Below are 72,089 nucleotides of genomic sequence, written 5' to 3'. Positions count from 1 at the left end.
GGTCATTAAGGGCTATCTCTATCTAGTTGTATCCCTAATATCCGTCAATGAAGCAGTAATAGGAATGAACTGCTAACTTTTAGATCTGATCGACAAAAGGCAAAGGAAAGCGGTCCTTTCTTGTGACAGTATTCAATTTCGATAGTCAATGAATATTCTACAACCAGTAATGACTCTAGTTGGCATGAGTTCATTATCCACATTGGATATGATGGTGATCCGGAACTTCTAAGGTACCGCCTGAGTTGGACTCACTCATTAGCTATCGGATATAGGGTATATACACCCAAATTTAATAGCTTTAACACCTTGGTCTTAACCGCTTCCTTCATGTTTGGATTTAACTGACATTGTGGTTGTCTAGACGTTTTTGCATTATCCTTAATGTGAATGTGATGGGTTCAAATCAAAAGATTGATTCCCTTGAGGTTCGCAATCGTCCATGCAAGGGCTCCTTTATGTTCCCTAAGGATAGAAATGAGCATTCTCTTTTGTTCCTCATCTAAGTAGGAAGAAATGACTACTGAATATGGTTCATCTTGACCAAAATAAGCATATTTAATATCAACGGGCAATGGTTTTAAGTCAAGCTTCGATGCCTTGAAACTAGACAGTAGAGGCTTTTCATCAGTTTGAGATAATTTTTTAAATTCAGGCCTCCACCGGTCAATTTCAAGTATCGGCATAACATCAAACAAGACATCTATCACCCTAATCATGTCGTCATCTAAATCAATAGAGTGAGCCAAATACATCTCTAGAGTGTCAGAGCATAAAGTTAAAAGTGACTTATCTTCCATGAATAAATCTATTAGGTTTATTTTGTGGACCTCATCAACATCCTTTGATTGTTTGCACATGTTAAACATGTTCAGCTCAAGAGTCATGTTCCCAAAGGATGGTTTTATAATCCAAGTCCTACAACTGATTATGGCGTTTGATATGGCTAGGAATGATCGACCGAGGATGACATGAATCTGAGAGTTAACATCAATGATGGGCTATGTATCCAAAACAATAAAATCTATTAGGTAGTAAAATTTATCGACTTGGACAAATACATCATCTAGCATCCCTTTCGGTACATGAACCGAATGATCGATGAGTTGAAGTGTGGTCATGGTAGGTTTTAATTCACCTAGGCTAAGTTGTTCATAGATCGAGTATGGGATCAAATTCACTCTTGTCCCTAAATCAAGTAGTGCGTGTTCAATCTAGTGGTCCCCAATCACACAAGAGATGATTGGGCTACTAAGATCTTTATACTTTTGGGGTACATCTTGTTTGAAGATGACACTCACTTTTTTTGTCAAAAATATTTTTTTTGAATATTGTGCCATCTCTTGGCCATACATGGATCTTTCAGGAACTTGACATAAGAAGGGATTTATTTTATAGCATCCAACAGGGGGATGTTGATTTTCACCTGTTTTAGGATATTTAAGCTATCATGAGTGTTTAGTAGAGCCTTTGGTGAGATCAACTTTTGAATGGAGCAATGAACTTATATTATTTTTCTGGTTCTTTCTCATGTGTAGCGTTGCTAGGCCCATCATCCCTCTCAGGTTCTTCTAAGCCTTGGGCTTCTCAGCCCTTGTCGGGATGATTTTATCAATTATTTTTCTACTTCCAAGAGTGGTGATGGACTTTGTTTGCTCCACATGTTGATTCAAAGAGTTCGGGTCACCTATCTCGCATTACGATCTTGGTTTAGGTAGAGGTTGGGATGGAAGAGTCCCATTCTCCCTAACAGCAAGTTGTGACTCTATTCGTTGAATGGACTATGCAAACACTCCCAAGAATGTTTTAATATCCTGGAATGCTTGTAATGTATTTTGGTTGAACTACTCTTGATTTTGAATAAAATTTTGAACTGGATCCTCTTAGGTTCTTTTCTGATTTCACAATGGAGTGAAGCTCGAAGGAAAAGCCCCTTGAGGATTTCTGTCTGTATTAGCTCGAAGGAAAAGCCCCTTGAGGATTTCTGTCTGTATTAGCCATTTGCCCATTCCTCAAATTAAAGTTTAGGTGGTTCTACCAACTAGAGTTGTACGTGTTTGAGATGGGAGTGAGAACGGCCTTTGATAATTGTTCACAACATTACATGTCTCATGTAACGACTCTTGGAACGTATGAATTATAGGACACTCCTGCGTTAAGTATATGTTACTAGCGCAAATACCACAAACAACTTCAATGGTCTCGTCAGGTTTAACCATCTCCAATCTTTTCAATTCTATAGCCTCGACCTTTCTTGTGAGGTTAGCCACCCTGGCATTAACATTGTCTTCCTCCTCAAGACGTAAATTCCTCCCTTCTCCTCGAATTGAGTCGACTTGGTGTTAGTAGGCTTGGATGAAGTGTCTCATGACTGCGCGTTTTTCACAAGTTTATCAAAATAGTCTCATGCATCATCAGGATATTTGTTCATGAATTTCTCATTGCACATCATCTCTACAAATTGGCGCATGGGCGAAGTCAGTCCATCAGAGAAAAGTTTATAACCCACCAAAATTTATAGCAATGATGTGAGCATTTAGAATATCATTGAATCTCTCACAGCATTGGAAGAATGTTTCTTCCTCTTTCTGTAAAAAATTCATGATAACTCTTCTAAGGGTGTTGGTTATATGAACCGAGAAGAACTTTATAAGAAACTCCGTGGTCATCTCAGCCCATGTCTTTATTGATCTTGGTCTCAATGAGTGAAGCCATGACTTGGCTTTCTCCTTCAAAGAGAAATGAAACAATTTTAATCTTAGGGTGTCGCTCGACACATTATGGAAGTATCGGGTTGCTACAATCTCATTAAATTATTTGAGATGTAGGTATGGACTCTCATAATCTAGTCCATAAAACTTTGGGAGTAGTTGGATCACTCCCAGCTTTAAATCTATGTTTCCTGCATTTTGTGGAAAGACCATGCAGGAAGGTGTACTCATCATCGTTGGTTGCTAATAGTCATGTAGAGTTCTAGGTGGAGGGACATTGTGTACATCATTCTCGTCTTGTTGCTCTTCAGTAGGATGATGAGGTTGATTTTCTACCATATTCTTTACTAACTTAGAGAATCATAGGTGGTGTCTAATCCGATGATGGATAGGCAAACCTTTGACTAATCCTCTTTCACTTAAGAGATGTAGAGTATTGTCATGGTCCCGCTTGGGCATGAAACACTCTTAGTCCTAATTCTAAACCTAAACCTACTTCTACCAAAAAGAAAAATTATAGAAAAATAAGAAATCGAAAATACTAAAGAAAGATGGTTGGAAGGATAGTACCAGATTAGCAATTCTAGATTAGATTCTACAAAATAAAAAAATGTTATTATCTAAAAATTTTAGAAAAACCTAATCAAACACAGCAAAAGTTAACCATAATCCTACATTAATTCTAATACTAAGATATATATTTCAGAAATTCGCAGCCGAAGTCCCCGACAACGGTGTTAAAAACTTGATCGAACAAAAGGCAAGTGCAAGGTTGTGATGTAGTAATAACTCGGTGAGACCGAGGTCATACCCACAAGGACTTATGATTGTGTGATTTCTGAAACACTTTAGAACTAGAACTAGAACTAAATAATACAAATTGATTTAAGAAGTAAATGTAAAGTAAACTATCAGAGATAAAATACTAGAGCGCTAAGGTTCCACTTATAGTCATATCTTAATGTTAATTCACTTAATTGGATTACTCAACTGGAATCGAAGTCCTACCCTATCCAACCGAATTATGGAGCGATTAAATCATCATTCATATATCAAAACAGATTTGAACTTCAATTGAATTGGTTCCCACATAATGTACTAAAGTATTAATCTCAGGGAATTCAAAGCATCTATTGCGCCCGGAGTTTACAATAGATTAATGGATTTTACAGATCAATTCCTTGCAAAATAAATAAGAAATTACACTTATTGCTCCTAAGCATCCAATGTGCCCAGAGTCGATAATGGATCAAAGTAAACTAGAAATAGATCTTCATCAAAACTAAATATCAATGAATTTATTCAACACATAAACTAAATACTCGAATCAAAGTAAACTAAGCATTAAGAATAACTACAAGCTTCACCTCTTAGCCCGAGTTAAGATATTAACCAATCATAGACATGATTGAACTAAAACTAAAAAAGAAAAACATAAAAACCCACTAGAACTAAAGGTTTGGAGGAGGACTCCACGAGAGCTTCACAATTCCCTGCTCTACTCCTTCTACCTTAATTCGTACTTATGAAAGCCTAAAACATCCATTTAAATAGGACAAATCCACATTGAATTGGAATCGACTTTAATTTATGCACTTTTGTTATGCTTCGACTGCAGACGACGATACACTTTGGTCGCACCGAATTTCTCCTTGATTTCAACCAAATTTTTTCAATTTGTATCTAAAGTCTCTGTCTTCCTCAAGTCGCATCAAACATCATTTCGGTGGCACCGAACCTATCTTCGGTCGCAGCCAAAGTTGAGACGAATTAAGTCTGAAAATCACAGTTTCTCGGTGGACTGTTTTATGCACATTCGTTCAGATCGAACCAACCTTTGGTGGCACCGAACAGTCCGTCGTTTCTGTTATCAAACTTTGTAATTTTTTCATTCTTTTTTCTTCATTTTGCACTTAGTTTTCTTGGATATTTGAAACTTGAAATCTTCATTAATCACATCCAAATCTTCAAGTCTGCTTTAGGTCATTCTTTGAGCTTTAAATCTTCTCTTTAATCATGATTTTCATCATTGCATCCACCATGTGGTGGCACTGTGTTTGGCACACATGGAAGTCGTACTTGCACCCAAAGAGATCTTTGGTTAATATTCCTTTGCATTACGCATTTCGTTATTAGTGCGATGGCAAAAACCCTTATGCATGCCTTCGAGGGGATGAATTGTTGCATGCCACGTGGCCACGATTAACGTGCCCACTTAATGAGGTAGCATACCTGGCATGACTATAGAAGACCAGCTCATAGAATGGATTTAATCACATATCTGGCTATGATATTCTCGGTCAGGCTGTCTCTCACAATCCTTCCAAAATGGGAGATCTTCCTAAAGACTTTGGAGAGACAACGGGCCTTAAGAAGGTTTCGAATATATGGAGATCAGACTAATGTCCAAGCCAATCCGGCTTGGGTTCGGACCCAAGTAAGGAGAGAGACAAATTGGGTCGATTAGGTTCTCCATTCTGTATATCAATCAAAATTAAAAGAATGGAGAGCATGATGAGTAGGTGGATCCATCCGATAACAAGTCAGTATTTGACAAATCTAGATCATCTAACGCCGCAGAGATCGGAAGAGACAGAGAGATCACCTAGACATCCTAGGGTCAAGCTTCGATCGGGATCAATATATTGAGAGATTAAGATCTAGTGGATCTAGTCAATTTATCCCCTCTAACACTCCAAACCATAAGGAATGTGACCTCACATCAAATACAAGAGGTGGTTTGATCCGAACCACCTAATACCTTGAAGTGGACAAGGTGGGTCACCATCAGAGGCATTCAATGGCCATGATTGATCTAGGACCAACCCTTAAGGTTCCCAGATCTTGGCTTGGTTGTCTTCATTAAAAGAAATTTGGTAGTCCCTGGCCTGATCTTTAGTGAGCCACGGAGATCTCAACGAAGGATTAACTACAAGAAGAAGATCCGAGAAGTTAGCAAGTCCAGATTTGGTTGGAGTCATTTCTTTCCAATGTAAGCAGGCAATTCCAGATTAATCAAGGTGATTTCTATATCCAGAACTATGACGTGAGTGTGAAGGATTCAGGAGTAGCTAGGAAGCCTAGCGATGAGTGTTACCGCCTTGACAAGCTATAAAAGGAGCACACGAAGAAGAGCTCGAGGCCCAACACCAAATACATTTATCTACTTTGCATTTATCTTAGCTTAGCCTAGCTTAATTCTGGCATAGATAGCTACTGCACAGTGGATCCCGCTACAATACCTTAGGAGTAGAGTAAATATCCTCAACCTTAAGTTGTGGGATCATGATTAATTAAGTTTCGATTTGGTTGATCATACCAATCCAGTCACATCTTGACAACCACCCGTCTTGATCGTCTGTTCCAATAAACGTATCAAGTATTTAGCTTTCATTTTCATTTATTTCGTTGATTAATTGTTACTATGTCGATTGTAATAGGCCATACATTTAAATGTCAATAAAATTGGCATTATTTAGGTATATTTTATTAATTTGTACATTCTTGTTCATTTGAGAAATATGCAAACCTAAAAACTAGTGGAAGAAAAAGTCCTTAAGAGTGTAGACTCATGTATAGCCCTGCCCTTTCACAAATCGCCTAAATGGAGTGTAAACCGGTGGTTGAGAGGATAACTAAAACCCGAGTTTGGTCTCCAATTTGTCCATCTTGATGCTAGGGAACACCGACGATTCAATCAAACCTTTGAGTCGAGTAGACTCAGCACGCCCATGCATCTTACTTACACACAAAAAACCAGTCTAGCCCCTCATTCACACGTGTGGTCTTGTTTGATTAAATTGGTAGAAATGACATGGACGCATTTACCTTGGGAGCTAAAAAATAGATTGAAAATTGATTTTGGAAGGTGGGTGGCATCGGGCAATTATGGCGCATATTTTGGTCAAAATTCTCATATCTCCCTCATTATAGCTCCATTTTTCATGTTCTTACATTCGTTGGAGATATAATTCGATAATTAAGCTTTCCAATGGGACTAGAATCACATCATTCAGAGGCCATTTATACCTTAAAAAAGTGGAAACAAAGGCATTTGAAAGTGTGACCCTTATTACTTGCAAAATCAACTATATATAACTTCGGTAAATTGGTCATATCTCTCTTGATATTTATAATATTAGAATGATCATTGGCTATTGGAAAGTGTAACGCCCTGAAAATCGGGGGTTGAGCAGGAGCTCAACTCCTGAGTTCTAACACGTCACTTATGTAACATAGATAATGATGGTTAAATGTTGTTTGTATTAACACATTAAACATGAATGAGATTAAGCCAAAACAACATATCATACTCCAGAGATGATTAATTTAGGCAAGCGGAAGACTGTAATAGGTATATAAAATGTATAAGTAATCGTAGGTCTCCAGAGTATGATCATTTTACCAAGTCAATAATTACATGTAAATTCTCAAAATATATAAGATGGTAATGTGTAATGTCATCTAGTCCAAAACCCTGTAGCCCCGACAGCCAACTCCAGGTCTACAGAGACCTCCTAGAGAGTTACATATAGGAGAAATCCTCCTCGTCATCTAAATAGTCCGGCTCTGCTTCATAAGCATTGCCATCACTTGCAGCTAAGACAGAGTCTGGTTGGTGTGTACAATACCGTCCCAGAATGCGGGAGTGAGTGATCAACTCAGTAGAGCTATAGAGTAAAGGTTAACATGTTATCAATTCAATCAAATAGTATTGATAAAGCAATACAACCAGACATCCCTAAGTACTCTGGTTAATTGAAATATGATATGTATTAATGATGCATGCCCTCGCCTGCACTCCTTCTGTGATCTTCCTCTTACGGTCACGGCATGCACCCCTTCCTCTGTGCTCAACACCAACGCCAAAGGTACATGCAGTACGATGCTATGAGCGTGATTACCGAGTTCTTATTAGTCATTTTCATATAGCAGGATTAGGAAGCTAAGGCACCTCCCTTTATATCATAACCCAAATATTGATCCATTTAGGGTCGTCAATCCTAGTAGCCACATACGATAGATGGTTTTCAGGTCGATACGGAGAGGCTTGTCACCGTCAGCGTAGGCCTGGTTTATGCTCTACTTTACTACGGAAAGGCTTGTCACCTCAACGTAGTTTCTAGTGTATGCTTGAGGTCACTACGAGCTCGTCACCTGATCGTAGGCCGATAGCTCGAATACAGTGTCCCATACCACCGTATTCGGCTCACGAGTTTGGGTTGCTCACTGGTCACTACGAGGAGGCTCGTCACCCCAGCGTAGGCCGACAGCACGACTACAGTGTCCCATACCACCATGCCCGGCTCATGAGTCTTAGCAGATCGAGGTACCAAGGTTAAACGGGTTTTGGCACTGGTAAGTTGGTACCTTAGATTCGAACAGTGGTACCCATACATGGTGAACATACATCGGGCCAACTGGGTTATTTGACAAGCTCAACTGGTACGAGCATACGTCGACCCGATCGACATGGAGCACGTAAGCACTCCGCGTGGCCTAACTACTGTCGACTAGCAGCGTACGACTCGGATTCATCGGGCGTGTCTATCATGGCTAAGTAGTACGACCACCTATCGTAAACCATTACCGATTGCCTGGACTACGTCGTAGCCCCAATCACATTGCAAAGATAGCATTCACGTATGGTAATCCAAAACAACATGTGACAATAGAAATTAGGTATAAGTCGTACTTGAGTAATTTAATAAACACATACTACACATAGTATCATACATAGACATTTCATTCATACCGCACATAGTAGTAAGATAGGTTTATATAAAGGATACTATAACCATAGTTAAAGGGATTGAGAATCTTATCCCAACACCCTCATTACATGCATTTAAACAAGTATTTTCACATTCAAGCATTTCATCAAACACTTAGACTACACATATAACATACATGTAATAACTTAGTTAAAACACATATTATAGAAAATTCTCTCATAAAGGAGATGCCACGTATACAACGATCATGCATTTACAATCAATAATCATGGCAAGCACGAATCATAATTCTATATGCATTCCGGCATATCAACAAACACATGGATTTCACTATATTCAACATAGTTCATATATATGTGTAAAGTGCGGGAAACATCGTTTCTAAATATGTGATAGCAATCAAGTCAGTCATAAATCATTAACTGACATTGAAAGCCTTGAAAACCATAACCTAAACACTTATAGTCGGCACCTTTCGCTGGTAAACTTGTAACGAATTCAGTTCGTTCTTTAATTTGTCATCTACGGCACAACGGTAACCTAATGTATGAAATAGGTTAGCTAATTCATCCTTCACTCTATTTGAAACCCTAAAACAGATTAGGGTTAGGTTTTCTTACCTAAAAATGGGATCGGAATCGCCCGAATAGCGATACAGGAAGTGGTGGATAAGCATGTGGAGTAATGAGATTGAATCCCAGGAAGAAACGCCAACTCTTTCTCTCACTTTCTCTCTTTTTCCTTCTCTTTTCTCTCTTCTCTCTCTTAGGGTTTTTCAAATTCGTATGGAATGAGAGAGAGAGGGTTTAAGACCCTTATATAGGCTTAAACGTGAGCTCAATGGCCCCAGGGCCATGGTATACTTAGGTTATCGCTAAAACCCATCTGTTTGGGCTCAACGGAGCACTTCTGGAGGCCTCTTTTCTGCGTGCGGTCGGACTTAAGCTCCCTAACATTGGATCTAGGTCGAGTTAAGTTTTTGGTCCGATCGGGTTTACAGATCGACCGTGGCGGACCAGTTTCAGTTCAACGGTCACCGATACTTGATCAGGGTCACAAGTACACTGACATGTATTGGAAATTTCTCCTGATCCGAGGGTGTAATTGGGTCAGATTCTGACGGTCTGAATATTTAGATTTGGCCTGCAAGTGAAATGACTCAATTCACTTAAGTCCCAGTTCATTTTCTAAAGATATTCACGTTTCTCACACACTTCACTCCGGGCTCAAATTGTGCATTTCTGGATACTATTAGGACTTGATTTCCAAGGTAGTTGTCAAGTCTAGGAATGCAATCCTAACCATATGGTTTCGCAGTAATCAGACTGTCGACGCGTGGTCCAGGTCCGATACAGAGTTTTAAGGTGCTCCCGAGAGCAAATGGGTTTAAAGATTGATTCTAGATTTCAAGGTAAAGTAGCGTTCATGATTCTATAAGTTTTGGTTCTTATTGATCGTATTTAACACGATTAGTGCTAATTTCATAAGAAATCTGGTTTAGCACTTAGCTATTTCTCATCTAATTTCTAAAGGATTTCGTCCTTAGTGATTTCTGCCTGAGGTGGTACTCGGGTCTTTGTACGAATTTTTCGAGATGTTACAGAAGGATAATTTGATAAGCTTTCCGATGAACTATAAATTATCTTAGTTAGAGATTATTTACTTTGTTGTTCCATATTGAGAAAACTGAATAACAAGTAGAACGGGTTCTAGGCCAATTTGGATTGTGTTTAGGTTTGATAAGTTTTGCGAGACGCATATCACATGGTGTAGGTCAACTCATGTCTCTGGTTGTGCAGATGGGGGTGATATTAGCTTAAGAGTAATAGTTTGTTTGTTTGGAATTGCCACTAGCCAATTAAACTCAGTAGCTACAACTAGCTAGAAATTGTAAAATCGCCTTAGGAGAAGAAGGATCTTAGACCCAAGTCACTTCTACGGTTGGTCTACAACTAAAGATTCTAAGTGAGAGTCTTAGAAACAGAAAACAAATGGGTTAGTCACCTTTATTCGCTCGCAGAAAGTACGGTCTCTACTTTACAGGATTTTAGATTTTCTAGAGATCTAAAAAGTTTTAGAGGTGACTACATTTAGGGTGAAATGACAAATGCCGGAATAAAATAACATTAGGTAAAAAACTTGAAGGATGGTATGTGTGGGAATGTTGATGCAAATTTGGAGAGATGTGACAAAGAATGAGGGAAACCAAGTACTCTTATGTAAAAAAATAAAATGATTGGGTGTCCCTAGTTCTGACTCCACTAAAGATATCAACCGAACTTCGTGGAAAATTGGCAGCCTTCTGGTGTAGAAGATCTCTCTTGCGGGGCCTCCATGACAAGCACCTTCCTCACTTAAAAGACCTACTAAAGTATTCTCCCTCACTTCTCAAGACTTCCTCAGGTCTTCTCGAGAAAACTTGGACATATGCATCAGTTAAGCATTGAATTGAAAGCAAAGAGAAAACAATTCTCCTTTGATTTTCTGTATTTCAGACAACCTTAAAAGGTTAAATATATAGAGATATACAACATTTATACAAGGAAAAAGATAAAATCAGAATCAACTATATAAGGAAAAAGATAAAATCATAATCAATTATCTATACATGGAAACAAGACACGTTTCCTGTCTAACATCCCCCCTTAAACTGATGCTGGTCATCGACAAGTAATAGTTTGCAAACGAGATATAAGTGACGTGCAGAAGTGAGGGACTTTGTGAGAATGTCTGCAATCTGATCATGGGATGCAACATGAGGAAGAGAAATGAGCCGAGACTGAAACTTCTCTCGGATGAAGTGACAGTCAACTTCAATATGCTTTGTCTGTTCATGGAAAATAGGGTTAGAGGCAATCTGAATGACACTTAGATTATTTACATGGAGTGGAGTGGAATTCTGTAGATGAACGCCCAAGTCGGAAAGAAGTCCACATAACCAGATAAGCGCACTACATGCAGCTGACATCGCTCGATACTTGGCTTTTGTGCTTGATTTGAAAACAATGGCCTGCTTCTTACACTTCTAAGAGATGAGAGAAGTGCTGAGAAAAACACAGTAGCCAGTTGTAGATTTGCGTGTGAGAGTACAACCGGCCCAGTCAGCATCCGAATAAGCATGAAGGTCCAGACTAGCCGTGGAGGAGAAGAACAGTGATCGATCCAGAGTGCCATGTAGTTACCGTAGGATGCGCAACACCACGGTCGTATGAAGAGTCTGAGGAGTAGAAACAAACTGACTGACAATGTGGACAACGTAGGTAATATCAGGGCGAGTATTGTTAAGTAAACCAGACTCCCAACCAAACGGAGGTATATTGTGGGCTCCGCAAGGAGATCACTATCGTCACAATCATATTGAATGTTAAGTTCTAAGGAAGTTTGAACTGTCTTTTGATCCGTCAATGAGGCTAAGGCGAGAAGATCCTTGGTATATTTACGTTGGCTAACTAGGATCCCACGTTTAGAACATAAGAATTTAAGTCTAAGAAAGTATGTCAGATGTCCACGGTCCTTCATCTTGAAGGATGATTTCAGAACTTCTTTTAATGCTGAGATGCCAGTAGCATCGCTACCAGTCAGAAGTAGGTCGTTAACATATACAAGAACAATAACAATTCCATGATTAGTGGAGCGCAAGAATAAGGATAGATCATGGCCACTTTGAGTAAAGCTAACACCTGTAATAACATCGTGAAAGCATTGGAACCATGCTCGAGGGGCCTGTTTGAGACTGTATAGAGCTTTCTTTAGGCGACAAACCTTATTGGCAGGGATTAAAGACCCAAGAAGAGGTTTCAAATATACTATTTCTTGGAGGTCATTTTTCACATCCATCTGAGTGAGTGGCCAAGAACAAACCGATGATATTGCCAGAAGAGTGCGAACAATTTTCATCTTGGCCATAGGAAAAAATGTCTCATCATAATCAATTCCGTGTTCCTATTTATATCCCTAAGCGACAAGTCAAGCTTTGTATCGATCCAATGATCCGTCAGACTTGAGCTTTACCAAATAAGTCCATTCACTCCCAATTAATTGTTGGTTAGTGGGTCGAGTGACAATGTCCCACATATGGTTATCATCCAATGCTTCCAGTTCTTCTGTCATAGTCTTCTTCCAACAAGCATGAGTGGCTGTCTGATGGTATGAAGTAGGAATAGATACAATATCCAGAGTAGCATTCATGGCAGACATAGAGTATATCAAGAGATTAGGTTGTCGATGTACACGAGTGAAACGACGTACCGTGGTAGGATCTGGATCAGTAACAAGTACAATATGTAGAGTAGTAGGTAGTAGATCTATATGTGATCGTCGTGAGTAAACCTGCAACGAACAAGGGAGTGTACTCGAGGCAACAGGAATATCAGGAAAAACAGTAAGACCAAGAGCATTTGGTGCGGGCGAAGGAGGAATAGATGAATGAAAAGCAATATGCTCAAGAAAAACAACATGTCGTGACACCCGAACACGATGAGAGACCGGATCATAGTAACGAAAACCCTTTTGAGTTTCTCCAAATCCCAGGTACATACATTTGACTGATTTTAGAGAAAGTTTGTTACGTTCACGTGATGCCAAATGAACATAACATACACAACTAAAAACACGAAATGTGGAATACGTAAGAAGTAAACCGGTGAGAATAAAGTAGGGAGATTTACTGTTTAGAACTGTGGTTGGCATTCAGTTAATCAAGTAGACTGAAAGCATCATAACTTCTGCCTAGAAAGAATGGGGAACACTTATAGCAACCATCAGGGTATTGGCAGTTTCAACAATATGACGATTTTTTCATTCAGCCACCCCATTCTATTAGGAAGTATCAGAACAGGTGGTCTAATGAATAATCCCATGATCTTGAAGATATGTATGAAAATTTATGCAGAGATACTCTCCCCAATAAGTCAGAGCAGAGAGTTTGAATTTTTACCTAAAATTGAGTATCCACCATAGAGTGAAATATCTTGAATTTTTCAAAAACTTGTGACTTAGAGTACAGAAAGTAAATCCAGGTGTAACGTGTGAAATCATCAATGAATATAAAATAGTATCGTAGTCCAGAGAGTGACATAATTAGTGAAGGACTCCAGACATCCGTATGCACTAGCTCAAACATAGATGATGATTTTGTAGTACTTAGAGGAAAAAGAAGATACTTACTTTTTGAAAGACAAGCGGAAGAACAAGAATAATCCAAATTACTTTTATTAAAAAAAATATTCCCTAACATGCTAGAAGAAATTAGCTGAATCAACCGATCGGAATGTGGATGACCCAGGCGAAAGTGCCATAGTTTCCACTTTTTATTTGCTGAAGAAATATCCAAGGAAGATGGAGAAAAGAAACAACGAGCTACAGTGACGGATGGGTCAAAGTCCAGCACGTGCAGACATCCATGCTGCCTACCCTTCCCAAGTAGCTTCTCCGTTGCCAGATCCTTCACAAAACAATAATTTGGAAGAAATATGACTAAGCAGTTATTGGATGTAAGTTTACCAACAGAAATTAAATTTGAGGAGAGCTTAGGGACAGGAAACATGTCACGAAGAATAAACTGGCGATGGACAGAAGGAGAGAAAGTCAATGAACTAACAGACTTAATGGGTAGTCTAGTGTCATCCGCAGTAGAAATAGCTTAATTTTTAGTGTAGGGACGAATGTCGTGAAGATGTAATATGTCACCAGTCATATGATTAGAAGCACCCAAATCGAAGAACCATGTAGAAGATGAGGATACACCTGACACACCGGCCGCAGAAAGGGCCTACACGATCTGCTAGAGCATCACAGGAGTCAAAGGTGAGGAAAAACCTTCAACAAAAATAGTACATGCAGTATTACTAACAAAAGGCTGGGAAGAACTAGTCGCAAAAGTAGCAAAAAGGGCACGACTACGGTCATGGCCGAATGAGGATGCATAGGCATGTGAACGGCAGTCCTAAATACCATGACCAGTCCGTCGACAATAAGCGCACCAATCTTTGCACTGAGCGACGACATGTCCCACTTTATTACAGCCGCGACAAGTTAAAGGAGTGGAACCACGGTTTGGTGCAAAGGTGGATACAGTGAGTACTAGATCAGATGGTCCCTGAGAGAGAACTTGCAGTCGTTATTCCTCAGCTAATAAATTATTAATAACTGAATTCATTGAAGGAGTTGGGCTACGGTTCAGGAGAGCAGCCTTACAGTGTTCAAATTCCGGACACGGCTTCATAAGAAACTGTCTAACTTGCGTACTATCACGCATTGTTTGGAATATCTTAAAGTCATTAGGGAATTTTGGATCCGTCATAGCTATCTTTGTCCAAATTATAACCATTATAGAGTAGAATATTTGAATACTTTTGTCACCCTAAATAAGGTGAACCAGATGTTGTTCCAGGTGGTATAACTGAGCCACATTATTCTGTTGATAAATAGTCTGGAGATGCTCCCACATTGCCTTAGCAGTGCGATGTGGTGTGAGACTAATAACAATTGTCCGATCGACCGAATCGAGAATCCAGGTAGTCCGGCCATTTTTCATTTCCCACTCAGCCATTTTGTCGGCATCTGTGGAAGTGGGGACAGTAATAGATCCATCAATTAGTCCCCACAAACCGCGACCCTTGAGAAAACTCTGAAAGTGGATGGCCCATAGATTGTAATTGGTACCATCGAAATTACATCATGGAGCCTCTGTATGGGAGTCTTTGTCCATAGTTAGGAAGTGAAATAAACTACGCCAAGGAAGAAGGTACCTTGTAGCAGGAGAGCTGGTTGTAGTGATAGAAACATAACAACAACAACACCACCACCAAAGGCAGGGACTGTGCGCAATATAGAGGCAGGGGCGTGCGCAGTATAGAGGTAGGGGCGTGCGCAGTACAGAGGCAGGGGCGTGTGCATGGGGTGATTGGATGAGGCAGGGACGTGCACTGCAAGGCGTGCAGCAGGATGTGTGCGCAGCAAGGCGTGCAGCAGGACATGTGCGCAGCAAGGCGTGCAGCAGGACGTGACAGGACACGCGCAGGGACATGATTGGACAACAGGAGCATGATCAGACAGCAGGGGTGTGATCGGATGGGCCTAGGAATAGTCGGATGGGGGTTGGGGATGGTCGGACGGAGGTTAGGGATGATCGGACGAGGGTTGGGGATGGTTGGACACAGAAGGAGAGTAGAAGGAGGTGCCGGAACAGAGTTTTCTGACGTAGGAGGGGCTGGATCTGTTAGGAGGTGGTGGCGGTGATGAAGGAGGTGCCGGATCAAGATCAGTATAGCTCTGATACCATGAAAGCAAAGAGAAAACGATTCTCCTTTGGTTTTCTGTATTTCAGACAACTCTAAAAGGTTGAATATATAGAGATATACAACATCTATACAAAGAAAAAGATAAAATTAGAATCAATTATCTATACATGGAAACAAGACACATTTCCTATCTAACATGAATGGCTTCTTAGCATGAGAAATGAGGGAAATGATCCTTGTTTTTATCGACTAGACCGTTGGGAATTTTATTCCCATTGGCGTTGATGTGACAATTTTTCCTGTTTAATGAGGTCCTTTTCGTGATAAGATCTGTCTTAGTTGATAAGTGTATTTTTTTTTCTTGCTAATACTTCTTTCACACATTTCAAGGTATTTTTGCTATCTCAGCGGTCCCGCGGTTCATTTGGTAGATTCAGGTAGACTAGGATGATCAGCTAGAAATTTATTCCTGCCAGTTTTCTTAGCTTGATCTTTCTTTTTCTTTTTTCTTTTTTTTTAAAATCATCATTATTATTTTTTAAAGCATATCATCCAACTGGCTGATATTTATAAGGACCAGGGTGCAAATCAAGAATCAAGCATTGCAGCTTATGTAGATCATCTAAGCTAGCATTCAAAGCTTATATTATTATGTAAAATGTGGGTTGGAGACTGTATATTTTGGCAACTATTCAAATCGGAAGAAAACTGCTTTAAAAAATCCTTATCAAAAGATATACGAAGCAATATCAAAATCGGATGAATAAATCTTTTCACAAGCATGTTTGTCAAAAGAACTTTGATCTAGGGGAATTGGCGCCCCATATATAGAAGCAACGAGGAACAAAATGATCTTATAGCTTAGCTTCTTCTTGACCGAAACCACGCTCCTTGCACTCATGCTACTAGCTAGGAGAGTCAGCAACGTCACTCGCATTTGATGAACTTCGCCTATGCTTCGTTTCCCAAAATGCCACTTTGGTAGAGGCTAGTGAAACTCAAAACGAGGTTTATGGCTCAGGGTAAAGATGTCCGACAGGCTGTTGATAACAGAACAAAGAGCCCTAACTGTTTTTGAAGGAATAAATGTTGGTGTTATTTCAAGTGTTGTTTTCTTTTCACACTATCAAATGCAATTACTAGCCAATTAATACACATGTGCATGATAACATTTAGTTGTTTTCTTTTCACACTATCAAATGCAATTACTAGCCAATAAATACACATGTGCATGATAACATTTAGCTGTGGGAAATGGTTTAAAAAACACAAATGTTTGGAAGCACAACCGACATCCCTTTTACACCTCCCAGAAGTCCACGACACAAGAAATCAGTGGTGATTAAATGGCCCGAATTAAAAACTTCATAGGGCCCACTGTAATATTTATTTACCATCCAACCTGCTGATGAGCTCAAGGAAAAATATGAATAACAGCTTCATCCAAAACTTTTGTGGGCCTTAGGAAGCTCTTACTGGTGAGAGGCCGATTAGCTACTGAACTTGGCATTAGCAAGACTGGCTACTGAAGTGACGTCACCACATTTTGTGGGCCCTACTATGATGTATGTGTGGTATCCACACCGTCCATCCATTTGGAGAGATCATTTTAAGGTATGAGATAAAAATGAGGCACATCAAAGCTTAAGTGAACCCCACCACAGAAAATAGTGGGGATTGAACGGCTACCCTTAAAATCTTCTTGGGGCCACAGAAGTTTTCGATCAAGATGATATTTGCGTTTTCCCTTATTCCCAGCCTTTTTAAACTTATAAACAGGTTATATCTCAAATAAACAACATAGCGGGCCTTAGGAAGGTTTCAACGGTGGGCATCACTGTCCCCACTGTTTACTGTGCTGGTTCCTATTGGGCTTTTGATATGCCTTATTCTTTGGATCATGCCCTAAAATGACATCTCCAAATAGATAGACAGCATGGATACAACACATACATCATGGTAGGCCCACAGAATGTGGTGATGTTACTTCAGTAGTGAGTTGGCTACCGTCTGGTTCAATAGCTAATCTGCGTCCCTACTGGTGGGTCTTCTATCACCATTGCTTCCGGTGCTGTGGTTCACATGAGATTTGAATTTGGTGCATTTTTTGGCTCATGCCCTGAAATGATATGAAAGAATGAATGAAAACATACATCATGGTGGGCCACAAAGAACCGTCCGGTAGCTAGCTACCAGCTACTGACAGTGTCAATGTGCAATCCTGTTTACCTAGGGTTGTACATGAGCAGAGTTAGTTTGGTAACTCGTACAATTCAACTCGAAAAAGCTCGATTTGAAACTGAGTTCAAGTCGAGTTGAGCTGATTTTTTGAGCTTGAAAAAATTTCGAACCAAATTCGAGCTTGCCCGAGCTTGACTTGACTTGACTTGGATTGAACCCTACTTGAATCGAACTTAGATCGATTCAGTTCAGTGACTCAGTTACTTTGATATTGCTATTGCTCACCAAGTGTTCGATGAAATGACTCAATGAAGTGTGGTTGGTGGCAAGGAAGGTACGTATATGAAACAAATACTTTTTTTTTCTTGATTTTTATGTTGTTTACGGGGTATTTGATTAAATACCTGTAAATCCATTGTTACTGTTTTACATACAACAAGATTTTGAAAGTGCAGTTCATGTGTTTGTGACAATGCTGCATAGGCAAACTCGACTCGATCTTGGCTCGAACTCAACTCGAACCGGCTCGAGTTACTGACCAAACCGAGCTGAGGTGGCCAGTCAGGCTCGAGGATCGAGCCGAGCTGAGGTTAGCAAGTGGCCGAGCCGAGTTGAGCTGTCGGATTAACTCGTGTACACCTCTATGTTCACCTACGCACATAGGTATGCATGTATGTATCCAAATTGATATCCGTACTAAGTTACTGTATGCTTTTATCATACTGAGTAAATTGTATATGTTGGGTCCATCGTGAATGTATGTGTTTATCCATGCCGTCCATGGAAGCGGATTGCATCCTACCTTGTTGGATAATCTGTTCGGGCAGGGCTTTCTTCTTGGAAGCTACAGAAGTTTTAGATTAAGCTAATATTTGTGTTTTCACTTCATTCAGGTATACATGACCTTATGAATAGGTTGGATGGTAAAAAAACATCACGGTGGCCCTCGGAAAGGTTTCAACGGTGGATTCATTATCAATGTTGTTTCCTTTGGTGTGGTCCAATGGAACTGTGTATGTGCATTATTTTTAGTATCATAATGTAAAATGATCTAAAAAAATGATACACAGCATGGATAAATTATTTACATCACGGTGGGCCCCACGGAGCATTGCCCATATGGATTATTGCCCCGGCAAGGTAGGACGCAATCCATCAGTTTTTTCAGCTCTTTTTAACAGTTCAGCCCAATATTAAAGAACATATAAATCTTAAGTAGACCACACCACAGGAAAACAATGTGAATAATGATTTCTACCATTGACACCTTCCTAACGCCCACAATGATGTTTATTTGCCATCCAACCTGTTCATAAGATCAAACTGACATGGATGAAGGGAAAAAACAGATATCAGCTTGATAAAAAACTTATTCGGCCTCCAAGAAATTTTTGATGGTAGCCATTCAAGTCACATCGTTTCTGTGATGGGATCCACTTGAGCTTTGGATATGCTTCATTTTTTGGCTAAATCTCTAAAATTAACTGGTAGAATAGATGAACGAGTGGATATCATATATAAATCATGGCAGGCCCACAGAGTTTACGCCATATACTTAGCCTAATGAGTTAATCAGTACGTAATCAGCTTCCGTACGTATCATGGTGGCCCCTGTTTTACATGCTTCCTGAAACAGGTGTCCTACCGTGTTCTGCCGCTTGTCAACGAATACCTGGTGCACCTGACCAGATATTAGCGGGTCAAGGTCTAAATTCTCGAACCAGTTTACCAAATGGGTTAGGTTTGGATCTGTCAATTGGACCCGGTAAAAAATTGGGTAACATGCGGTCAAGGTACATGTAGACCGTCTTGGACTTGATTAAAATGAGGTTCGGTCAAGTCATGGTCGGGTCTTAGGAACTTTTTCATATGTCCGCCTGCCTTTTTAGCTAATTTACCAATTCTCGCTTATCGTTCCCACCGTTATTCTTTAAACCGCGTGATGTTAGGTATCCATACGAATTGATTTTTATATTTTTTATTTACAAAACTTGCAACCTCCGTTCAGATTATTAATGTGTCAATCCCATCCCAAACTTTTGTATGGTAGCTTTGATGTTTGTGAAAATCCACTCCGTCCATCTGCTTTTCCAGCTCATTTTACGGGCATGGCCCCAAAAATGAGGCAGATCTAAATTTCAAAGTGGTCCCTTAATTGCCCCAAGATATTTCAATGGTGGACATTATTTTTCACTGTTTCCTGTCGTGTGGTCCACTTGAGCTTCAGATATGGCTTATTTTATAGTTTGTTCCCTAAAATAATCTGAGTTAACAGATGGAGGGAGTGGATTTGTCTCAAAAAGTATATGTTACCCATGAATGTTTCAACGGTGAGAATTCAATACTTGATCTTTCCTCCTCGTGTGGCCCACTTGAGATCTTTATAAACCCTATTTTTGGTTCCATGCCCTAAAATGAGATGAAAAATATGATGTACGGGGACGATTTGTAACAAACATCATGGTAGGCCCCACTACTGTTGGGTGGGTTGCACTTAAATTTCCAACTACTGAGAGCATTTATTGACATTGAATGTGGCGCAACTCTCATCCTAATTACATTAGGGCCACCTGTTTATGAGAAATCCATCCCGTCCATCTGCTTTGGAAGCTCATTTTAAGACATGACCCAAAAATAAGAAGACCAAAGGCTCAAAGTGGCCCCCACTATAGCCACATGATATTTCAACGGTGAGAGTCCTTCACACAATTTCTTATCGCGTGGCCCACTTGAACTTTACATCTAACTCTTCTTTGGTCCCATGCCCTAGCAAAAATTGATAAAGCAGATGAACGAGATGGATTTGTCATGAACACTCGCCAGGGTTTTAGGGAGATTTAAGTGGAGGCATGATGATGGCTAAGCAAGGATCCAGATTGCTACTGACACAGTCAGGAGCAACTCGCCATTGGACGGTGCTCTGTGGGGCATCATAATGTGTATATTTTATCCATGCCGTCCGTCAAAATTTCCAGATTACTGTAGGGTATGAGCCAAAAAACGAGTAGATTAAAGTTTCAGGTTGACCACACCACAGGAAACAGTAACTAAACGGCCACCATAAAACACTTATCGAGAGCCCCATAACTTTTAGATCAAGCTGCTATGATTTTTGTGACAAATCTACTATGTCCATCTATTTGCCATTTCATTTAAGGGAAAAATGAGGCAGATCCAAGGCTCAAAGTGGGCCCCAAGATAGCCCTTAAGATATTTCAATGGTGGACATTTTTCCCTGCTATTTCCTGTTGTGTGGCTCAATTGAGCTCTAGATCTGCCTCATTTTTGGGCAGTGCCCTAAAAGGAGATGAAAAAACAGATGAATGGGATGGATTTCTCATAAACCCCTGTGTTCCAATGAATGTTTCAATGGTGGGCATTCGATCCCACTTTATTTCCATCGTGTGGCCCAAATAAGCCCCATAATATCCTCAATTTTGGGATCATGCCCTAAAATGATCTGAAAAAATGAATGGACGGTATAGATAAAACACAAACATCATAATTGCCCCTCTAAGTAAAATGGAGGACAATACAGCCATTTGGTGAAGATAAAAGCATGATAAAGGGTTGAACAGTAATAAATCCTGACAAGCGGAGATAAAAAAGACTTTTTCCACAATTACCGGCTAAATCCGTTGAGAGTAGCGGCTGCTAGAGGTATATGAAATATATGATAAACAGGATTTAGGAAATAGTTTAACAGGTTTTTGGTCCAATAACCGGAAAGGTAGGCAGCCATAGGAAAAAATCCCTATATCTTAACTACTGTGGCAAGGGAACGAGGTTTGTCAATCCATATCACCTGGAATGTGTCAAACTATCACAGGAGTGTGTCATCTAATCCATCCATTCAAGTGGGTCCACCGTGTGAACGTCGGTCCTTATTTGAACGGCATGAATCAAACCGAATCTAAACCAAGGTAGAAGGACCCGATGGCTACCCATCGGGTACCCGTTACCCAATTGGATTGCAGTCCAAGTCCTGAAAAAAAGCCCCGGATCCCAAAGGACACGGCAAGACTGAACGCCGTTTAGACCGGGTCCGGGACCTGGGAGAGGATTAGCTGTTGCCTGGGAAACCGGTGTAACTCTAACGGCGTGGGGTCCAAATTGATGTACTTTTTTGTATATCTACACCGTCCATCTTTTTTCCCATATCATTTTAGTACAAGATACCAAAATTTAAGAAGATTCAAATCTCAGGTGGACCATTTCAGTGAAAATAGTGATGAATGACCATTAAAAACTATTTGTAGGCCACAAAAGTTTTGGATCAAGTTAATATTTATAATTTCCGTTCATCCAGATATTATTTATATTATAAACATTTTGGATGGAAAATAAACATCAATAAAACCTTAAGATGGACCCTTTGTAATTTTTAATGGTAAAGCACTGAATAAACAATTTTTACTATTGTGTGGTCCATGTAAGTATTTAATCTCCTTAATTTGTTCTATACATCTTAAAATTGGTTTTAAAAACTAATGGACGGCGTGGATATATAAAAAAATTATTAAGGTGGGCCCCACCGTATGGGTAACACCCACTAAGGTGTCACCCGGGTAACACCTAATCCGCTCCCCTCATTGACAGCCCCGGCTCTAAAGTCACGGGGTGCGTGCGTATTTATACGCAGGCGCATGTTAGCTTCGCGGCCAAAAGGCACCCCTCCATTCTAACTGCCGTAACCCCCTTCTAATTCCTCTCCACAGAAAGGTTGAGAAACTCCAGAATCAGGACTTCTCTCAACTTTCACAATTAAAAAAAGAAAAACGAAGAAAATAGAAAATGTTGAGATCTCTTTATCGTCCTCTGCCGATTCTCTGCATTTCTTTGAATGAGAGTCTCATCCGATCCTCTTATCGTCCATCAATCAGCACCGTCCAGAGCACAGCACGTGCCGTCTCTCTCCTCTCGCGTTTCGCCACTTCCAAAGGTATGTTTTCCTTCAATTCGCCTTTTGTAGCTCGAGTTCGACTCTGAACTGTACTTCTGATGATTTGGAATCTCGGTTTGGTTTATTTGATGGAGAGAAAGCTTCAGGAAGTTCTCTGTAGTTCATCCCCACCGTACACGTGGCAATTATTTGCGCTGATGGGACTTTTGGTCTCGGCGTCCATCGCATAGATCGGTCTCACCAGTTGAATGTAGTCTGCACTCAGTTTTTCTCAATTTTGGCTAACCATCCACTTTTCAGGCCACTGATCATTTTAGATATGGCCCATCCGTGTTGTGGCCCGCAAAATCAACCGTTCCGATCATCATAAGCAAATGCGATTAGTAAATTAGAGATTTTATGGCGCATATCTATGGATCTACGTTGAGCATTCACATCATATTAGTCATCGAATGGTTGGGCTTTCATTTTTTATTTATATTTTTTTATATAAATTGGAGACTGGATTGTCTAAAATGTTGTGGAATAAACGTACTCTATAGCTCTTGTGAGGGTGCCTGGCATGAAATTTGGATGCCTAAAATATAGGCCAATCCAACCTTTATCATTTGGGCCACCACGTGAATCAGAGGTTTTTGGGTGGTTGTCCATTTTTTTCTATGGTGTGGCCCACTGCATTGTTTTATGTGATCCAACGTGCACATCAGGTGAGTCATAGAAAGATGATGGCTATCTAAAAGATCAGGCCTATAAATCATCTAGTAGGTACCTGTCACTAGAGCTGTACATGAACTGAGTTACCTCCGTTAACTCGCTCAACTCGACTTGAAAAAGCTCGATTTGACTCGGCTTGAACCCGAGCCGAGTCGAGCTGATTTTTTGAGCTCGAAAAAATTTCGAGCCAAGACTGAGCTAGACCGAGCTTGACTTGACTCAGAACTTGACTCGGTTGGAATCAATTCGGCTCAGATCGAGTTCACTTAATATAAATATTTTGTAAATATTTATATTTAAATAAATTATATTATATATCTTATATATTATATATTATATATTATATACATTAAAAATCTTGAAGTCTAAACTCGAACTTAGCTTGTATGCTCAAACTCGAGCTCGGCTTGAAAGATCGAGTCAAGCTCAAGCTGGCCCGAGTTGCTGACCGAGCCGAGCTGGCCAGTCAGGCTCGAGGTCCGAGCCGAGCCGAGTTTGAGCTAGGGTAGCCTGTTGGCCGAGCCAAGCCGATCCGGGCCAAGCTCAACTCGGTTCGGCCTGTGTACAGCTCTAGGCCGTCACGGTTTGGGTGAACGGCTTGGGTTGTGGGTTTCCTCCCCACATACACGAGTTCGAGTCCCCTCTCTGTGGATACCCGATGCATGTGGTTGGCGGGTGGTTGCGTGCATCCGCATGGAATAGTCCCCCCTCAAAAACGGGGCGGAGACGCCCCGTCGTCAAAAAAAAAAAAAAAAAAAAAAAAACATCATTTGGTAGGTCATTGATTAGGCAGCTAGCTATACAAAATCAATCAGCAATGAATTCTCATTAGATATCTCTTAATCATTGGAGCATCTTTCTTGACTACTCTATTTTTTAGTTAGTCATTAGATGTTGATGACGTTAAGAACCTTTCTTCTTTGTACGTTTAAGAAGTCTATTTAAAGGCCTGACATGAGTAGTCTCTAGGCACCTTTGAAGTGAATAAAAAAATTCCACATAACGTTTTCTACGTTGTTTGTAATTCCTATTCTTAGCTTGGATGTGCTTACGTTTGGGTGGATCCTTTCTATCAGCTGGTTGCATTAGATTGGTATCAAAGCAAGTTTTGATGGATGGATTAAAGTCCTGGATCAACGACAATCACAATCTTCTGCTTCCGGGTTTTTTAATCATTAAAAATTCTGCATCTTTTGTTTTATTTTCTTCAGTGCATCAATTCTTCCTATTCCCTTCACTTTTTTTATTTGTCTCTTTTCTTTTACAAGGTCCAAATGTCCAATTAACGAGGGGAGACTGCCAAAATTTCGGCACACATCTATCCTCCTATTCTAGCCTATTAAAAGCCCAGAAAACCAGCTCATTAATAGTCCAAATTCAGTTCCTGTTCGAGCCTAGTAAAAGCCCAGAAAACCAGCCCATTAGTAGTTCAGATCTAGCTCCTATTCCAGGCCATTAAAAGCCCAAGAAATCAGCCCATTAACAGTCCAAGCACTATTCTGGCCCATTAAAAGCCCAGAAGACTAGCCACTTAACAGTCCAAACCTAGCGCTATTACATCCCATTAAGAGCCCAGAAGACCTGCCCATTAACAGTCTAAACCCAACCCCTATTATGGCCCATTAAAAGCCCCAAAACCAGTCAGTTAACAGTCCAAATCCAGCTCTCATTCCAGCCCTTAAAGGCCCAGAAACCAGCCCATTAAAAGTCCAAATCAAGCCCCTATTTTGAATGTTAATGGCTAGATTTTGGGCTTTTAATGGGCTCGAAAGACCCGCCCATTAACAGTCTAAACCCAACCCCTATTATGACCCATTAAAAGCCCCAAAGCCAGCCAGTTACAGGCCAAATCCAGCCCTCATTCTAGCCCTTAAAGGCCCAGAAATGAGCCCATTAAAAGTCCAAATCAAGCCCCTATTCCAGCCCATTAAAAGCCTAGAAAACTAGCCCATCAGCAGTCCAAATCCAGCCCCTATTCCAGCCCATTAAAAGCCCAAAATCTAGCCATTAACATTCAAAATTCTAGCTCCATTCCAACTTATTAAAGACTAGAATCTCAGCCCATTAACAATCCTCTACTCTAGCTCAGAAACTATGCTATATTCTGTCAATTACTTTGCTGACATTGCTCCGGTCACCCGTAGTGGTCACGTTTATTGAGGGAAGCTTACTGATCAACAATGAGGTAATTGCATCACTGAGTTATTTGCAAGGGTAGCGAGCTTGGTAGCCGCTGTTGACTAGGTACGTGGAGAACAACATGGAAAGCAACTTAACTCCACTAGGGTCCTAATAGACCCAAATATGCAACTAGGTGTCTAGATAAAACCTTTGGGGAATCAAAACTATACATATTATCGGGAATTTGTTATGACTTCACATAATGGCTCTTTGTAGAAAGAGCCCGTGACCTCTTGATAGAAATGCCCAAGAAGGATGATATCATAAAAAAGGTAGGAGTTGATTTTCGGATTTTGCGGGTCGCCTTGATGCAAAGGCTTTTGTTGATTGGATTGTTTGAAGATTATTTTGCATGGTATGTCATAGATGATGTCCAATGAGTGGCTCTTGCCAAAGTCAAGCTAAATAGCCTAGCAAGAATTTGGTAGTGAAGCACTGATGATAACAATCTCATTATAGGTCGACCTGCTATCACCAGGTGGGCTGACATGAGAGAGAAGCTGGAAAGTAAATATTTGCCTTTAAACTCTATGGATATCCTTCTTTAGGAGCTCATTACATTTAAACATGGAACTTTATTGGTGGATGATTGCACTAAGAAGCTCAATGAGCCTTTTGTTTGTTGTAAGCTTGCAGAGACCAACTGTGTAATGGCTAACCGCTATTGGGCAAGGTTGCACCAAGAGATTAAGTGTGAGATACTCATGTATGATTTTGAGTTATTCAACGATGTTCATCAGAAGGTTTGATGATTTGAACAACAACTACGGTAACAAATTCTCCGATGCTTTGGCTCCTAAGCCGATGAATATTTTGTGAGGAAAGGTCCAGATCCACTTCTTAAATGGACTTCGCCGCAAGGCTATCGACAATATTTCTACCATTTTTATCCGTGCCCATAGATATAGACTCCACTTGTCGGGCCTAGAATTTATACCAGAGGCAACTACTGTTGTAGGGACATGACACCAGAGGGCAATGTCATAATCTAAGTCCTCCCCTCAAGCAAGAATCGCGGGATATTGAATGTTACTTTTGCGGACGAGAGGAGATTTTTCTAATGAGTGTTCACAATTCATGAACCTTCATTACTATGGTAATGAGGACCTAATGCAAGGGCATTTTCACACCGGGCTTGAGTGGGGTGGCCTGTGGGATGCAGGGGCACGCTTGGGGTGGGTGGCCTGTGTGAGGTGGGTCCCACCTGTGTGAAGCGGAACCCATGTGAAGTGGGGCCCACGAGGGGGGTTCGGTCGAGGTCCTAACCTATGGGATGTGGGGCCTGGGCTATGAGATAAATGGATTGATTAGCCATGTTTTATCAATTCGAGCTTTTAGAGCAAGTGGTTAATTATCTTGCATCAAATTGGTATTAGAGTGGGAGGTCTCGTGTTCGAGACTTCTCACCGGGGGTAATTAATGCAGGGTCATTTTCACACCGGGCTTGAGTGAGGTGGCCTGTGGGATGCAGGGGTACACTCGGGGTGGGCGGCTCATGTGAAGTGGGGCCCACGAGGGGGGTTCGGTCGAGGTCCTATGCCTATATTATTCAAATATCGTCAATACACTTATGATACAAGCATTACCTAGAACTTACATAGTCGAAAATATTGGTGATACATTGGCAATATTGATGCATTGGCAATACAAGCGCACCTAGAATTTACGTAGTTGAAAATATTGACGATTATATTAACAATATTGTTACATTGGCGATACTTAGCGATACATTGCTAATACCAGGAATTTTTTATACTACCAACGTTATTATTATCACTACCAGTATTATCGGTATCGCTGAGTTGAAGATAAAGATCATATTGAAGATAATTCAAACACTGTCTATGAGGATGTTACCTTTTGAAGTAGTAACTAGTATATGTCCGCGTGTTCCAGTTGATTTGGTTCCTCTATTTGTAATGTCGAGATCAAGAGCAGAAGTTGCCAACTCCATCCACCATATGTAGCAAGTGCATGACAAAGTTCAACATAATATCTTTGCAAGTAATGAAAGTTATAAGCAACATGCAGATGCAATGTGTCGTTTTGCTGAATTTGTGGAAAGCAACATGGTTATGGTCCATATATGTCTGGAACGGTTAGCCCTCAAGTCCTTGAAGAACCTCCATCTTTGCACTACAGGAGTGTTCAATGTCATAAAGAAGATATTGCCAATTCGTATGTTTTAGATTTCACACCGGATTTACTTATTAGTCCCACTTTCAATGTGGAAGATCTTTCCATCTATTGTGGCACCATGCTATGTCATCGAGGAACAAACAATTAGACTTTCAACCATTTTGCACCAACAGACACGATTATTGATGTTCTCGATGATCATCGTATCCATGTTTCAAGATAGTTACCGGAAGTTTCTTGTCTGTTGGCAAGGATAACCTTTCTCTAATGCTACTTTCATCATAGCTACAAATTTCCAATGCCTGAATCCTGACCTTGAGCAATATCAAACCATTAACGACCCCCGAAATGATTGAAAATTTTTTTGCCCAAAAACATTCTGAAAAAAAATATTTAGAAAATCTAAAATAACGTAAATATTCCAAATATATATTCATTTTTTGTTTTGTTTTGAACATGTTTATGGTAACCTAATAGTCAATTCTTTGGTGAGAGTGTTTGATGTAGGACGGAATGATCTAACCTAATATGATGCTATGAAAGTAAAAGACAGATCAACAAAAACTATGGAATGACAAAATAAAGCTAATTTACCATAAATTCAAAAATTTTAGATTCATCACATGTCCAAATTCAAGCATATGATAGTCCTACAATGCGAATCTCATAAATTACTAATTATCCTGGACCTATGGAAGATAGAACCCTCATCCTAGCATAGGAATTGATCTAATTCTAATGGGAATCTCTTGGTTTGTTAAAGGGCTTAAGAACTAGGGTTTTGGGATTTTGGAAAAATTAAGGTTTTTGCAAAATTAGGATTGGGGTTTTAGAGATTTCGGGTTAGGATTTTAGGGATTTAGGGTTTTGAGAACTAGGTTTGGATGGATTAGGGGTGTAAAGAAGAAGAACAAAGGTTTAAAAGGAGAAAGTAGAAAAAAAAAACAAGAAGAGATGAAGGAAGAAAAGAAGAAGACATGCAGAAGAAAGAAAAGAAGAAGATGAGAAGATAATACCTCGTTGAGAAGAGAGAAAAGTAGACAAAGATAACTAGGGAATCCCTCCCCGTGGTTTCACACCACCAATCCAATCATAAGATGAAATTTTGCTCAATTTCAAAGAAAAATGAGAGAAATCTCTTTCATTCATAACATGCCTATTGGCTAGGGTGGGGACGTCCAACCCTTTATAGTCTTAGAAAAGACCTTTTACAAAAAGGCACTCTCAAATAAGATTCTTAACATAAAGATGCTTGATGAATTAAAAGTTGTTCCTAACTCCCCAATCTCAACACAAATATGAGCTATACCAAAAACTAATGAAATATGTAAACAAACTAAACAACTAAATTATTTCGTGGCCCATGAGAGTCCTCGATCAATATGCCGATGATGATGATCTAACGGACCAATCATCGTGCCCACTCGATCCAACAGACCGACGTGTCCATCAAACTCGTATATGCAACCCACATGCATCTTCCCAATGTGGGGTCCTCAAAGATGCATGGACATGCACGTGGGGTCTTTGATGTGGGTAGGAATGTGAATTGGGCCAAGTGGGCCCCATGTATGGTCGTTTAGCCATAAGAAGATTAGCTCAACCATCCTCCTCTAGTATGTTGCTCGGATGTTCTCATCAATTCCCCTCGGCTAAGGAGATTTTGCCTTTGGTGAAATAAAGTTGTGGTGACACTTAAGGAGATCCAGGTCTTTTCGCTGAAGCTCGGTGTCTGTGATCCATGTACTGTTGGACTTTGGCCTGCCCTTCCACTTGACGAGGTACTCCTAGTGACCTCCATGTCATGTGGAAACCACTCGCTCTTCCCAGACATCCTCTATCTTTTCTCTCTTGGTAGGTGTGTATGGTAAAAGAGGTAGATGCTGGAAAGAATTGGGTATAGGCCAAGGGTCATAGGACAGGTCGGGAGGAATATCATGAGGATCAAGATGATGATCTGAATAAAGGCTAGTAGGTGTAGATGTTGGACGCTTAAAAGATATAAGATCTTTCACATTGAATGTAGATATAATACCCATATCAGGTGGAAGATCTACAACATATGCATCATGTCCCAAATTACTCGGTAGGATTTCACACTACGGGATTGTAGTTTTTTAACGGTCCCTTGCGGACACTATTCAAGCCTTATATGAACTATCGCATAGTCACCAACTTGAAACTTTCTGAACCTGTGATGAGAGCCAGCACAGATCTTGTATGTTCATTGCTCATGCAAATCCATTTTCTAATTTCAACATGTCAATCATAGATATGATGTATAAATGCATCGTAGACTCTGATGACCTATGTGAGACTAACACGAGAATAAAATCTATGGGCTTCTTAGGCTCATCTACTTGTCTTTCCAAATCCGTTTCCTCCATGGGTCTCATTTTTTCTTGAGGAAGGTTTGGTAAAGTCAACTCGGGGATAAGATCTAAAGCATGTTGAGTGTCCTGCACGGGTGTTAGTTCATCTATTTTGTCCTCTAGTATAACATCACTAGACTCTTCCAATACTAGACTCACCTCAGGTGGTAACTCTATACTACCCTCGGGTGTAACCTCAGGTGGCATCTCTATACTAACCTTACATGTGACCTCACTTACCACGTGGGCATACACCGTCAAATCAACTTTAGTTTTCCTTTTGGACTCTTTGGCATTTATTATAGGGAGAGACTCAAGCTAGAATTTCCTTACATTTTCAGGGTCATGTTTCTTGATGTCCTCCTTTTTTGGAGTGCTTTTGGGTGGGAGAGGATTCGACTTTATCTTCTTACCCTTATGCATAAATGAACATATATTTGAGTGACCAAATAATGTCACATCGTGATTATCTTCTTACCCTCGTGCATAAACGAATACATGTTTGAGCGACCAAATAGTGTCACATCGTGATCATACAAGCAGGGTCTACCCAAAATAATGTGGCTTACATCCATAGGCAAAACATCACACCACAACGTGTTTGTATAGGAACCAAACTGGATGGGAACGAGACAACACTGAGAAACCGGAATCGAAGACGCATCAACCCATGAGACTTGATAGGGCTCAGGGTGAGGAATGGCTATTAAACCTAAGTGATCCACGGTTCTAGCAGAGACCACATTGGTGCGATTGCCACTATAAATGATCACCTTGTAGTTTTTGCCACCTCACTTAGTATAAGTGTGAAAATTTGATTTTTTGCGCCAATCTTCACTCTCTTTAGCCTGGGCCAAGGCGCATCTGACAACTGCAAGTGGCACGGTCTCAACTCCTCCAACTTCACTTCCCACTTGAGATTGGCCATCTTCCATGTTGTTGGGGTTTGCTTGGAGGGTAGCTTCCAATTATTTCATGCGAGTGTTGATCTCATTTTTGAGGACTGCCAGCTGGTTACTAGTGGCTATACTTTGGGCTTTGATGGCCGTAAGATGGTGGTTGATGGCGTTAAGGGCCTTGGTAAGCTGTTTCGAGTTCATTGTGGGGTGCAAACCAAAACCACACTCACTACGGGTGGGCATACACTAGACACACTAACTGGGGAGAACTAACCACAAAAATCCTAAACATAATATGATGAGAATGGAAGGCTACTAATTCTAAACGCGGCAATATGTAAACCCTAAACTCTAATGCTATATGAAAATCCTATGCTAGACCTAGGCTCTGATACGAAATTTTGATGCAAGACGGAATGATCTAACCTAATAGATGCTATTAAATTAAAAGACAGATCAACTAGAGCAATGGAATGATAAAATAAAGCTAATTTACCATAAATTTAGAAATTTTAGATTCATGACATGTCCAAATTCAAGCCTACTACAGTCCCGCAATGCCAATTAAATACCGATTATCCAGGACCTATAGGAGATAGAACCCCCATCCTAGCATGGTAATTGATCTAATTCTAAAGGGAATCTCTTGGTTTATTAAAGGGCTTAAGAACTAGGGTTTTGGGATTTGGGGATTTTGGAAAAATTAGAGTTTTTACAAAATTAGGGGATTTTGGAGAAATTAGGATTAAGATTTTAGAGATTTAGTGTTAGGGTTTTGAGAACTAGGGTTTTGAAAACTAGGATTTCTATAACTAAGTTTGGATGGATTAGGGGTTGTAGAAAGAAGAAGAATGAATGTTTAAAAGAAGAAGGAAGGAAAAAAAAAAGAGAGATGAAGGAAGAAAAGAAGAAGATGATACCTTGTTGAGAAGAGAGAAAAGTAGTAAGATAACTAAGGAATCGCTCCCCGTGGTTTTGCACCACCAATCCAATCATAGGATGAGATTTGGTTCAATTTCAAAGCAAGATGAGAGTAATCTTTTTCAATCATAACATGCCTATTGGATAGGGTGGGGATGTCAAACCCTTTATAGTCTAAAAAAAATGCTTTCACAAAAAGGCGCTTTCGGATAAGATTCTCAACATAAAGATGCTCGATGAATTTAAAGTTGTTCCTAACTCCCTAATCTCAACACAGATATAAGCTATTTAAAAAATAACGAAATATGTAAACAAACTAAACAACTAAACTATTTCATGGCTCATGGGGGTCCATGATTTAGATGCCTGATGATGATGATCCAATGGTCCGATCGTCTTGTCCACTCGATACAATGGTACAATGTGTCTGTCAAGCTTTTATATGTAACTCATGTGTATCTTCCCAGTATAGGGTTTTTAAAGACACAAAAACATGCATGTGGGGTCTTCAATGTGGTTAGGAATGTGAATTGGGCCAAGTGGGCTACATGTAATGGTCATCTAGCCGTAAGGAGACTGGCTCAACCCTCTTCCTTTGGTATGTTGCTCGGATGTCCTCATCAATGTTGCATCTGGTTGTCTAGTAAATTTATGAATATGATTGTGTCTCTAATATTTACACACCACAATCAAACATTAGAATTAGAAATTGGAAAAAATGCATAAATACCACTTTTTTTTTGATTTTTTGAAAAAATGGCCCTCAAAGCTTCTATTTGCCCAAATCGCTTCAATCTATGGTTTTAATCCTAAAAACTAGAGTAAGAGTAGTCGTAATCTACTGCAAAATAATCTAGAAAAGTTTTTAGAATAAGGAGTGGAAAAATGAGGAGAAAATAGATTTAAATAGAAAAAAATGGCCATTTTTAGACCATTACGGGGGTAACGGTCGTTATGCCTCATGGTGGCCATTACAACCCCCTTAATGGTCGATAGGGTCCCAAAAGACCGTCCCATTTCACTCCCGTATAGCGTGATGGTCATGGCCGTTACTTATTCATATTGGCCTTTACGGTCGTATTGTAATGGATACGAAGCACCTTGGTGAGGAGGCCCATTCCTTCTAATTAGGCAGCTAGCTATGCAAAATCAATCAGCCAGCCAAGCAATAAAATCCAATTAGATATCTCTTGTCCATTGAGCATCTTTCTTGATTAGTCTTTTATTTTTGTAATGAGTCATGGTTGTCAATGACGTTAAGAACCTTCCTTTGTATGTCTAAGAAGCCTATTTAAGGGCCTAGCATTAGTCCCAAGGCACTTTTGAAATGAATAAGAAAATTCTGATATCGTTTTCTACCATGTTTTTGATTCTTGTGCTTATCTTGGAGGTGCCTATGTTTGGGCGGATCATTCCCATCAGCTGGTTGCACCAATAATGTCATAGGAAACAATGGATAGCTACCCAAAAACCTCCAAATTCATTTGGTGGCCCACATAATTGTTGGATTGGTTTGATTTTGGAGTGTCCCAATTTCATAGTTGGGTGACCCTTTTCGATATGTTCATCGCCACACATACACCACACGGTGGGCCTCGCTCGCGATATATGTCAAATCATTTTTTTCCCACAAATGTTGTACTGTAGGGGATATGGCATCCTTTGATTATGCTCTAATTACATAATTTCATGCATAAGTCTTTTTGTCTCTCTTTTATAATAATCGAGTTTTTCCATAAGAATATTTGTAGGTGCCATATGGTAATGGGATTGGATAAAGAAAAGAGTGTTAGTTTAGGGAGAAAACCCTATGAACATCTTTGAATCTTCTGGGTTGTGCAAATCAGTTCTTATCCTCTTAATTTCTTCTTTCTCATCTCTATTACACCATGGATTTCCTCAGGGGTTTATTTATTTATTTATTTATTTATAGTTTTATTAATGTGATATTGAAAGTTGGTTAGACTCCACTTTTTAGATCGTTATTTCTTTATTTAATAATGGCAGTGCTTTAGTATTGTGGAGATGGAGTAACTTTCACCTCCTAAATTGGGAGGTGGGTAGGCTGTTGGCAGAGGCAGGTAGGTGCTGGTTTTGAGAGTCTTGTCCACCATGAATACAACCTTGCGTGGGAAATGGATCTAGAGATTTGGCATGAAAGAAGAAGTTGGTGGAGGGAGAAGATTGCAAGTAAATATGGTGTCCAAGAAGGGGTTTGGTGGATTAGATACTTCCATCTATAGGACTTGCGGCTTATGGAAAGTAGTTACCAGGTTGGCCCCAATGTTTAAAGAAGTTATCTTATTTTCGCTTGGCGATGGTTCATGGGTTCAGTTTTGGCAATCTGAATGGCACTTAGATTATCAACATGGAGTGGAGTAGGATTCTGCAGAGGAATGCCCAAGTCGGAAAGAAGTCCACATAACCAGACAAACTCACTACACGCAGCGGACATCGCCTGATACTCGGCTTCTGTGCTTGATTTGGAAACAGTGGCCTGCTTCTTACACTTCCAAGAGATGAGAGAAGTGTCGAGAAAAACACAGTAGCCAGTGATAGATCTTCATGTGAGAGTGCAACCAGCCCAATCAGCATCCGAATAAGCACGAAGGTCTAGAGTCGCCATGGAGGAGAAGAACAGTGATTGATCCAGAGTTCCACGTAGGTACCGTAGGATGCGCAACACCGCAGTCATATGAAAGTCCGAGGAGCAGAAACAAACTGACTGACGACTTGGACAATGTAGGCAATATCAGGGCGAGTCATAGTTAAGTAAACCAGACTCCCAACCAAACGGTGGTATAAGTTGGGCTGTGCAAGTAGATCACCATCGTCACGGCCCTATTGGACGTTAAGTTCTAAGGGAGTCTGAACTTTCTTCTGATCCGTCAATGATGCCAAGGCGAGAAAATCCTTGGTATATTTACGCTAGCTGACCAGGATCCCACGTTTAGAACGTGAAATTTCAAGCCCAAGAAAGTATGTGAGATGGGCGAGGCCTTTCATCTTGAAGGAGGATTGCAAAACTTCCTTTAAAGCCGAGATGCCAGTAGCATCGCTACTAGTTAGAAGAAGGTCATCAACATAGACGGGAACTATGATAATTCCGCGAGCAGTGGTGCATAAAAATAAGGATGGGTCATGACTACTTTGAGTAAAGCCAGCGCCTGTAACAACATCGTGAAAGTGTTGGAACCATGCCCGAGGTGCCTGTTTAAGGCCATACAGGGCTTTCTTTAGGCGACATACCTTGTTGTCAGGGATTAAAGAGCCAGGAGGAGGTTTCAAATATACTGTTTCGTGGAGGTCTCCATGAAGAAAAGCATTTTTTACATCCATCTGAGCAAGTGGCCATGAGCGAACGGAAGATATTGCCAGAAGAGTACGAACAGTTTTCATCTTGGCCACGAGAGCGAATGTCTCATCATAATCAATTTCGTATTCCTGTTTGTATCCGTGAGCGACAAGTCGAGCCTTGTATCGATCCAATGATCCATCAGACTTGAGCTTGATAGAATAAATCCATTTGCTACCAATTAATTGTTGGTCAGCGGGTTGAGTGGCAATGTCTCATGTATGATTATCATCCAATGTTGCAAGTTCTTCTACCACAGCCTTCTTCCAACAATCATGAGTGGCTGCCTGAGAGTATGAAGTATGAATAGAAACAGTATCCAGAGTAACATTCATGGCAGACAGCATATCAAGCGATTAGGCGCTCGATGTATACGATCGGAACGACGTATCGAGGTAGGTGCAACAGGTACGGTAGGTTCGGGTTGAGTAATAGGTCGTGGAGCTGTACGTGGACGATGCGAGTAAACCTGCAACGGACGAGGAAGAGTACTCGAGGCAAAAAGAATATCAGGAAAGGTCTTAGACCAGGAGATTTTGGGGCATGCGGAGGAGGAAGAGATGAATGAAAGGCAATATGTTCAAGAAAAACAACATGTCGTGAAACCCGAACACGACGAGAAACCGGATCATAACATTGAAAACCCTTCTGAGTTTCTCCAAATCCCAAGTACATACATTTGATCGATTTTAGAGATAGTTTGTTATGCTCACGTGAAGCCAGGTGAATATAATACACACAACCAAAAATAAGAAATGTAGAATATGCAGCAGGTAAGCCGTTGAGAACAAAGTATGGAGATTTACTGTTCAGAATGTTGGTTGACATTCGGTTAACAAGTAGATTGAATGTAACATTGCTTCCGCTCAAAAAGAACGAGGAACACTCATAACTGTCATCAGAGTGTTGGCAGTTTTAACAATATGACTATTTTTTTGTTCAGCCACCCCGTTCTATTGTGGAGTATCAGAACAGGTGGTCTGATGAATAATCTCATGACTCTGAAGAAATGTATGAAAATCGGTTAAGAGATATTCCCTCCCTGAGTCAGAGTGGAGAGTTTGAACTGGAACTCAAAATTGAGTCTCCAACATAGAGTGAAATATCTTGAATTTTTCAAAAACCTGTGACTTCGAGTGCAGAAAGTAAATCCAGGTGTAACTTGTGAAATCATCAATAAATATAACATAGTATTATAACCCAGAGAGAGACATAATTGGTGAAGCACCCCAAACATCTATATACACTAGTTCAAACATAGAAGATGATTTTGTAGTACTTAGAGGAAAATGAATACACTTACTTTTTGAAAGACAACAAGATGAGCAAGAATAATTCAAATCTTTTTTATTAATAGAAACGTTCCCTAACATGCCAGAAGAAAATAACTAAATTAACCGATCGGAATGTGGATGACCCAGGCGAAAGTGCCACAGTTTCCACAATTTATTTGCCAAACAAATATCTAATGAAGGTGGAGAAAAGAAACAACAAGCCGGAGTGACAAATGGATCAAAGTCCAACACGTATAGATGACCATGTCGCCTACCCATCCCAAGTACATTCCCCGTTGCCAGATCCTACACAAAATAACAGTTGAGAAGAAATATGACTAAGCAGTTATTGGATGTGAGTTGACCAATTGAAATTAAATTGGATGAGAGGTTAAGGACATGAAACACATCACGAAGGGTGAACTGGCGATGAGCAGAAGGAGAGAAAATTAATGATCCAACGGATTGAATAGGTAGTCTAGTGCCATTTGCAGTAGAAATAGCCTAATTTCCGGTGTAGGGACAAATGTCACGAAGATGGGATACAGCACCAGTCATATGATTGGAAGCACCTGAATCGAAGAAACATATAGAAGATGGGGATATACCTGACATACCGGCCGTAGAAAGGGCCTGAACAATTTTTTGGAGCATTGCAGGAGTCAAAGGTGATGAAAGACCTTCAACAGAAATAGTAGAGACGGAATCACTAACAGACGGCTCTGAAGAAATAGTGGCAGCATTAGCAGAAAGAGCACGACCAAGGCCATGACCACGACCAACACGTCCACGGTCGAAAGAAGATGCATATGCACGTGTACGGCAGTCCTGAATACTATGACCAGTCTGTTGACAATAAGCGCACCATTCTTTGCATTGAGCGACAACATGACCCACCTTGTTGCAGCCGCGACAAGTCAAAGGAGTGTAACCACATGTTGGTGTAGTGGTGGACACAGCAAGCACCATATCAGATGATCCCGGAGTTGAGGAAGGAAGAGAGAGAACTTTCAGTTGTTGTTCCTTAGCCAATAAATCATTAATAACCGAATTCAATGAAGGAGTAGGGCCACGGTTCAAGAGAGCAGCCCGACAATGCTCAAATTCCGGACGCAGCTTCATAAGAAATTGTCGAATTTGCGCACTCTCGCGCATAGTTTGGAATATCTTAAAGTCATGAGGAAATGTTAGATCCATTATAGCCATCTCTGTCCAAATTGTGACAATTTTAAAGTAAAATGATTGAATATTGTCATCACCCTGAGTAAGTTAACGAGATCCTGTTCTATGCGGTATAACCGAGCCGCATTACTCTGTTGATAAATTGTCTGGAGATGCTCCCACATTGCCATAGCAGTGCGATGAGGTGTGTGGCCAACAACAATGAACCGATCGACCGAATCGAGAATCCAGGTAATAATCCGTCCATTGTTCATTTCCTAATCAACTAATTTGTTGGCATTGGTGGAAGTGGGGATAGTAACAGATCCATCAATTAGTCCCCACAAACCACGACCCTTGAGGAAGTTTTGAAAATGGATGGCCCATAGAGAATAGTTGGTACCATCAAAACTACAACGTGGGGCCTCTGTACGTGATGAGTCCTTGTCCATTGATCTGAAGTAATGTAAAGCACGCAAAGAGTTCCAACAGAAGAAGGTTGTAGATGTACCGTACAGCAGGAGATACCCAAGGGTTGAAGTTTTCTGGATTTGGCGAAATAGCAACAGCAATAGAGGCTCTGGATCGGGAAAAGCTAGATCTGGAACAGCAACAGGGGCGCTGGACGAGCAGAGGGGTTGCTGGATCTGGAATAGAGGAGCGCTGGATCTGGATGTGCTGGATCAGGAACAGAGGGGCACTGGATCTGGATCTGGAAAAGCTAGATCGGAACAGAGGGGTTACTGGATCGGAGTAGAGGGGTTGGACGAGCAAAGGGGCTGGACGACGCTGGTGCGCAAAGGGGTCGAGCGGAGGGGTCGGACAAGCAGAGGGACCAGACGACGCAGGTGCGTAGAGGGGACGAGCAGAGGGGTTGGATGAGCAAAGGGACCGGACGACACAGGGGCGTTGGACGAGCAGTGGGTAGTCGGATCTGACAGGTGGTGCCGGTTTTGGATTAGTGAAGCTTTGATACCATGAAAACTGAGAGGAGCTGAAAACTTTTTTGTATTTGAGACAACCCAAAGGGGTTGAATATATAGAGATTACAGTCATCTATACAAGGAAAATAATAAAATCAAAATCCTTTACCTATGGAAACGAACTATACAAGGTATACTAGCTATACAAGGTATGTGAGCCTGTCTAACAAGATGTGTGGAGTGGCGAGAGTTCACTCCATTCGGGTTTTCCAAGGTTGGCTTGGATCTCCTCAAAAAAGAACATTACAGTGTCTTGATGCTTCTCTTCTTGTGGTGCAGTCATTTGGTCACCTCCTTGCTAGTGGAATCTTTCAGAGGAGGAAGTGTCCTACTTCCTTAGGCTTTTGGAACACTTGAATGGTTGTCACCCATCTGTAAAGGAAAAGGATGTGCTCTAATGGAACAAAGACAAGTCCAGCTGCTAAATGGTCCAATGTTTTTATAGGATGCTCCAGGTCCTGCTCCAAGTGAGTCAAGTTTCATGACATCCTTCACTTGGACCTTTGGTGCACCCCCACCCCAGGTTGTGGCTTTTGTGTGTGGCTGGTGGGTAGGACGCAAGTCCTCAGAATCGATAATCTTCAATGGAGGTCGATCATTCCTCCCAATGTCTGCTTGATGTTATGTGCAATGCCGATTCGATTAACTACCCTTTCATTCATCGCCCTTTCGCCTATAAGGTTCGGGCTCATCTGCTTGTCTCTCTTCAAACTGCTTGGGTGATGCCAGGATCTATTGAAGATCTCCTCCTCGCTTGGCATGATGGAGGGGTTGGGGATGCCGGGATCCTTACAGGCCATTTGGGGGGAAAGGAACAACTGGTGTTTCCTGAATTCCTCTGGTTTGCTGCTTGAGGTGGTTAGAAGGATCAGGCGGGATGTGGTAGTGTGTACCTCTTGCCTAAAGGCCGTCGATATTTGTAAATTACCCCTCCTTTTTGGGCTGTAGTTTGTATTTTGATTCTGGCTGTATTCTTTCTTGTCATTGTTTCTTTGGTGGTTTTCTAATAAAAGTTTCTCCACAAAAAACAAAAAACTATACTATTGTTTTTCAGCGCTATTTGATTATTCCTAGTGACACATGTTGAAGTTATTTTAGTTTGCTCCTGTAGGTTACAAGGATAAAGCTGCGAGTCATGATTATAGAGCTATGCCAACCTTAGCAAATCCATCATCATCTGTACTATCAACATTAGCTGATGATGAAGAGGCGGTTGAACTGCTCGTTGCAACCAATGACACCCATGGAGGAGTCATAGTTGACATGAAGGTGCCAATGGATTCTGAAGCCTTTGTTTCTTCTCTAAGAGCGTCGATATCTCATTGGAGGAAACAGGTGACTCCTCTTTTCCTTTGGTCATTGGTCTCATTGCTGGAAACAAGTCATCCTTCTTTTTGTTTAATGAATTTCTGTATGAAAATTGGAGCAAAGAAAAATTGACGAGCGGTACTTTTTGTTTGAGGGTTAGAACTCAGAAGCTATAGCGAAGTTGTTGCTTGTTATCTACGCCATGCTTGCTAAAACGTGATATCTGTGATTAGTATTATATGAATCTTGGCATTGCAATGTTTTAAATAAAGGAAAATTAAGGCAGCCATGACCAAGATAAGGTTTTTGTTAATGAATTTGACTGGTGTGGAGTTGAGGTGGTTGAGACCTATCTGACTATGTTTAAGCCTCTAAGTAGACAGAAGCATAAGCCTGGATGGTAGAACAATTATTAACAATAGGTAACAATAAGGAAAAGGTTAATTTTTTAAAGATAAGATGATAAAATAAATATTAAGTATGAAATAGGTGCATGCCTATGCTTTAAATTATGAATCATGAAGGTTCAAGTTAAAGACAATACATGGAAATGGCAATAACAAATTTAAGAAACAAGGCTTCCTGCTCAAAGCTTGTGCATGTTGTATGCGGAAGGTTCCCTGATGTTATTGATAAAAAAAAGAAAAAAAGAATCCTGAACCTTATTGAACAAGAAGTAAAAGGAAGAAAAGATTCCTTGAACTTGCAAATTTTAGATCCTTCGCTAATTTGATAAATAAACTTAACAAAAAACTATGGAGGGACTTTCTTTTTTTTCTTTTTTTTTTTTTTCCTTTTTAGTTTGGGTTTTTATTTATTTATTTATTTATTTATTTTTGGGGGGGTGGGTGGACGTCTTCTATTTTGGTTTTAAATGACCCCATAGCCTGAGAATGCAATTATCTATACTGCTCTACAATGGCAAAGTCCCTTAGATTTACAACATGTCCTTTTTTGTACTTGATGAAACTACCACTAGAAAATTAAATTTTTTTGAGAGAGAACAATTTTATTGAGAAGTCTGCAAAAGCAGCAGAGAATACAAGCCACACACCACCAACACGACTAAGAAGACCCAAAAGGATTATCGGCCAAATTGGGCTTAACATACACCACCCAACTGGAGATGAACCCTTTCATACACCTAACAACCTCAATGACACCTAACATACACAATCTATTTTCTTCCAATCCTCTGTCTCAAGGGGAAAAAAATGTAAAAATCTTTAATTTGTTCCTCAATGGGAGCCCTTTATATACACATTACAACTATAAATAGAACTACAAAGGTAAAGCCAAAAATACCCCCGAAATAATATTATAAGACTAGACTTTACACAAACAGTCTCTCGCAAGCTGGAGCATATTTATCAAGCATGTCTGGCGTGTCAAGAATATTTCTTTAACGATCTTTTGCAAGAGCTTTGGTAAAGATATTCGTAGCGTGATTCCCATATTTCACGGGCGGCATAAATATTTCCTTGGATGTTACTTCTCAGACAAACTGGCAGTTGACTGCTGTGTGCTTTGTTTGCTCATGAATCAGTGGATTAGAAGAAATATGAATTGTAGCTTGATTGCCATTGTGCCTCTTCATGGACTTTTGAGGAGGAACATCAACTTAGCTAATAGATTCTTTAACCAACTCACATGCATTATTTGGATGGCATAGTATTCAACTTCAACACTTGATCAAGCAACAAATGGTTTGTTTCTATCTTTATGAGAGCCTGCCCATTCGTCACCAAAATAGCTATATATATATATATATATATATATATATATACCCTTAGGGACTATTCTGATTCAAGGAATCCACACTGTGGAGGTGGATAAGTTATGTTTTCCATCACCATTCACTGATGGATTTCAAAAGGTCTATTCGGATAGCAACTGGGAAATGTGGGAGAGCCACTCCAACGGATAGTGAGTGATGTTTGGATAGCCACATGCATTGTGTGGAATCTTCCATTTAGAAAAAAATAAAAAAATAAAAATCAGTGCATCACCCTTCTTATGAAGGTATATTGAACATTTACTCATCCACCCAATGGTTAATTACCTTTGTTTAGTATCAAGTGGATTCCACGTCCATTTAACTAACTCTCAATAGTTCAGCTGTACATTAAACAACAGATCATCAACTCAATGGGTTGGATTAAGGCATTATGATTGGAAGATGCCACCCATGCGACGGATCCAATGGCTTTACCACTCCATGGAATCTCTAGAAGTAAAATGAAGCACAAAACCAGAATAGAAGCAGCAACGTAGCTGGAACTTAAAATCGGAGCGTGCAGCATAATAGCGTCCCAAATTACTCATGTTGCAGTTCCAAAACATATATCCCATATGAAACACTGTGCATGCAATATGCAGTTCACACAACCTCTGCCATGGAACAGACAACCAATGTAAATATTTGACCAATACTCGACAATGCGGATGGAGAATGAAGACCAAAACACCTCAGCCATACAAAAGAGATGGACATTAACAGCTATTCACTAGAAATACATGACTGACACGATTAACATCAACAGACTTAGAATTCCACAAAATAAACCCAACCCAACTCCCCTGTTCTGGGCACCTACAAGTGTTGCTGTTCCCTCCCATGTAACTGGCCACAACATCTACAACAACATTCAATTCTTCTTGCAAATTGTTGGTTGCTACTAATTAACAGCCACTGACCCAATGTATGCCCTCTGGCAGCCGTAGCTTCCGTTCTTGTCTGAAGTCAACAAATACTGCATCCCTTATTCTCACCTGCAGGCTGCACACTGCCCAAGAGTCGTACACCCTAGGGACACATACTTGAATTATGACATAGAATTTGCCCATTTCCCTTAAAATTTGCTACGAGTCGGTGTTCTGCGATTTCCATAATGAAATAAGTATACACCATGAACTGATGATAAATAAATTTTGAATCAATGAACAGGAGCAAAAAGAAAATCCAAATAAAAACTCTATACTCACGGACTGCATGAAATTATTTCTAACCAAGGGTCAGAACACAAGGTATTTAGTAATGGTAACGGCTGGCCATGTGACCATTACGATATGGTTGCAACTGCCTTTACGAACCCCGTAACGTCTGTTATGGCCCTGTAACGTTCAAAGCTTTTTTAAAAGGAAAAAATGTAAAAGAAATAATGGAAAATTAAGAAAAATGTGATCATCCAAAATATGTTCTCGTTTATGGTTTTGGACATATATTTGATGGTGTAATGGGCCATTTTTTAGTAACAATGCCATCTCGAGCTGCCTAATACTATTAACTTGAGACTGACCCTAAAACAGTAAAGCTCCTATCTTTAGGATTTTAAATATCTAATTAAGATTATAAGTCTCCAAATGAATAATGATGAGCTGATGACACAATCAGTGTTCGAAGTATCGTTATTGCTACAAGTTTCGCTAGCCAGGGATATAGAAACAATATTGATATCGCTGATAACTAGAAATGCGGGGAAACATGGGAAAAACTGTAGAATTTTCAGTGAAACTTCAGGAGATGTTAAAATGTACATATTTGCATATTTAGAAATTTTTTAAAAAAAAAATGCAAAAAGAATGCATACATGACAAGTTTCCATTTAATGGGGCCTTAAAAGCATATGTTGTTGTAAGAAATCAGTCCAACCATTGCATCCGGCCTATTTAACCATCTAACCTTTCATCCAAGCATCCATCGATATTGCAAAATATCAACAACACATGATATTTCAGCAAGAAATCATCAACAATTGGAAAGGAAACGAAAGATTGTGGTCTCAATATCGTGCATGTTGCGATATCGATAATATTGAGATATTATTAATATTATCAATGACAAATTGAACACCATATACAACCATGTGCCCATTAAAAAAATGAAATAAAATTTTTTCTAATAAACAAAATTTTGATGATATCAATATGTTAGCAATATTATTGAAGTATCATCAATACACTTATGATACAGGCATTACCTAGAATTTACATAATCGAAAATATTGGCGATACATTGGTGATATTGATGCATTGACAATACAAGCGACACCTAGAATTTACATAGTTGAAAATATTGATGATTACATTAGTGATATTGATAGTTGGTGATACATTGGCGATATTGATGCATTGGCAATACAAGCGACACCTAGAATTTACGTAGTTGAAAATATTGATGATTACATTAGTGATATTGATAGTTGGCGATACTTAGCGATACATTGCTAATACCTGGAATTTCTGATACTACCAGAGTTATTGGTATCACTACTACTAGTGTTATCGGTATCGCTGAGGTGGAGATAAAGATAATATTGGAGATATTTCGATAATATCGGAGATAATTCGAACACCACACAATTACAGGCCATTATATAATCATTGTATTTAGGTGTCGAAAACAACTCAAGCATGATTTGGTGGATTAGGGCCCGTAACATATAAGTACCAACAAAATAAAGATGGCAATGGAAAACAAGTAATGGTTTACCCCTTTCGATATTTCCCAACATGGTCCACTTTGCTTCGATTCATTGAATCCCACTCAATTTCATGTTTTGATCCTTGAAATAGTCTTATATCTAGTTTAAACTTAGTTTCTGAGCTTCCTTCCAGGTTGAAATGAAGGAAGAAATGGAAACGCAAGAGAAAAATTGAAAATAAAATTTTCAAAATGGGGCCTTTATGATCGTATCGGCTGATATAGGCCATACAACCCATTTTTTCCATAACAGATTGATTCACCCTAGTGTCAGGTAATGGGGTGACTATGGTCAGAAACAACCTACCGAATATGACTTTCTATTCACCACCTGCTTGCTAACCTATAAATCCACTCGTACCAATCACTGAATTCTGCCCCCTATCATAAAGATTTAAAAAATAATTGCAAAAGCATATTACAAAGCTATATCATCCACCAAGGAGTTTCTTCCAAAGTAGTTCATTATCACATTGACTTCAATCAAAGAGAAAACCAACACAATTATGCATCTACCTAGATAAGGAAACTGCAAAACTTGTGTCACTCAACATACAGTTTAACTCCAACGTCCACAAAATCAACACACTTTTATAAGATGTATGTACCGGTCTTATACTTGTTTGACAAAAGTTTGATGAGTCCCCTGATGTAGGAAGTAGGAACCTTTTGAATAAGGAAGCAAATGATTTTATTAGGTTTTGGAGCATCTTAATGGCTGCCTCCCTTGGGTGAAAAAGAGGCACTCATGTAGAATAAAGACAAGTTCGGCCGCTTCTTGGTTCTCTCTTTTTATAAGATGCTTCGGGAACTCCTACTGAGATAGGTGAAGCACAAACTTTCTTTACTTGGTTCTACGGCGCACCTCCCAAGGTTGTAGTTTTTGTGTGGTTGGTGGGTAGGAAGAGGGTGCTCATAATTGACAACCTCCAATAAAGGTTGATGGTACTCCCTAACATTTGCTTGACATGTATGAGCAACGCAAAGTTGATCAATCATCTCTTAATCCATTGTCCTTTCACTCAAAAGGTGTGGTGTAGCCTCCTTGATATCACCCAAACCTCATGGGTGATGCTGGGGTCCATATAAGACCTCCTCTTGGCTTGGCACAGAGAGGTTGGGAAAGAAGAGAGAGTGGTGTGGTGGTTAGTTCTAATGACAACTTTATGGGTTATTTGGGGAGAAAGGAATATCCTATGCTTATGTAATTTCTGTGGGTTGGAGGTAGTGGTGGTCAGGAAGATCAAGTGGGATGTGGTGGATTGGGCCTCTTGTTTAAAGGCTGGTGATGTCTGTAAAAATGATCATATCTTTTCAGGCTATATTTGTTTTCTTTCGGGCTGCATTTTTTTCCCACCTTTGTTTTCTTTGGCAATTCTTTCTAATAAAAAGGTTTAGTTACCTTTCAGAAAAAAAGTTTGGCAGATGTACCTGTCCATCTGCATGTATCTATCTTATACATGTTTGGAGTCCACACATGTCGATTTATCATGATAAATGATTTATTGTTGGAGAATGTGTTATAAATGCATAGTATTGATTGCAAGTACTGATCAACACAATAACAATTTTTGCAATATCTGAGGAAAATATAAAAAATCCAGAAAAAGTTTAAAAAAGGCATTTTTGCCTGAATTTTTTTGGATTGTGTTTCTTGGTTTTTTGACATCACGTGAGTTGTTTTGCATCAAAGCAAGAATTTGGTGGAGAAATGGCGATCCAAGAGTGATTCAGGTAGGAGCCTTTAATCTAAAGTTTGTAATACAACACAAGCAAGAAAACAAGTAGAAATCCACTGCCTTTCAAAAAAAAAAAGACAAGTAGAAATCCATATTTATAGATGAGTTTATGCGTTTACATAGATTTCAAGCAAGAAATTTCAATTTTGAAGGTTAAAATTGAAGAAAATGGGGAAATCAGAATTTCTTCCGCTTTTGCCCTTTAAATTTACTGTGTTGAAAAATATATGTTCATGTCTTGTGTTTTATTGCTTGTATTGTATGGCATTTGAAGGATATGAACTCATTTTAGATATAATTGCATCACTTATCGTTGACAACAAAGTAATTTTTTGTTCCCCAGACAATTGGAAACTACCATTCGTAATTTTTCCTTTTAATTGTGTAATCACGTATCTTTTAACATTTATTGAAGTTTCATTGACAATTTCCACAAAATTTCCTATAGTTTCCCTAGTGTTTCCTTAAGCTATGATATATTGTTTGATACATGTGATGTTTCCCAATCTTTCCCACGATATTTCCATATCCCAACGGTGTGATACTTTGTGCCATATCGAATCTTCGAGCATCGTATCTTAGAATATGGTTCCAAATAGAAAGAATAATCCATACTGCATTCTTGACATGCAAACTTGAAGATCAACAAGCTCCGTTTTTTTTTTTTTTTGCAACGCATGATAAAACCCTATGCCTTTTTTGTTGTTCTCTTTTATTGTAACTCGTGATGGCTAAACACAATCATAATACGACCTTAGTGTTTTTGGATCTTGGAATTTATAAGAAACTTGTGGTATTCAAGCATTTACTTAGTATCATCAAAACTTCCAAAAGGTGTTTTCTTTATCCTCCCATGTAGGGTTTGAAAAAAGCCAATAAACCTTCAAACACTCCGTCAAAAATCAAATTCTAAACTTTTTTTTTTTTTTTTTAAGTGTTGAAAGAATCTAGGAATTTTTTATTGATAAAAGATATTGAATAGGAATTTTTATTTTTTTATTTTTTATTTTTTTTAAAAGCTAAAAGTGAATTTTTGTCATGGCTTCCATTACTGACCAATAACATTGTAAATTGTGTGGCTCACCTCAAAAACAATTCTTATCCTTGACATAAATCATTTGGGGTTTGGTTTGATTTGAATTGTAAGGTTCAAATAAGAAATGTATGATTTTGATAACAATGCCAATGGTTATATAGCATCTAAACCATATGATATTATTTATTGTGTGCATATATACACACACACACACACACACACCTATTTATCAGATATCCATTTCATGGATTTAATGAAGTTTCTTTTAGCTCGATGTGTCTTCTTTGATTGCTTGACTTTGTTTGTCAACAATAACACTACTATAAATTGTACACTTTATTTCTTCTGTGGGCTAGACTAGATTTTAGTATTATTAATAAATTTCATAACCATGTTCAATGAATTAGCATTTTGACTGCTTGACTTTGTTTGTTAGCTTTGACTACTATAGATTGTCTACTTTATTTTTGCTCTCCTTGGAAAACTGTGGGCTAGACTAGATTTTAGCATGTTTAACAAATTTCATGTCCATATTCAATGATTATGATTTAAAGAAGGTGTTCATAGTTTTTATCCATGACAACTGGATAACTCTTCTAATGTTTATTTTTAGGGTAAAAAGGGGATTTGGATCAAGATGCCCATTGAGCTCGTAAATCTTGTTCAAGCTGCTGTCGAGGTATTTAATTTTCTTGAATTGATGCATTATTCATGGAGCCTACCGTGCAAGTGATTTAGAGTTTGAGGTTGTTTACTATTTCCAATAGTCACCACTTTTATTGATAATGTGTCTGCTATGCTCAATTCTGAGGATAATATAATGCCAGTAGATTGTGAATCCCAACTGGATGACAAGCGTGGGTCTCACTTGGTCACACATGAGCCTAACATGGGGTCTACATCTATCACGTGATTATCCTATTTTTGTTTAATCCTTAAAAAAATGTAAAAGTCTAAACTACCCTCACTTAAGGACTAATTGAATTAATGCTTTAAGTAGTGATGTTTTACTCTTTTCCTTTTATTAAAGTTTTCATCATTTCTACGTTATAAGTAAATCTATTATTGGACATGTGACTTCTTTTTAGAGTTTGAATATTGACAAAAGTTGTGAAGTTTGTTCTCTTTGCATGAATTGCAATGGTGGCATGTGTTGCCTCTTGAATCTTTACATGTGTTGCTCATGCATGTGGATCCTTGTACACTCTTGATTGTAATGTTTTAAGCATTCAATATGGTATGTAGATCTCTATTTTGGCATTTAGTTTTTTTTTTTTTTTTTTCCTTTTGAATTTGAATGCATTACAATATTAATTTTATGTTCATAATGTCTTTAATTATCAAATATGGCTTAGGGCTCGTTTGGGAGCTTGTATTTGGAATGCATTTGAGGCAGGACATGGAAAATTAAATATGATATGCAAGATTTTAGGCTTAGATCTTTACTAATTCAGAAACAATCACACAAATTCCACGTCCCACATGAAAATCCAAACATTCAATTAAAAGGGGAATCTATGCGGGTCCAAGCCGACACAGGCTAGGACTGGACCAATAAAAATTATAAACCAAACGATGTCAAAGGGAAATAAAATCAACTACTCATGCATAAAAATCAGTCCCTAATCTAAGGGATTTCCTAATTTCAATTCAAGGAACCCTAAGGTGATAAAAAGGGGCAAATCAATTAGGGATCATGTAATCTAGGGTTAGGATTCATGAAAAACGGCTATGAGAGGATAAAAGAGGATAAAAACCTGAGCCAAAAGATGATCCCGCGTGTGGACAGCAACAATGGCCCAGAAGGACGTGCGTGTGATCCCAGCCGCACGTGTATGGGGCCCACTATTCAGAAAAAGGTCACCTTGGCCCTGGTCGGCCAGGATGGACTCTAAAACCCTCAAATCTCAGCTCGATCCGATATACGGTTTGTGCGTGGTGCTTCGCCGAAGTTTCAGCTCGCCTGCGGGCCGAGATTTGGAAACCTGCTGTAATGAAGAAATCTGATGCAACAAAAGGACGAATTTGAAGTACGGATGGTGGGGGAAGATGGAAAAAAAGATGGAGGATGGGGGTGAATCGGGATCGATGTGGCTTCGCACCACGGTAGTTAGCCCTTCGAAAAGGGAGGGCTTCGCACCCACTTTTGAATTCTTCCACAACTTACGAAGAGAGCAGAAAAATAAAGCAGAAATTTTTTTATTAACTTCAATGAATCAAAAGAACTACAAGGGGTGCCTATTTATAGGGAGAACCCTATACCCAAAAACTCGCACCATGTGCGACACCTATTACTTGGCAATGAAGTAAACTAAAATAAAAACCAAACAAGGAAATCTAAAGTGTTCACGATGTTCTAAATAATAAAAATAAGCAAAACCTAAAATATAAAACCAATCCGACGAGTGGGCCACGATCATGAGATCCCATGGTGGGCTTTTCTTGACTATCGGGCCACTTTTCTGAACCAAAACTTGACTTCTAGATAGGAGGCCCTCCCTGGACGTCGTCATTGAGCTAGATCGATGGCGGGGTCCTCCTTCTACGTACGTACGTGTGTAGGGGGGCGGCGTGAGTGCGCGTGTGCGCGTGATGTCCCCATCAGCATTGGAATCCAAATCACAATTGCATTCGCATTAAAGGGATTTTGAATCCTCAGTTGTGTTTTACAGCTTGTAATTAGTATGAACTGGAATCTAAACCTTCCGTCTACGTGCTTGTATTTTGAATGCATTGGAATTCTTTAGTATATTTACATGACCTGAATTTGATTAACTAAATCAGATTTAATTTGGACACATTATGAGTGTTTTGGTTGATTTTATTTAGACTAAGACTATTTTCATTAAGATTCACAAGACAGGGGGATTATCATAATTTTTGAAACTTCTTGGATCTATAAAAAGAGGGGGGCGTGTGACCTTTCTCCCATTGGATTTTGTAGTAAAAAAAAAAAAAGAAAGAGAAAAGCTCTTGCTTTCTTCTTCCATCTTCATGCGATTTAAAGATACTTTCATGCGATTTGGAAGGGAGATTGGTGCGAGACTAATATTTATCAACGGAGGTGTGGGGTCTCCATCTATCCCTACACCATCTTCTCTTTTCTCCCTCATCCGGGTATTTTCTTCAGGTTTTTCATTCTCCCATTTTAGAACTTTGTCTTCTCCAAAACTCAACTTTCCCATACCCATTCACAATCCAAACCTTTGCTGACCTAAACCTATCTACCCCACGCCACACGTGTGCCCGTAAGGCTACACGTGTGAATCCCACCTTGCCCCCTTTTGGTCTCCCATCATCATTATATCAAAACCCCTTTCTTCCATCCCTGAAACCCTAACTATAAACCTAAAATTCCTAATTTTCCTACTTTCCCAAATTACCCAAACTCTAATTTTCACCCTAGATTGTATTAGGTTTTTTTATTTTGAAATAGACTATACCCTATGCTAATTGATGTCTCCACATCCATTAGATCCTAGTTTCTTTTTTATTTAATGATTTTGTGTTACGATGTTGGTAGCTTAAGATAGGATTATGCATGATGTTCTTTTGATTTTCATGATATTTGTGATGATTATAGCGATGTTTGTATTTTTTTGTTTTTTTTTTAATATCTTAATTCGGCTACTTGATCTCACATGTTATTTGGTTTATGCATCGGTCCTGCATCACCCATGGTTCAATGATCCAAAATGTTGCTATTATGAGCCTCATTAAGGATCACCTATTCCATAAAAATCCCTTAAACCCTCTAAACCTAGATTACTAGATTTAAATAAATTGATTTTTGTACTTTAGCATATGTAATTAGTTATTTATAAAATTAAAATAATAGAAAAAAAGAAGAAGATTTTCTTGACTTCCTGGTTGAACAAGGTCTTGTTGAATTGATTCGGCTTGGTGGCTGCCTGAATTTGAGATGATTTGGAAACTATGATCTACAACACCATCCCATGCGAGAGATGTAAATCTGACATGTAGGCTTTCATCATGAACTGCCGCTGAAGCCGAAGAAGGCACTCAACAAAGAAGAAAATGAAGAGTCAGTGACGGCTCCAAACTCGAGGATTAGGTCTTTCCAAGCCAGTGGGAACTGATGCAACACAATTCTATCGTCCAATGGTAGACATTGTGGTCCTATTCTGTTGCTTTTACTGTTGCCCTTACCCTCTATAACATGTGTTGCTTCTCCTTTTATGAATATGTTTACGTTTGTGCTTTCTATTTTTACTTATTACTATTAGACTGTTTGGTCATAACCAACAGTCCTTTTTGTTTGGTTTTTCGTCGGTCGTGATGTATAGCTGAAGGAATTTGAAGCTCCTAACTGCTATGTATTCAATTTAGATCTTTGGTCTCTCTCTTGGCTTTCTTCCAATTCAGGTTGGCCCTAGTAGTCCCTAGAGACGTGTTATTCCTATGACCCCTCTTCTTCTCATGTAACAGTGGGTGCGAGTAGTGGTTCTCGGGGAATAATTTTGAGTGTTGTGGTCTTATCATTATTGCTAGATGTATATATTTTCTTATTATTTGCCCATAAAGGCAGATCTTCTATTACTCTCACTCATATCTTCAGGGAAGGAAAATTTGAGGGTGTGTGCCTAGGATGGAGAGGGTTTTCAGGTTGGCTCTAGTATGGCAAACAATGGTTACTGCTTGCTAGTATGACGTAAGTACCCACATCTCAATTGCTGGAACTTCTATGGAAGAGTTGTCATCAATCTGAGTCTCTCTGGAATTGGCTTAATAGTGATGGTGTTTGCATAGTGGCGTTCTCCGTTCTACCGGGCAAAAACACTCGAATGAAGTAGAAGTTAGGGTGCTAAGTGAAGGGTTGAGACCTGAGAGAACATTGACTCTTGTTTCATGCCATTGATAGTGGAAGACAGCTTGTCTGTTGAGATGATCATTCGTATTTAATGACATTGAGATCGTATGTATTTGTTAATTTACCCTTTTCCATTATGAGAGGTAGACACACTTCTACTCTTTCCAGAGAAGTTTTGTAAAGGGTTTCACTTTGTATTCCAAACACGAAGCAAACGCTGGTAGTTCTGTTTTGCTTTTGTTTCTTTTTGTGCCTATCAAAAGCAAGAATCTTTGGGCTTCTTGTAAGATGGTGTTAAAATTTAGTGCCTGTTTGTTAGATGCCTAAAACTGAGTCATCTTATTTTAGTTAATAATAATTATGTCTTAGAGATTATGATCTCTAAGAAATATGGTCTTGAATACCATCGATTATTAGAGATCATAATCTCTAATACATAATTACGATTAACTAAAAAAATATGTACTCATTTTTAGGCATCTACCAAATGGGCCCTTAGTTCTTTTGTATTTGTCATGTCATGTTTAAATCATCTTAGGCTATGGTTGCTCATGGCTGGAGGCTGGAGTTGAGTTTACTTTCTAGCAAACATTCCACATTTCTAATTATGATTTTTGATATTTATAGACTATATGTGTGATAAGGTTTAGATGATGGGAAGAGAAGACTTGATGACCTATGGTTTAATTGAACTTATGGCCCTTGATAGAGTGGAATGGCAGAAAAGGATTCATGTGGCTGACCAATTAGTTGGGATAAGGCTTTGATGATGACGGCGACGACGACGACGAGACTATATGTGAAGATATACTGTAGTTAGTGTATTGTAAGAGGACATTATTGAACGACATGACTGGATTGGGTCTTGAAGCAAGACAAAAGGATACTTGTCTCTTTTATTTTTTGACCTTTCATCTCTAATCCTAGTGGTTCGTCTACTATTTGATTCAGTTTTCAATACAATTTTTCATTGATTTCTAGGAGGGGTTTTCGTACCATCATGCAGAGCCAACCTACTTGATGCTTGTGTATTGGATTCCGGCTACTGTTAACACTCTCCCCATCAATGCTACACACAGAATTGGCGTTGGTGGTTTTGTGATGAATGATAGAAGAGAGGTACTTTCTATCTTGAATTATCTGTTAGTTCATTACCTTCAAAATTAATCTGTTACTTGTAACAGATTGCATTAAATTCTACTATTGTGTTTCAACCTTTTGCTCTTCAAAAAATCTTGCACCTTTTCTTGACTTGATGTTAATCTGAATCAATCCCTTTTTCTTCTTCCTAAAAGAATAGATTTAGAGACTTGTTTTTCTGATTTTAAAATATATTCTCATAAATTATTGTAACATATTTGTAGACTGCCACGGATCTCTCAGTATGTCTGAATGTTGTTGACCTTGTAATGGTTGCTCATTAGTTTCACATGTTCAAATCCATTATTTGGTAGGTGCTCGTAGTCCAGGAAAAGGGTGGCAAACTCCAAGGCACAGGTGTATGGAAGTTTCCTACTGGAGTAGTTAATGAGGCACGTCTACTCTCCTTTGCTACTTGAAAATGCACTGATGTCTTTACTGCATACTAACCTCTTTTTCCCCCAGGGTGAGGATATTTATGCTGGGGCAGTAAGGGAAGTTAAAGAAGAGACAGGAGTAAGTTATATGTGTCAATTTTATAATTCCAACTCTATCTGCAAATGGTCATATCTTGAAGTTCTTTTCAAGGCAGTGGAGATTTACTGAGTTTTGATAATGTGGCAGATTGACACGGAATTTGTAGAAGTACTTGCATTCAGGTAATTTGCATAATCTCAAAGGTTTTTACCTATCAGTTAGATTAAGAATTCATTACCGTTTTTTTCTTCTTGTTATGTGGGTTATGATTGATAAGCATTCTCACTGTGGAACCAACCTCTTCGATTGAGTACTCTCCTTGCCCAACGATTGTACGTGTGGGGCCTAATCTTTTGGCGATCCCAAATCATACATATGGTAGCCCCCATCGTGGATATGGATACCCAAAAATCTCCTCATGGCGTGATTCTAAGCATCCAACTGGTGCTGCAAATTTGGACCATTGATTGTAGTTTCTGTTTCCATTGGAGGAATTATATGTCCTGCTTTCTCTGAACCACAGGATTTCATACATGTGAGACTATGGTTTTTGTTGATTTGATCTAATGGCCAGATCTTCCAATATCTGTAATTTGGTGGAATCCCTCATCTGCATGGATTCCATCAGTTCAACGGTTTTGATCACCAAACTGTTTCCCTACATGTATTGAATCCTTCATCTCATCAAATTGTACATTTGCTGATTTGCGGGACCTATAATTCCTGTTATGTCATATTGCTAGGATCTTCTGATAGGGCAGAGATTGGAAAGTGGCCTATCAAATGCTGAGGAATGTAATAGAATCTTAGATTATCCAAAGGTGGGCCCCATCTGTACCATTTCTGGGTAAAACAAAAAATACCTTTTCTATGAATCGAGCATTCTATGCAATTCTTCTGAGCATATCCCTGACTTTCATGAATTCTGTTGTCATACAACAAAATGAAAGTATAACTTTTTAGAATGACTTTACTGAATTCTTTTACCTGTACTAATACTATGCCACAAGCAAAGTATATCATTTATACCTTTTTCCCTCTCCCAATGGGAATAGAACATGCAGATATATGATGAGGCAGCATGCAAAATTACTTCTCATGGAATCTGGTTCCATGGTTAATGATTAGATACTTTGATTAGCGACCAATACAACTCCAAGAACAATGTTCCTTCAGAATTCAGTTCTCATGATTATGACTTACTGTAAAGTATGTCTGAAGATGAAATTTCCGAGAAGTTATGTATAGGAGAGGGAAGACAGTTTATATTTTATATCCCTTTTAGTATAATTTGATCACATTAGTTCTCTCTTTTTGGAATTTTTATCAGTGAATATGAAAAACTTAGTGATGGTTTGTAGTTGGCCAATGCATTGATATAGCATATGCCTATAGCACATTTACCCACGTATGCATGCATCGGCACCACAAATCTTTTTCAACAATCCACTCTGACCAAGGTCTGTAAATTGTAATACCTTGTCTTTTAAGAGCAACAGTTGATAATCATTGTTTCCTGTGGTATTTGGTGGACTACATTGCTTCAGTGCTTGAACTTCTATATTTAGATCAAACAGTCATAGATCAGATGTGCACAATCAATCATGGGAATACATATGTTTTTCCCGCATCTGGATGCACTAAAAAAAAAAAAAAAAAACGTGAATGATGCCAACACAAAGCCATTTGAAAGTAAAACTAGTCACAAAAAGAGATCTTGAAGTTAAAGCGTCATACTCCTTCAAAGTCCATCTTGAAAGTAGTGTAATTGCGAGTTGGTGGTGGTTTAAAAGGCAAAGGCGTGGGGTGAGATGTCCAGGTCTCTTAAGAGGCAAGGAATAAACCTTGAAGCATGAATTCGGGCCTCCTGAAATGCCTTCCTAATTTCCTTCCTTTTATTTAAAAAATGTAATCAGAAAAATAGAGGAAGTTAAGAATTAAATTTATATATTATGTGAAATATTGTACATAATATACTTTAATATTTCATATGAATTTTTATGTGCATTATCTGTTCAATTTATTTACGTTTAAATGTTAAATGATTATAACACATGATTCAGTCAAGATGCATAACCTAAACATGAAAAACCAGCAAACGATTTATTTATGGTTTTTTTTTTTTTTTTTTACACACGCACACACACTCACGCCGTAGTGGGATTTCACCACCTATGGATACTCGAACCCTTGACCGGGTGTTGAAACTCCTGAGAGTCTACCACCCGAGCAAGAGTAAGGATCCATTTATGGTAATGTTAAACTACCAAACCTTACGCATTTCTGCTTTAAAGAAAATAAAAAATTATGGGGCTAATTCATCCAACACATAGATGAAAAAGGTAAAGGAAAGTGGGAGAATCCTCGAGTGGGGTTAAATGTATCTCTAAAATTTGTTCTATTCACTCGTTGCTCATCTAATTGCTCTCATGGTGGTAGAGAGACAACTTTAAAAAAAAAAATAATAAATAAATAAAAGGTTTCTTTAACTACTTCCACTCTTGAAAGAACAAACTGAGAGATGCATATGCCTCCCATATTTTTCACTGTCTGAGACATAAACCTCCTATCATTAAGCCTCAAGGTCTGTCTCTCAGTATGTAGGAGAGCCATGCCTTGAGGCAAGCCTTAAGGCATAAACCTCCAACATGTTTTAAAACATTGGAATTTGGAGCCCATACTGCTAGCCAATGTTGTCAACATCATTATCATATCGCAAATCGGCCTAAGGGTTGAATCATATTGAATCGCAAATCGTATCATAAATCATAAGATTTTTTTATGATCTTCTTAAAAATATGAAATATATAAATAAATCAGAAAAATTTTAAACTTAGAAATCATCCTTTTGGCCATCAATATGCACCAAGTAATACCATGCCATGATAGTGTTAATGGATTCTTATCTTTCCTTCTATTTTAGTCTCTCAAGAAAATTTCCTTATAGAACAGACAAGGATTCTGTTCACATGACATTCGGGACAATGATTTTTAAGTGCTCCGGGTGGTGTTACACATAACCATGCATGTAGAGGAGCAAATGCACTATGTAGTCTACCACAAGGTTTTAATGAGGCATACCATGGTACTTTCCTATTGCTTAAGGGTCTCTACTCATGGCATAGTGGTAGACATTGTGTGTTTCTACTCTGAGGTCATGGGTTCGAGAACCCATGTGGTGCGTGTGTGTGTGTGTGTGTATTCACCATTCCCCCCCAAAAAAAAAAGAAAAAAAAGAAGAGAAGAGAAGAACATACAAGGATCCTTTAATAATTTATGTTCTTGTTACCTTTCTTGAATGTAGAATCATATTGGAAAAGCGGCATTGGATTATGTAGACCAACCAAAAAAAGATATTTTGATTTCTAACCATCATTCCATAATAAATAAGTCAACATGGTCGTAACCATCTTTAAAAACATTCCAAATAAGTCATACATCAATTTGGTGTTTCGACCAGTTAAGAAGTAAGAAATCATTAAAAAGAAAGAAAGAAAACTCCACAATTTAACATTGAAGAGAATATATACCATTTAATCTCTTATAAAGAACAAAATAAAATATTTACCTTTTCTAAACGATTCTTTTTTGGAAAGGTTTTTTGGTAAATGATTCTTAAAGTCCCAACCAATTTAAAAACATAAAATGAAAGCCAAGTCACACTTAAAATAGAAGAAAACAAGTATAATTTGAATCGTAAATCATAAGATTCAAATCATGAAATCATAGGATTTATATAAAAAGGGATTCAAAAGTGGGATTAAATTGTTTTGCTTAAGATTTGACTCAAATTGTATATCATAAATCGTAAATCGTAGGATTTTGACAACACTGCTGCTAACATGAATGGTAAGGAAAGGATTATGTTTTGGTCATTTCCTCCTTATTGGACTAATTATTGCAATCCAATTCAATATTGCATTCAATTGAACCCTTCAGCATGTGAAATTCCAAGTAGAGAAACATGTTTCTTACTTGAGCAGGATCTTAAGTTTATAACCTGTCTGATGTGTTCAATTGGCAGGCAAAGCCACAAGTCATTCTTTGAGAAGTCAGATTTATTCTTCATATGCATGTTACGCCCCCTCTCCTCCAACATTCAGAAGCAAGAAACAGAAATCGAGGCAGCCCAGGTAATTCTCTCTTAATGATGGTAGATTATCAAGTTAAGTGAAGCATTAGTTTATCATTAAGTACGGAAGTGAATGAAATGCCATCAAAGCTTTTGAATGAATTGATTACATCCCTGTAGAGGGATTTCACATTAACTCTTTTGCTACCTCCTTCCATAACTGTACTACTAGAGTCTATACATGCTCATATGCAAAAAAGAAAAGGAAAAAAGAAAAGAAAAGAAAGAGGGCCTGCAATAGTCAGGCAGACCTGTAGGTCTCCCTGTCTTACCCTATTTTCAGGCTTGGTTGCAGGATTAATAAATACTTGGGTTGTAAATGGGATGGGCTGGGGCAAAGTCTGTCCAAGTCCGGTCCATGAGCCGAGTGCTTGAGTCCAGGCACAACGAAAACCAAATTAGGCTCGGGCACAGGATGGTCCAGGCTGGGCTACCATCTAAATGCTCAACTAGATGCAAGCCTAGGTCGAGCCCAATAAAGGTTGAAGCTGGTTTGAGGCCTGGCTCCAACCCATGGTCCTCAATGCTCATCCAAAACCTGGTATAAATACGGTTTGACACTAGTCAGACCAGCCTGTCCGAGCTCAATTGCCGCCAATAAAAACTAGGTATTGCATATTGACTCAACTCCAAAAACCGGCTTGACTGGTAGGTTCTAGCACAACTCATCATTTATTCGTGGCTTCGTGCCTCTCAGTTCTACCTTGATTCATTCATCTGGTCTTGAGGCATCGGAGATGATGGCACTCATGTCTTTTTCTTCACACGAGAGAGTGGGAGTGAATGATTCGCACATGCACCACACGCTTCTCGGCTGCATGTGGGAGATCAATTCCTCCTTTATTTTAAGTGGAGGTGGGAACCCTTTTTCTAACATAGCAGATTGTTGAAGCCCCCAATGTGAGATTGATCTCCAAACATTTAGAGACCGGGTCGACTTATTGAGAAGAGGTGGTATATAGCTATAAGGATCTCGAGACAAAAGAAGATCTTTCATCAAAGGGGCTCCGATTGCATGGAGGGACTAGCGTTAGAGATGGGCGACAAATTTTTTGAGGCGAGTGAGTCTTTCGAGGTGGCCAATGCTGAAAATTGCCCTCAATGTCGCTCCCTTGCAATCGGTGAGAGAAATTCCTGCAAGAGATGGCGATAATCTTCTTCTTCCAAGAGTGGCTAGACGTGATGGCCAATCGATGTTGGAGGAGATGATGTGGTACAGGAATATGTTGGAGCGTGACAGCAAGTCAGTTGGTATGACCTTCGGAGCAAATACAACTATGTTCATGCATTCATTAGCATCGTGGAGGCTAGAGGTAATCATAAGATGACATGCAGAGGCAGAGATTCAAGTAAAAGAATCCTAGAGGTTGGAGACAATTACTTAATCTAGAGTGTTTGGTAACTTACGATTCATCCAACAAAGGTAATGACTTCAAGAAGGGAAGGGGCTCTCGATTTGGGGGTCCAATGAAGAACCTTTGCTGGAACGTGGAAAGGGCCTAGGTTAAAGAGGTGTGCAAAAAGTACAAGATTCAAATTCTTTCTATTCGGGAAACAAAGCTGGAGAAATTCAAAGACAGGATTCTTGATTCTATCTAGGGTCTTAGCAACAAGGGTTGGTGTGCATTAAGCATGGAAGGCTCGGCATGAGGAATTATGGTAACATAGAACAAGGCTATCTGGTGTTTGGAAGGCAGTCAAATAGGTTCCTTTTGGTATCGGTGGTGCTTATGGAAATTTCATCTTAGTTTAGATGGCTATTCACAACTATATATGGCCCTTGTTTCCCAGTTTGCAAACACCTTTTCTGTGCGAAATTGAACCGTAACAAAGGCTCTTTCAACCTACCATGGTGTGTTGAGGGCAATGTTCGAAGTATCAGTATCACTACAAGTTTCGCTGGTCGAGGATATGGAAACAATATCGATATCGCCGATAATATCGTTGATGACCGAAAATGTAGGAAAACATGGGGAAAATGATAGAATTTTCAGTGAAACTTCAAGAGATGCTAAAATACACATATTTGCATAGTTAGAATAAAAAGTTTGCAAAAAGAATATATACAAAGCATCCATCAATATTGCAAAATATCGGCAACTCATGATATTTTGCCAAAAAATCATCAATAATTGGAAAGGAAATGAAAGATTGTGGTGTTGATATCGCGCATGTCGCGATAACGATAATATTGAGATATTATCAATATTAGCAACGACAAATTGAAAACTGCATACAGCAATGTGCTCATAAAAAAAATGTAATAAAATATTTTTAATAAACAGACTTTCTACGTTGGCATTATTATTGAAATATTGTTGATACACTTGTGATGCAAGTGTTACCTAGAATTTACACAATTGAAAATATTGACGATATCGATATATTGGCAATATAAGTGACACCTAGAATTTACACAATTGAAAAATATTGGTGATATCGATACGTTAGTGATACATTGTTGATGCCTAGAATTTCTAATACTACCGATGTTATCGGTATTGCTACCAGTGTTATTGTTATCGCCAAGCTGGAGATAATGATAATATCAGGGATAATATTGGGTGACTTCAATGTAATCAAATTCGTGCATGAAAATTCGAACAAAGGTAATATTAGGTGGAGACAACTGTCGAGGGCCATATGGCTCAAGGAGGGTGAGAAGAACACTAAATTCTTTTATGGTATTGCTAGCGTCAAGGCTAGGAACAATCAGATAAGCAACATTTTGGTAGATGGACAAAGGGTGGAAGATAAAGACCAAGTTGTTCACAACCCCAAGTGTAGGGTTGAGATGTAGTAATAATTCAATGAGAACGAGGTCGAATCCACAGGGAATGGGGAATACGGTCTAGAACTAATCTAAGTCAAACTTGGTTTGTCTGGGTTTTTAATGCAATGATTTAGAAAAAGGTTTTGAAATAATAAAGATAAAAAGACTACAGATCTAGGAATCCACCTATAACAATCTCAATATTAATCTACTTGATTCAATGATAACTCAATTGGAATCGAAGTCCTATCCTTTCCAATCGGATGATGAAGCAGTTAAACCAAATCTGAACTCTTCAGTGACCTAGCCACACATGAAAGAGTATTGTGATGATTGGAAGGGATTCCGTCATCCTAGCATGCCCAGGAGATGATGGTGAACAACAGGATTTACCAATCTCACTATCTCAAAACAGGAAAGAAGATATTCAAAGTTATCAAAACATCTATTGTAATTTGAGTCGCAACAAATCATAGAAGATTGAAAATATTTCTTAAATCAACTAGAGATTAATGAAGTTCAACATAAACTTGAATCAAAGCAAGATAAACATCAAAATAAACTATAGGTTTTATCCCTTAGCCGTAGCTAAGAGATTAACCTAAGAAGACTAACATCCTAGATGAAGAACAAAAAGATCAACTAGAACCCGTGAAGAAATCGAAGTAGAAGAACGTTGTCGGCGCTCCTTCTAGGCCTCCTATCCCTTTTCAAACCCTAAAAGATGGTTTGGGACATCCTAGGGACTCCTATTTATAGTTGTGAAACACTATCTTTCGCATCGCCTTCGAATTTCCGCAAACCGACTTTGAAATCGCCTCAAATTTACGCAACCGCGTTGTGCTTCGATCGGTCCGAAGTCACCTTTGGTCGGACCAAAGTTGAGTTCGAGTTGTGACAGGATTTTGTTTCAGCGGTTGCCCGATTTCAGTCGGACCGAGCTTGGGTTTGGTCAGACCGAACTTAAAGTTTCGGTCGAACCGAATTGAGCTTCGGTCGAACCGAATTAACTCTAAAATTCATCATTCATCGCTGGAGCTTTTTGTGCACTTTCGGTTGCATCGAATCCTCCCTTCGGTCGGACTGAAATTAGGTTTGGTCGGACCGAATTATCTTTCGGTCGAACCAAATTAGCTTCTGAGGTTGTTAGACTGTTTTGTGCGATTTCAGTCAGACCAAACCTGTCCTATTTTCTACTGTAGATTCTAAAATCTTTCAAGTCCTTTATTCATCCTTTGTACTTGGTTTCCTTGGATCTATGGCATGTGAATTTTTCATTCTTGGCCTCCTAAGATCCATTCTTTGCCTTGGTGATTCTTAAGCATCAAATCTATGTTTTTGGCATTCTTTTCAATCTAAGCTCTCAGATTTACCTTGCAATACAAACATGTATAAAATATACCCATTAAGCGTTATAATGTTCATAAAACCAAGATATAAATAGGGAGAAATATGTAATATTTGACACTCAAGACTAGTTTATAAGGCCATCGTACAATTCTATTCCAAACTATTATCTAGTGAAGGGTGGAGGAGGCCATTGTTGGATAATCTACCTTTTCATGCCATCTTGAATGTGGATAGGGAACCACTAGAAAAGCCGATCTTTGAAGAAGAAATTAAAAGCGTTGTTGATTCGTTGGGCGGAGACAAAGCCCATTTTTTTCAAGCTTTTTGGGATGTGCTCAAGAAAGATGATGTTGATTTGTGCAAGAATAAACTACCTCAATGGATGGGAGCCTCATTCATAGCCTATTATTTCAAAAAAGGTGAGGAGTCGCTATCAGAATTTCTGACTCAGTAGTCTTATCGGAAGCCTTTTTAAGATTTTTGCAAAAGTTTTCGCAACTAGGTTTAGGATGATCTTATCTTTAGTTATTTTTGAAAACCAAGGTGCTTTCATTGCAGAAAGATAGATCTTAGACAGTGCATTGCTAGCCAATGAATTAATCGATTCGAGACACTAGGAATAGAAGAAAGTTGTGGTTTGCAAATTGGACTTTGAAAAGGCATATGATCACATGGATTGCGGTTTCTTATGATATAGGTTGGGCAAAATCGGTTGCACAAGCAAACAGATAAAATAGATGATAGATTGCATATCATCGGTTTCCTTTTCAGTCTTGAGAAAAAGATTCTTCCAAGCGTCACAAGGCTTAAGGCAAGGCAATCCGTTATCCTCAAGGTATCCCGTATCGGTATCGGTTGGCGTAACGGTGCCCTTCGATACTGATATGGATGTGGGGGCGTAACGGCGATACGGGGGTGTAACAGTGCAAAAAAAGTTTTTTGCTAAAACAATATGAAAAATTATGGATTAAATCCGGAATATTCTAAGCATTCCAAATATGCATTCATTTATAAATTGGAACATGTTTATGGTGGTGTAACGGTCCACTCTTTGGTAAGAAGTTGTATCAGACTGTCTGATGAATTTATGAACCAGACAACCTGGATTTGACTACAAAACTCATATATTTAATTTTCTAACTATCTACTATCAATGATAGATATATTAGAATGAATGTAATATGAAAATATCTTACATGTGTAGGTGTTTGCAATTATTTTTCATAATTCATAAAAAAAATATAAAATGACAATAACAATATGTAAAATGAATATTAACATGTTCTACTATGATTAACACATCATATTCTACCATTAAAACATCAAAACATTCAATAAAAAATAATTTTTCGAATTAAAAACAAAGGGCCGAAAATAGTGCGTAAATAGAAAAAAATTATAAAAAAATATAAAATGATAACAACAATCTGTAAAATGAACATTAATATCTTCTATTATGATTAACACATCATATTCTACCATTAAAACAGCAAAAAATTAAATAAAAAGTACAAATACCTATTTTTGAGGATTTCTGTAAAATGGCCCACAGAGCTTCAAATCAAGAAAATCCTTAATATAAGTTATTTTTATTTGTAATATCAAGCTAAGAGTAGTCAAAAATAGTAATAGAATGATTTAGGAAGAGTTCAGAAGAAAGAAGTTTTAAAAAAAAGTGAAAAAAAAAAAGAAGGAAAAAAAAGGGGCCATTTTTCGGTCTAAGAAAAATGAAAAAGGGGCGTACGGCCCGTATCGCGTAACCTTGGTTATCCCCCTTTTTGTTCATAATGGTAGTGGAAGCATTGGGTAGAATGCTTGTCTAATGCCAAGAGTTGGGTTTTATCTCGGATTTTCGTGGTGCACATAACGTAGTTAGTATAACCCACCTTCAATTTGCTGATGATTCCCTTCTTGTCTATGATGCGGATGAAACTATGGTAGATAATCTTAGAAAGATATTGGGGTGCTATGAAGAGGTTTTAGGGCTAAAGATTAATGTCAAGAAAACCTAGATGGTTGGCATTGGTTTACCCGATGAAGAGGTATCTATCTTTGTGTGCGAGGTTGGATTGTTTTCATCTTCATATTTGGGTCTCCCGCTTTGTTTGGGCAAGCCTCTCAAACATTTGTGAAATAAGGTCATTGAAAGATTTGAAAGGAAGTTGTCAAAGTGGAAGAGTTGGCAAATTGGCCCTCTTTAACCTTCTTATTTACTTCATCTTTATATAAATACCCGAAGTCAGTGTTAAATAATCTAGAAAAGCTGCGGAGGGATTTCTTAGGGCAAGGGGTGGAAGACAAGCATAAGATTCATTGATTGAAATGGGAAGATGTGTGCAAGCCTTTGGCTGAGGGAGGTGAAGGAATAAGAGAGTTGGAATCTATGAACGTGGCTCTTCTTGGGAAGTGGTAGTGGAGATTTGATACCGAAGACGGCAAGCTTTGGAGGGAAGTTGTCGCCTCTAAATATGGAGTCCCTGGGGGGGCGGTGGGGGGGTGGGGGGGTTAAGAGGTCATACTACAAAACTCTCAGAATCTGGAAGGCTGTTATTTCAGTAACACCTTTGGTTAAATCAGTGTTCGAAATATCGGTATCGCGCAATGTATCGCAACCTTGGGATGCAGATACGTATCAGTTATCGCAAGGGATATATCGTTTGTATCGCATAATTTATCGCACTTTTTGGGAAACATGGGGAAACATTAGCAAAATGGTTGAATTTTTTTATGAAACTTCAGAGATTATTTAAAAAGACCTTAATGCACACTTTTAAATCATAAAATATCGAAAAAGATGTGCGCATAATAAATTTCCTTTGTATAAGGTACTAAGTTATGCGTTATCTGATTAAACTAAGGTAAATATATTTAAATATGATGCATACCATTTATAAATATATAAAGGTATGTATGAAAATGAGTCACATCCAAACATTAATTGGAAATCATTTTAACATATCATTTTAGGGCATGGGCCGAAAAATAAGGCAGATCCAAATTTGAGGTGGACCACACCACACAAAATAGTGGTCATTGAATGATCACCATTAAACTATTTTGGGGTTATAATTTTTTTGGATAAAGCTAATATTTATGTTTTCCCATCCAAGTTTGTCAAACCTCATGAATAGATTGGATGGCAAATAAACATTACGGTGGGCCCTAAAAAGCTTCAATGGTGGACATCATTGCCACCACATTTTCTTGTGGTGTGGTACACTTGATCTTTCATTTGTCTCCTTTTTGGGCTCATGCCGTAAAATTACTTATGAAAATGGATGGAGGATGTGGATTGGCTGGTGTACCACACATCAACAAGGTATGGGCATGTGTCGTGCGAATATAGGATGCGGATTTCCTACTAAATCCTTTCGTAGGAGTGGGGCACACTGTGATGTTTATGAGAAATCTACTCCATCCATCAGTTTTGTGAGCATATTTTAAGACTTGAGGCAAAAATTGAGCAGGATCCAAGACTCAAGTGGGCCGCACTAAAGAAAAAGGTGGGTAGGGAAATTCCTACCGTTGAAACCTTCCTGGGTCGACAGTGATGTTTACATTCCATCCATACCGTTCATTACGTCATTACTACTGGGATGAATTGAAAACCCAAATATTAGACTGATTCAAAACCTGTGGCCCCACGAATATTTCAACTGTGGACCTTTAATACTCACGTTTTCGGCCTACTTGAGTCTTGGATCCGGCTCATTTTTGGCCCTATGTCTTAAAATGTGCTAAAAAAACAGATGGGCGGAGTGGATTTCTCACAAACATCACGGTGGACCCCACCTAAGTTTCCAGCGCATGAACTTCATGCGAAGCCAAGACGAGCGCTACAATCGTCCACCTCGAGTTGTACAAACAGTTCAAAGGAGATCAGAGTTACATGGCCCCACCAATAACGTATTTATTATATCCACACCGTTCATCCATTTGGAGAGATCATTTTAGATCATGAACCCAAAAATGAGTGACATCCAAACCTCAATTGGACCACACCACAAATAGCAGTAAGGACAATGATTCTCACCGTTATAACACTCGTAGGGTCCACCATAATGTTCGTTTTCCATCCAATCTGTTCATGAGGTCACAAAGACCTTGATGAATAGGAAAAACAAATATCATATGATCCAAAACGTTTGTGACCCCCAAAAGGGTTTCAATGGTAGACGTTCAATATCCCGCTGCTTTTTCCAATGTGGTCCACTTGATCTTTGGATCAGTCTTATTTTTCGGATAAAGCCTTACGACGAGCTTGCCAAATGGACGAACGGTTTGGATCCCACATAACTTGGTGACGTCAACACATCATCCTGGTCGGTGACGTGCGATATACCGGTCCGTCCGCCTCCTCTGAATAAGGGCTCGGGGCCCTTTTTTTCCGAAGCAAAGGGGGTTTCAGAACGCCGGAACCCTAAAATCTCTCCCAAATGCCAATGATTTCGAGGATTTTGACGGATTTCACGCCCAAATCTCTCCAAATCAGAGGCTTCGATTCGAATGGCCCATCAAGCACAGCTTCCGATCAGGGCGATCTTCTTTATAGGTATGAAATCTACCGTTGAAAGTTTTTCTTTTTTCTTTTCTTTTTTGTTTTTTTCATTTTTTTCGGATAACGATGCTCTCCCAGGTGCGATATCGACGATATATCACGCGAGATCTGGATTTTGGGTTTTTTTTGTATCTTCCAGGGGTTATTAGACGGGTTTTGGCTCGCTAGGGGCCGATAACGATAATATCGGCCGATATATCGGCCGATTGTATCGATACTTAAAACACTGGGTTAAATCAGGTGTGAGGTTTGCCCTAGGAGACGGTAGCAGGATCCGCTTTTAGGAGGATCCTTGGTGCGGCGTGGCGGGAATTCTCTAGTGGTGGAATTCCCATCCTTGGCAAGGCTATCCCCTTTGAGGAACATGTTAGTGGCCTCTTGTTTCATACCACTGGAGGGGGAGGGGTGTGGTGCCCTCCTTTTCATAGGGACCTATCAGATGAAGAGGTGGAACCTATGCCGAACTATAAGAACTCGCTGGTTTGGTCTGGTGCTCCATCCAGCGAATTCACAGTCAAATCACTTTATTTGATGCTTTGAAAGACCACATCTTCAAGTGTCCAAGAATTCTTCCACGCCTTTTGGTTTTATTGTGTCCCACCCAAGGTGGCTTCTTTTGTATGGCTGGTAGGTAGGAAGCGCATCCTACTATAGACAATCTAGAAAAGAGGGCCATGGTTCTTCTCAACATCTGCCACAATCAATAATGGACCGACCAGCTTTGGATGTGGCATGGCGTCCTGCTTGATGAGAAAAGAACGACGGTGTGGCGCCTGGTCATCCTTGCAATGTTATGGAATATATTGGGGGAGTGTAATGGCAGGTGCTTCCACGACAAGCAAAGGATGTGGGAAGTAGTGTGGAAGTCAAAGAGGGACATCATAGATTGGGCTTCTAGGTCCAAACATGTTGATGTCCTAGAATTTTCATCTTTTGGGGGTTGTAATGCTGTTTTCTTTTTGCTGTTGTGTACGTATTCTTTGCTGCCTTGGTCATGTTAAGCAGCTTCTCAATAAAAGCAACTCATTACCCTACAAAAAAATATAACATGCATATTTCAGTCATATATGCATGTATTTGAATAATAAAATAAAGTGACTTCCTCGGTTTCTTCGATCACATGTATGAGGTCCTCTCGAACCGATTGCAAAGATAACTTAATTCCTTGGCTGTGATGGGAGGGCAGGGGTAGAGGAATGGGATTGGTTGGAAATCATCTCTAGAGATGCAATCCTCCTAGATGCAAAAAGAGGGCAAAAAAAATATGAAAAACACTTCAAAAGGGAAAAAAGAAAAGAAAAATAGAAAACCCACTCAAACTGTTGAAATGTGTTTTGATAGCTCAAAATGCTTTCATCCTTGTGATTTTGGCTGAATCCTGAATTTCTCAGGTATTTCAATTTGGTTGCTCCAAAAAATGAGTTGACTCAGGCCAAGATTTGTCTTGTGATACACATATCGTTCAAAAAATTGAAGTACGTGGCTTGGATGTGTGGTGGATATGATAAAGGACCCATCAAAAGTTTTTTTTTTTTTTTTTTGAAGGATGAAGGATCCTCATTCCTTGAGACTTGAACTCCAGATCTACATTTGTGTTTGTTTTGAAGCATATTAATTATGTAGGAATTTAGAGTTGATGTTAACAACTGGACTACACGACAACTTTTGATATCATTGGGGAGACATTTTAACATGTTTGCTACGTTAGCTTTGTGATAATCCCTTGATCCACCGCACACCCATCCCTTGATGTATCCAGTGCTTGTGCATGCTCTCAGATAACAAGGAAGCCAGACAAATGTTGTTTATTATTATTTAAACAAAAAACAGTTTCTCCATCTTGGTAGTCTTTACTAATAAATTTGATCCACGTTTTGGCTATTTGTATACTTCACTTTGTTGTTCTCTGAAAGAAAGCTTTGTCAATTAAAAAGAGAGCAAATCAAGTTTACCACAAACATTGTCTCCCTCCAGGTTTACTCTATGGGAAATGGGACTCTATGACTAAACATAATTTACAAAACCCTCCACTATTTGTTTTTAGCTCATTTGTCCTTGCTTGTAAATTTGATTTTAGTTGTTATGACTGTAACTTCTGCTATGTTTCTTCCTTTTACTGGATAACAACATTTTATTAGAAAGATCAAAGAAAGCTATAAATGGGAAATACTTTCCAATACAAAGCGAGGCTGCTAAACTGTCAGCAAGGGAGTAACTCTCTTTGAACATAGAAAAATGAAAGGTTTAACCTAAATGGTAAGTCCCTGATTTTGCCTAATACGAAAGAATGACGTCAAGGCTTGATATGCTTGTTCGTGGCCCAAGAAATGGCATCTTGGAGTTCACTTTGAGTACTAGAGAGCATAATAATCAAAATCCTGTGACTCACGATTTGCGATTTAATTCGAATCTTAGGGAAAATGATTTGAACCCCACTTCAATCTCTCTATGGTTGAATCCTACCATTTTATGATTTGAATCCTATAATTGATGATTTGACTCCCGATTTATGTTTCAAAGTTATACATGTTCCCTCCTTTTATAAATTTGATTAGGTTTCCATTTTTATTTTTAAATTGTTGGGGGCTTTGAGAATCTTTTAAAAATGGGTCAATTGTTTTATTTTATTCTTTATAAGAGATTAAATGATGGATTTTCTCTCAACCTTAAATTGTAGAGATCCTTTTCATGATTTCTTACCTCTTAACTGGTCAAAACACCAAATTAATCTATGACTTATTAGATTTTTTTTTAATGGATGGTTGCTATTATATTGACCAATATTTATTGTGGTAATGATGGTTAGGATTTGACTTCAACTTAAAGACCACTACTTAATTGTCCCAATATTGAATTCAAGTTGTGTTTTTCTAGGGTTTAATTGTGTGATTTTAAATTCAAGGTTTATTTGATTCTTTCTATAATAGTGAAAAACTTATTAAAAGGATTTTTTTTTTTTTTTTTTGGTGAAGCCTCCTTGAGAACTTGCACTTCGTGAGTTTGACTTTAAAATATGTATTGTTTATGCTTGGAGGGGAGAATTATTTTGAAGTCTATTGGGTTGGTGGCAATCATTTTTGGGTTTCGGTTGATATATATATATATATATATATATATATATATATATATATATATATATATATATATATATGAGACTTTGAATTGATGATTTAGCACAATTTTGAAAAAGATTTCTTTTGGATCCTTAAGAGTTTAGACTCTTAGACTTCTAGTCATCTCTTTATCTTAATATTAATCTTTAATTTGTAGTCAAGTTTTTCAATTTGAAGTTCAGGTATTGACTTTATCAACACATTTGAAGTAATGAAACCACAATTAGCTTGATTTTTATTTTAAAAAATCCTCAACAATGTTTTGTGATAATATATTCTACAATTACAAACTATGATGTGGAATGGTAGAATATTGATTATTTTATCACATCCTTTATAAAAAAAAAGATTTTATGAATACAATTTCAGTTTTTTTCTTCTAAATTTCGTGTAAAAGATTATAAAATCCTTCGAATTTTGTAGTTTGCAATCCACTATTACGATTTCAATCCTTTTATGAATTCACAATCGAATTATACTTTCAAAACATTGCTAGAGAGCATTGGAAAAATCATAATAAATTTTTTATTTTTTTAAAATTTTTTTTATATCTTTTATACACTTCCATGCTTTTAGCATCAAACCATTAAGTTCATCGTTTATAATTTTTTTTTCAGTGGATGCCAATCGAGGAATATGCGTCCCAACCTTTTGTACAGAAACACGAGCTTTTTAAATACGTCGCCAATATTTGCTTGGCAAAGACAGGGAAAGGGTATTCTGGATTTTCACCAGTATGTGCAAAATCAAGCCTCTCTGGTCGGCAAAGCCAATTGTATTTAAACAGCAGGGATGTGAACCAGCCTTAAGTTCTGGTAACGAGTCCTAGCACTACTGCCTACTAGTGCTGTCTGTTGCATTATTTTATGTACATTGTTCAATTTATTACATGTACTCTTCCCTGTCAAGGTAAGAGAAATAAATTAACTTTTATTCATTCACCTTAGCTCATCTTCTTTTCAAATTTTTACTCAAGAAATGACAAGAACCACATTGGATTTTAGTAGAAAATAGAAAAGTGATTTCTCTTTTCTTTTTTTACTTAAAGATATGAGTTACATATACTGATATACACTGTTAAAACCATATTTGTACATGCTGATTTTGCATATCATTGGGGCTGGAAAAACTGTCCAAATTGAAATTGAGTCATAGACCTGATTTCACCTGCTAAAGTTATTTTGCTATTTTGACCATAGTTTGAGAACTTGGCAACTCAACTAAAACTCAGCTTAGTCAACTTGACAAGATTCAAGCCTAGTCACTAGAGAACTTGATCATCAGTATGACTCATTCTCGACTCAAAAAGATTTGTCGATTCGTGACTCGATCCAAGCCACTCTGTTTGATAGATCAATAAAAGTTAAAAATGAGTAGTGACTTTTGAACTTGTAATGCTCTCTAATGAAGCAAACACCTACAACCACTGTACCAGTGACTGCTTTTGATTAATCATGTTAACTTGTATTCTTTTAGTTCAATTATTTTCTTTAATTACTTTAAAATATATTAAATTTAATTATTAAATACCAGGTCAAGTGAAGGCTTGATCAAGTCATCAAATCGACCAAACCCAGAGATCGAGTTGAGTCGAATTATCAGCTTTTTGAGCTATGATTTTGATGGCCTGGTTTTCAGTCTTCTTCTTTTTCCTCAAGATCGTCTAAATACCGAAATGGCTAGCCTGGGACTTCGAAATTGCTGACAACTATACAGTTGCATGATCAAACCATGCAAAGCTAAAAATGCCCTCTACACAGAGAATCTCATCTTGGATGCAATTTACATGCATGACATCGATTGGATTGGAAACAAGTAGAGCACTGAATGAGATAATGTGCAGGAAATCCATGCACAAAGGTAACTTTTGCACCAGTCGGCAAGAAACAAAATGACAGAACTTGCATGACACATGTCGTGCCAATACGCCATGCAGCAGACCACATGCCCACATATAGCTAGACTTCAAAAATAAAGCTGAAAAATCCAACCCCATTTCAGAGCCATTAGGCCACATCTTGCAAGTGAGGTCAAGACGTTCTTCATTTTCATACTAGTCAGGTATAGCACCCATTGCCTTCTCTCTCTGCATGCTTCTGGTGGTTGTAAGCAAGATGTCTCTGGCCAAGTTCATGTTCCTCGCAGCACTCTTTCTGTCAGTTTCCAACAGCGTCTCCATTGAGACGGTGGGGAAGGTTCCGAGCAACAGTTCCCTTTGTGGGTACCCATGCATCTCCAGTCCACCACCGCCGCCAGCTTATCCGTCGTTTGCTGCACCACCACCCCCGTTTCCTCAAAGCAATTGCCCTCCATCAAATAGTATCCCGTGCTGCCAATATCCACCGCCAAGTCCTTACACTCGTCTTCCTTACTACAATT

General features: G+C 38.9%; 1 protein-coding gene across 1 annotated transcript; it reads left to right on the top strand.

The window, feature by feature from the left end:
* Positions 1–22,521: 22,521 nt before the first annotated feature.
* Positions 22,522–70,739, top strand: LOC131258136 (nudix hydrolase 2-like). The gene is made up of 9 exons (XM_058259244.1): positions 22,522–22,810; positions 39,882–40,105; positions 47,950–48,015; positions 53,149–53,286; positions 53,622–53,699; positions 53,773–53,823; positions 53,932–53,966; positions 57,809–57,917; positions 70,328–70,739. Exons 1-9 carry the CDS (start codon positions 22,663–22,665, stop codon positions 70,517–70,519), a joined length of 1,041 nt encoding a protein of 346 aa, XP_058115227.1. The 5' UTR covers positions 22,522–22,662; the 3' UTR covers positions 70,520–70,739.
* The last annotated feature ends 1,350 nt before the right edge of the window (positions 70,740–72,089 follow it).

Source organism: Magnolia sinica, chromosome 10, assembly GCF_029962835.1.
Source record: "Magnolia sinica isolate HGM2019 chromosome 10, MsV1, whole genome shotgun sequence".
In the NCBI taxonomy this organism is placed as follows: domain Eukaryota; kingdom Viridiplantae; phylum Streptophyta; class Magnoliopsida; order Magnoliales; family Magnoliaceae; genus Magnolia; species Magnolia sinica.
Note: the sequence above shows the minus strand (reverse complement) of the source record. Positions and strands in the feature narration are given on the sequence as shown.

What these genes read in the sequence shown, in the direction of transcription:
- LOC131258136 (XM_058259244.1), top strand. Translation starts at nt 22,663, where the DNA reads ATGTTGAGATCTCTTTATCGTCCTCTGCCGATTCTCTGCATTTCTTTG. An exon ending in TTGTTCAAGCTGCTGTCGAG is followed by an intron (nt 48,016 to 53,148) that starts GTATTTAATTTT and finishes ATTGATTTCTAG; the next exon opens with GAGGGGTTTTCGTACCATCA. An exon ending in GTAGAAGTACTTGCATTCAG is followed by an intron (nt 53,967 to 57,808) that starts GTAATTTGCATA and finishes TTCAATTGGCAG; the next exon opens with GCAAAGCCACAAGTCATTCT.